Here is a 72,089-nt window from a genome sequence, read left to right on the forward strand (position 1 = left end):
GTTCCGGACTCGACTTTACTAGATTTGAGCAATAGGACCTGGCCTGCTCGGGATGATTTGATGATGGGGAATTTGATCCAGCATTGAAAGTCATAGTAGCCATTGCCGCGACAGAAGAGAAACCAAAAAACGGGCGCCAAACCAGAAACTTTCCCTATCAGACGGGAGTCTCGGTAGCCGGGTTTGCTATCTTTTCTACCTTTTGAGTTATTTCAGTGTGTCATACGAATGTTTTTACTTTACTGTCTTACATTCTAGTGTAAACCCTTCTATCTTTTTTTTAAAAAATATTCAAATAAATAAAATCAATATTTCATCATCCATGAATGCTCTTTTCTTAATCTTTTAACCTTTCTTATTCTCTTTTCAGTTCTGTAAATGTAGATTTTAATAACATGACATGCTTGCGGACTTCATGCCCAGATCCTAAAACACTGTCAGATTTCGAAAGAATGAACCAAGAAGCATAATGTGTTGAAGATAAGGCTTGTAAGAAAATAAACAAAGAATTGAAACGAAAATGAGATTCCCTCTCTTCAGATCATTGTTGAAGCCGAGATCGATGATGAAAATCGAGTCAAGACCCGATTGAAACATTGTCTTTGATTGATAGAAAGTGACTGGACAGAGGCTACCATGGGAAGTTATACAACAAAGAATGACCCATGCTTACAACAAAAAAGTACGTTCCAAGAAATTTGAAGTGGGGCAACTCGTCCTAAGACATATTCTCCCGCACCATGAAGAAGCTAAGGAAAAATTTGCTCTAAATTGCAAAGGTCCATACATTGTAACAAGAGTATTGCCAAATAGAGCGTTATATTTGGGAGACATCAAAGGAAATGTCCCGAGACAATAGTCAAATCAGATGCAGTCAGAAGGTAGTATGTTTGGCTCACTACTCGGTGTTAACATTCTCTAATTGGGATGACGAAGGCTTTCTTTCTCACTACCCAAACACCATTAACCTTTTTGCAAACCCTTTGAGCCGGTTCCCTATCTTTGATTACCCTCTTTGGAACCTGAAAGTTATTATTAAAAAATGACAAAGAAAAGAAAAAAAAACAAAAAAAAAAGAGAAAAAAAAGAAAAAAAAGAGAAAAAGAAAACAAAAACAAAAGAAAATCAAAAACAGAGTTCCTTGAACTACGTTCGATTTGATTCCGAAAGGATACGTAGGCAGCCTCTCTCTTAGGTTCAATCACACCAAAATAAAAATCTACATTTTCCAAAGGTGAAAATTGGGGCAGATGTTATAATGATTCGACAATGGTTTCTCTGAAAGGTTCCAAAGTTGTAATTCAATCTAAATTATTTTTACCCAAATCCTTTCAAGTCCTTCTGATCAATCAACAAGAATGTTCAAGAATTTGAGGATATGTTACTTGGATCAGATGCAATCAAATGAGAGAAATAAAATAAGAGAGTCCTATTGGTGAAAACTCTCACGGGTACTGTAGGGCGATGGTGAGTAGAGAAAATAAAAATGAGAGAGTCTTATTAGTGAAAACCCGCAAAGGGCACTATAAGACGATGGCGAAAAGAGAAATGAGAGAGATCAGCTAGTGAAAACCCGCAAAGGGCACTGTTGATCGAAAAGAGGATCCACACAGACATGGCATCAACACAATCATGATCAAGGTTTCCTGCTTTCAAGTCAAAAATTGTGATGAGTTTCTGAGAATCAAACTGTTTATACAGATCAGGCATCCAGTCCAAAAGGCATGTCATGCTCATTGAAATCTATCTGTACTCCTAGATAAGTCTGTATTTCTGTTCCCTGAAAGGGACACCTCTTATTTTAAACTCATTCTCTATTCCATTGTTAGTTTGGCTTTTCTTTGAATCCCTTTCGGTCTAACTTTGTTCCAAAAATAAGGCAAAGAAAAGACGGTAAGACCGATTTACAGGGTTCTTGCTTGAAGTGAGCTAATATATTCCAAAAGGCGCCCAGCCTCGACAAGGGCATCAAGTCGACCTGGACTAGACATGATTGGCTGATGCTTTGAAATGGAAAACTTTGAAAGAAGTCAAAAGCGAAATGCTCACAAAGGCAACATAAATTTGAAAAAGGTTAAGTACCGCCATGGTAAAGTTTAGGAAAGCCAAAAGTTCTCTAGGGTCAGAAATGAAATTGGTATTCAAGAAATAACCAGTTGAAGTTGAAATCATTAAAAAAGATGAGCCGAGACCAAGAGACTGAAGTAATCAAGGCCACAAACCGACCACCATTTTAAAACTAACGAATCTTTCTTTATTTAGAACAAGAACAGAACAATTTTAGAAAATAGTTCGTGAAAAGACGAACACCACCCAGTGAAGTTCTCAAATCCTTGATTTTTTTAATATACATGTAATTATTTTATTTTTAGTTTCATTATAGGGAACCAATACCCTATCTTCAACACAGGGTACTACATCCCCTGTCTGCATTACATTCTACCTACATGGGGTACGACATTCCCTAATAGAATAACATAGGGTACGACATTCCCTAGTAGAATAACATAGGGTACGACATTCCCTAGTAGCATCTCAGAGCGCCACGAGCCTCATTTTATTGCTAACACAGGGTACTACATCCCCTGGTCGCATTATTTTCTGCCTACATAGGGTACGACATTCCCTAGTAGAATCTTAGAGAACCAACAGCCTCACCTTATTGCCAACATAGGGTACTACATCCCTAGTTGCATTTCTTGTTGCAAACATAGGGTACGACATTCCCTAGTAGCATCCTATGAGTGCCTTGAGCCTCATCTTATTGCCAACATAGGGTACTACATCCCCTGGCTGCATTACATTTTCTAACATAGGGTACGACATTCCCTATTAGCATCTTAGAGTGCCACGAGCCTTATCTTATCACCAACACAGGGTACTACATCCCTGGCTACATTACTTATTGCCAACATAGGGTACGGCATTCCTTAGTAGCATCTCAGAGTGCCACGAGCCTCATTTTATTGCTAGCAAAGGGTATTACATCCCCTGGTTACATTTTTATTGCCAATATAGGGTACAACATTCCCTAGTAGCATCTCAGAGGGCCTCGAGCCTCATTTTATTGCCAACATAGGGTACGGCATTCCCTAGTAGCATTTCAGAGCGCCACAAGCCTCATTTTATTGCCAACATAGGGCACGACATTCCCTAGTAGCATTTCAGAGCGCCACACACATCATTTTATTGCCAATATAGGGTACGAAATTCCCTAGTATCATCCTAGAGTGTCGCAAGCCTCATTTTATAGCCAACATAGGGTATGGCATTACCTAGTAGCATCCTAGAGTGTCGCGAGCCTCATTTTATTGCTAACACAAGGTACTACATCCTCTGGCTACATTACCTTTTGCCAACATAGGGTAGGACATTCCCTAGTAGCATATCAGAGCGGCACAATCCTCATCTTATCACTAACACAAGGTACTATATCCCCTGGCTGCATTACTTTTTGCCTAACATAGGGTACTACATCCCCTGGTGGCATTTCTTATTGCCAACATAGGGTACGACATTCCCTAGTAGCATCTCAGAGTGCCACGGGCCTCATCTTATTGCCAACACATGGTACTACATCCCCTGGTTGCATTTCTCATTGCTAACATAGGATACGACATTCCCTAGTAGTATCCTAGAGTGCCACGAGCCTCATCTTATCGTTAACAGATGGTACTGCATTCCCTGGTTTCTTTCCTTCTTGTTAACACTGGGTACAACATCCCCTATTATTTTTTTTAAAAAAAATGACTTTTTCAATTCTTTAATTTGCAATAGCAAAAATAGTTTAATAAGTTTTCAATAACTCACAAAAATTTCCTAGTGCAAACTGGGGCAGAAAATTTTTGTTCGTTTTGTTTGTTTGTGATGGCTTGTAGGTTTTTCTGCAAAGCACGGATTGGATGTGCAAAAAATAAGATTTCAGTTCTTTTCAGAGAAAGTGGAATGTTTATCCCAGTACCAGCCGCAACCAGCATTCACGTAATGCATGCGGAGACATATGGTCAAGAACCATCTTCCCATTATCTGATTAAGAAACAAGTCTGTGAGAATATTTCATAGTCAGTTGCATCGAGAGAATCAAGTTTCAGTCTAAAGTCAACGGGAGAAGCAAGTAAAGAATCAAGACAAGACTCCAGATGGCATTTAGATAGAAATTTTGTAACTCTTAGATTTCAAGAGTATGTAATTTTCTTTTCATTTTGATGTAATAGTAGGAACCGCGGATCAGAACCTCGACGGAACTTCACTTGATTCTCCCTAATACTCCATCACTCTTCTTTCACTTGAACTACATGTGACCTGATTCCCTTACAACCCGGATATGTAGGCTGCCTAAAACCAATGCTCGGTCAAAAAAAATTTCTTTTATCTTCTCCTTTTCAAATAACAGTGAGGTCAAAAACCAGTCACCTTGTACATTTTCTTTGCCTGAAAACTCTTCACGTTTTCAAGCAAAGAGGGGCATGCTGTGAACACCTAATTTTTTACCACAATCAAATTCTATTCTATTTTATGTAAATATTTCTTTAAGGTCTAATCTTGATACTTTAAATTTTTATCTCATTTTTTTCATTGGTTTTATTTGAGAAAAATTAAAAAGCTACAATTTTTTTTGTGCATATTCTTAGAGTATATATTTTGTTCCTATATTTAAATAGAAGAAAAAAAATATTTTTGTTAAATTAAGAACTTAATAAGTAGACTAGTAACTTTTAATTTATTTTTAGCGCCATTTAAATCATAGTCCAAGTATATATTTGTATTGGTCTAAAATAGATAATGAATATTCTTATCTTTATATTTTCTTTTATTTCTCTTAACAAAAAAAATGGGGAAAAAGATCCTAATTTAACCACTAATCCCACATCTCATGTCCCTCACCCCACTCCCCCATTTCACTCACGATCATGCGCACACACACACGTTCTTGCACACACACACGATCTTGCACACATCTACCTATATATCTAACACACTTCACAAACAACGGGGGAAGTTCAATATTTTGAAAAGAAAAAACTTCGAACAAGCGAAAAGAGATGAGCATTAGAGGCAATCGGATAGAAAAATCAGTAACTAAAAAATAGCATTGTTCTTTTAGAGTGAAAATCACTTGGAGATAAATTATTCGGAGGCCTTTTAAGGTTCAGTGTCGAAAATCGAAGTATCCTTAGTGGTTTTAAATTTGCGGGTTCAACTCAACAGATTGTAGATATTTTCTTTATTGTGAAATCTTACAAAAGTAACACTCAATCCCATTTGTTAGTTTAATATAATGTATAACTGAATGTATGATGTTAGTTTATTTAAATTCAATTATTCTTTTGCTTTCTTTTATATTTTAAATAGCGTCGGGTTCTTCTTGTTATTTATATATGTACATGTATGTTTAAAATTAATCTGAAATGTGTTTCTAACTTTAACTAATCTGAAATCTGTTCCTAATTTTTAATCTTTAGTTCTAATCTATTCTTTTGCCACAATTCACGTGAAATTTTAAGCAATAGATAGTTCATAAAATTGTTTAAAGCTTTTTGTCAATAAAATACTTCTTTGGTTAAACTCTATTAAATGTGTGAGTTTATTACTTATGGTTTTGATTATCAACGTTCTGGTGCAAATCCTTACAGATATGTTAGGTCCTTATTCTTTATTTGGGATTAAAACTTACTCTCTTTTGATTATTTTGTTTCTCTTTTGTGGAACTAGTATTCTGCTAACTAGTATCCTGTATAAATAAGTTTAGTGATAAATTTGGTGTAAGTTAGTTTACTTACTTTAAATAGTTTTTTTTATTTTTCAAAATTTGGTAAATATACAAATATATATCTCGAATCTGAAAGAGACAAAATAAGTGAAATACTCTAAACACTAGAAAAACTTTAGATGTACTTTAAATATTAGCCCATGTTTTCATACCCGACCTTGGATTGATATGCTTAAGTAACAAAAAGGATCATGTGCGCATTCCCGCATCTCGATGCCTTTAAATTCAAAATAATTATGTTTTAAACATGTGTACATTTCGTACCTTGGTTTAACATCTAATTTCAGAGAAATACCTCGTATGCATATTGCATCTGGGTCCAAACAATTAATAAAATATAATAATTAATTAAGCGAAAATAAATAAGTCATAATCAATAAAATACAAGAATAGCTAAAAATTGATTTAAGCCTTACATTAGTCAATAAAGCGACCGTGCTAGAACCACGGGACTCGAGGAATGACTTACACCTTCCCCTCGGTCAACAGAATTCCTTACTTAGTTTTTTGTTTTTGTAGACCATGAATTAGGAGTCAAATCTTCCTTTTGATAAGGGATTCAATAAAAGGTGACTTGGAACACAAAACTCAATTAAGTGGCGATTCTAAATAATAAATAATCCCTTTTCAAAACGTCACTTCAATTGAAAAAACTCTTCTAACTCAACCTCGTAATAAGGTTGCGTGGGAAAAAAGAGGTGTGATACTTAGGAGGACGAGTGAATTGCTAGACTTCCAATTCCATCCAATGTGCAAAAGCACTAATCTCACACATTTAATTTTTGCTGATGATTTGATGATGTTCTGCAAAGGTAATCTTACCTCCACCTATAAAATAATGGAGGCCATTACTCATTTCAGTGAAGCATCTGGACTGGAAGTAAATTTGGATAAGTCAAATATTTTCTTGGCAAGCATTGATGAAGATAACCAGCAAATGATTCTAAGCAGCACAGAGTTTTCAATAGGTTCTTTACCTATTAGATATTTAGGCTTACCTTTATCTTCAAAGAAGTGGAGTAGCGTGGAATGCCACAAGCTTGTAGAGAAGATCACAGAAAGAATGAGAAAAACAACTGTATTATGCTTGCAGATTACAGATAATCAATGCTGTTCTTTTCTCTATATACAACTTTTGGGGGGCTGTGTTCCTTCTATCACAAAGTGTAATAAAAAAAATTGATAGAAAGTGTAGGGAATTCCTCTAGGGGAGCTCTGAAAGGCAAAGAAAAGTATCTCTAATATCTTGGGACAAAGTGTGTAAGCCTAAGAAGTTTGGAGGTTTGAACATTAAAGGATGTAAACTGTTGAATATTGCATCAATTGGCAAACTGTTATGGCAAATAGTCACAAAAAAGGATGTGTTGTATGTTAAATGGGTACATAAGATTTATATAAAGAACTGTAGAGATATCTGAGAATATAAACCACCTCAAGAGTGTAGTTGGTACTGGAAAAAGTTGAATTCATTGAAAGAAATGATGGCACAATGGTATAATAGAGACACATATGAGCTAACTCCAAATGATACTTATTCAGTAACATGTACCTATAATGCAATGCTTGGGTATATGACAAGGATGAGAGAAGCTGACTTGGTTTGGAGTGCTCTAATGTTGCCTAGACAAAAAATAATCTTATGACTTGCTTATTAGGATAAATTTCTAACAAAGAAAAGGTTATTGAGACTAAATATACTCATTGATGGGAACATACATTGCTGCTTATGTGAGCTTGGAATTTCAGAAACTCAGGTGCACCTTTTTATTGAGTGTGAATGGGTCACTGAAGTAAAGAAAAAATGGCTACATGGACTTAATTTAATTTTATGTTATAATTAATTAAGTGTAATATCCAGTAAAAAATGACACTTAACATATAATCAAATTTAAGTTTATTTTTTTTGTTAATACAAAGATAAGAATAAACTATAAAGGAATGAGGAAAAAGTACTCATCTAAAGTCAAAAATAAACAAATAAATGGTGTTGTAAATAGAGCTCAACACCTTTCAATGGTGGTTTTGTCATATGGGGGATAAGAAAAGAAGTAAAGGACAAAAGACTAGAAAAAGAAAAAGACTAGTAAGTAAATTTTTTGGCTTCTCACTCCTCAAAAAGAGTGAAATACATACACTTTGTCACGTCAACATTTAGCGTGACAATATTTTCACTTAAATAGTTTAGGCAAGTAATAAGACCCTTAAAAGAAATTATATAATTGGTACTTCGATCATAGGTTGGGGGTACTTATGACTTTTCCCTTAATAATATATATTCTTGTGATTATTGAAGCTTATGGAGTAAAGGTCCTCATATTATTCTCTGACGATGGATAAAAAAGTGATTGGAATTGTATTCCACCTTTGGATTTATTTTAATTTGTGCTTTTGCAGTAAGGAAGATAGGGAAAACATGTTATTACCATTGTAGTTTAGGCGGCTTCACCACTCTTTAAATGAACGGATTTTGTATAGAATAATTGGGATAGGGATTGGCCAAAGTATTTTTATTGTAATATAGAATAGCATAGCACATAGCACATGTATTAGTTAGTTTAGTTAGTCACTTGCTTCTTTCTGTTAGATGACAGTTGTTAATGAGTTGTCAATTAGTTAGTTGGTTAACTTAAGATAGTGGTAATTAGGTGTATAAAATGTACTGATCATCTTCTTCAATAGAACAGTTGTTCATTTCTCTCTTAGCCGACTCTTTCTTCTCAGAACTTCTGTCATTGTTACACCTTCAAATCCTTGCATTTTATCATGGTATCAGAGCGGGAGATACTGGAATCTCACACTGTGGCGCTCTCAAACTGATTGTTGGTCTAAATCTCTCCATTTCGTTGATCAATTGCTGCCATTGACACGACAACGATAGAAAACACAATTGACCACACACATCCCCTATTTTTGGGTCCTTCAAACACTCCGAACTTGGTATCGATTCCGGTAAAGCTCACTGAGTCAGAAAAATATGGGTTATGGAGTAGGTCGATGAGGATTGTACTTTTAGGGAAGAGAAAGCTAGGGTTTGTGACTGGCACATGCAAAAAGGAATCCTACAAGACAACTGATTTACAAGAGCAATGGGAGACCTGCAATGCTATTATTTTGTCATGGATCATGAACAATATGTGTGAGGAGCTCCTTGGTGGCATTGTGTATGCATCATATGCTCATCTTGTTTGGGAGGATCTATTGGAGAGATTCGATAAAGTGAATCGAGTAAGAATTTTTCAATTACATCGTGAAATTACAACTCTCTCACAAGGAACTAGCTCAGTTTAAGTCTATTTCACAAAATTAAAGTAATTTTGGCATGAATATGATGTGTTATTCCTTTTCCCTAATGGTGGATGCCCTAAGTCTAAGGAAAATATGGAACAACTACATCAACGAGTTATGCAATTTCTCAACGGATTTAATGAGTCCTACAATCAGGCTAGAAGGCAAATTCTCATGAAGACAACTGCACCTACGCTAAATCAGGCCTATGCAATGATTGTATGGGATGAAAGTCAGCAGAATTTGGGTGCTAATGTTGTGACTGATAGAGGTGATCCTACTTTGGCTATGCAAGCAACAAGCAGAGGATAAGGATTTCGAGGCAAAAACCAATTTTCGCAATGTGAACACTGCCGGATGAAAGGTCATACCAAGGAAAATTGTTACAAAATTATTGGCTATCCATCAGATTTTGTTCCAAAGAAGAAGCAAGGTATAGGGAACCCTTACAACTGGATAAATACTAATAATGGGAATCAAAATGGTGGAGGAAAGCCAGATAATTGGAGGACAGAAACCCTTGTAGTTGTATCACGACCCTAAACCTGAACCCGGTCGTGATGATGCCTCTCGTGAAGACAAGGTCAGTCAATTAAACCCAATTCACTTTTTAAACATTTAAATATCATAAAAGTAGTCTAAAACATGATATAGCAATACTAAGTAGCGGATAATGTCAATAAAGTGCGGAAGTACAACCCAACACAGCCCTAACCGGGGTGTCACTAGTCATGAGCATCTATAATTCATAATACAAGTCTGCTAAGTCTATAAGCTAGTACAGATGTCTAAAAAGAGATAGAGATGATAAGGGAGTAGAGACACGGGGTTGCGAACGTCAACAGCTACCTCGAAATCTCTGGAAGTCCGCCTGAAGCTGGAGGTATCAGCACTCGGGAGCGGTACCGATAACGCCTGAATCCGTACACAGGTGTGCATGGAGTAAAGTGAGTACTCCAACTCAGTGAGTAACAATGTAAATAAAGACTGAAGGCAAGAAATAATCTAAAGTATATCAAGATGTTGTATAGAAGCAGTTCAAAAACCAGTAAGAAAGCAGTGAAGCTGTAAAATCTCTTTAAACATCTTAGCTCAATTTAAACTTATTTGAAAATGGATTTTTCAACAGTATGCAAATGAATGCAAAACAGTTAGTGCAGATAAGCACCGAAATCCGCCCCTCGGGCACAAATAACATAGTTTAACAGGTAAATGATAGGTAAATATGAAAGATAAACACATAAAGGTTCGCCCCTCGGGCTCAATGTCAACAACTCTGCCCCTCGAGCAATATATTAGAACAATATCAGCCCCTCGGACAATCACATAGAACGGTACCAACCCCTCAGGAAATCACATAGAACAATACCAGGCCCTCGGGCTATCACATAGAACAATATCAGCCCCTCGGGCTATATCTCATATCACAATGGGTATCCGCGCTCATTGGGGGTGTACAGACTCCGGGAGGGGCCCCTTACGGCCCAAGCGCAATATCAAGCCATCTCGTGGCATCAAATCTAGGCCCTCAACCTCATATCAGTCAAGCCACCTTGTGGCGTATATATCTCAGGCCCTCGACCTCGTAACCAATATCAACAAGCCACCTCGTAGCATACATATCTCAGGCCCTCAGCCTTAAATCAGTATCAATGTTTCCCCACAACTAGGTCATCGGCCTTACTCAGTCAAAAATACTCCCAAGCCCCTCGGGCATTAGTAAAATAGTATTTCTCAGCCCAAAACATCATTTAAAATATCATTTAAGTCTCAAAATGGAGTAAAAATGGCTGAGTAGTAAAACAGTGGAAAATAACATGACTGAGTTCAATTAGTAAGTCAAAACAGTGAGGAAATAGTAATAAAAATTTCCGAAGGGTTCAAATAGTTGGCACGAAAACCAAATATGGCAATCAACAAATCATGATGATAACATATAAGTTTCAGTCAAAGGTGCGGTAAAATCATCAATCAGGACGGACTAAGTCACAATCCCCAATAGTACACGACTCCACGCTCGTCATCAAGCGTGTGTCTCACCTCAATATAGCACTACGATGTGCAAATCTGGGGTTTCAAACCCTCAAAACATCATTTACAACCATTACTCACCTCGAACCGGCTAAATCTCTAACTCGCGATGCCTTTGCCCCTCAAATCGGCCTCCACGCACGTCGAATTTATCCAAAATCAGAACGAATACGTCACAATATGCTAAGGGAACAAAGCCCAAGCGAAAACAATCAAATTACCACAAAATTTCAGAAATTGGTCAAACCCGACCCCCGGGCCCACATCTAGGAATTTGACAAAATTCACAAAACTAGAATCCTTATACGCTCACGAGTCTAACCATACAAAAATTATCCAATTCCGGTACCATTTGGTCCTTCAAATCATCATTTTATAATTTTGAAGATTCCACAAATTTTCTTCCCAAATTCCATCCCAAATCACGAATTAAATGATGAATTCAATGATAGATTCATGTACTCTAGCCAAATCTGAGTTAGAATTACTTACCCCGATGAATTTCTTGAAAAACCTTCGAAAAATCGACAAAATTCGAGCTCTCTAGGTCAAAATATCAAATAAAACCCAAAACCTTGTATTTATAGAGTACCCCACAGATTTCCACCTCCGCGGACCGCACAAAATCGACCGCGGTCCGCACAAAATCAGTGCGGTCCGCACAAAAATGACCGCGGCCGCACAGGCTTTTCTCTACAGTGATAGGCTTTAGTATTTTGACCATAACTTTCTCTACAGATGTCCAAATTGAGATATCTTTACCTTTCTAGAAACTAGACACGAAGGGCTACAAGTTTCATTTTTAAATTATCTCAATTTTCCTTCTAGATCAAAAGATATGAGCTTCCGAAGTAGGACTAGTGAAATGTTACCCACCGCGGCAGCACAGCATTTTGTGCGGTCCACACAGCACCTACCGCAGCCGCACAGCACATACCGCAGCTGCACTTCTTTTTGTGAGGACCGCGTGGGTGGGTTCCGAGGCCCGCAACCCTTCTGGACCTGCTACATCTATGATTTTCGGCCTAAAACATCCCGGAACCTACCCGGAACTCCCCGAAACTTCAAACCAATTGTACCAACACATCCTATGACATCATTCAAACTTGTTCAAAACTTCGGAACTCTCACAACAACATCAAATCACCAATTTAACATAGGATTCAAGCCTAAGAACTCCAAGAACTCTTAAATTATGCTTTCGATCAAAAAGTCTATCAAATCTCGTTCGAATGACCTGAAATTTTGCGCACACATCCCAAATGACACAACGAAGCTACTGTCACTTTCGGAAATCCATTCCAACCTCTATATCAAAATCTCCCCTGTCAATCGGAAAATGCCAAAATCTCAATTTCGCCAATTCAAGCCTAAACCTTCCACGGACTTCCAAAATGCATTCCGATCACGCTCATAAGTCCCAAATCACCCAATGGAGCTAACCAAATCATAAAATTTCCAATCCGAGATCATATACAACAAGTCAAATCTTGGTCAAACCTTTCAAATTTCAAGCTACAAACTGAGAATTGTTCTTCCAAATTTGTTCCGATTTCCCTGAAAACCCAAACCAATGATTTATATAAGTCATATTACACCACACGGGGAAAGTCATACCCGAGAAATGACGATCGAACTGCAAAAGATCAAAATGACCGGTCGAGTCATTACAAGTTGTGAATCAAGAAGATGTTGGATCATGTTCTGAAGAAGATGGACATGGATAGACAACAGCTGAGAACAAGGGATACTACTTCACTGATTCATAGTACAACCAAATTCTGAATTTGCTAAACAAAGATTGTGGTGATCACCAGGCTAACATGGCAGGTAATGTCACTTGTTTAATGTCTAATTCCATCCAAAAGGAAGAGGAGTGGATTGTGACTCAGCAGCAACTCATCACATTGCCTCTAAATTAGAACTGTTAGCTAACACTAGAACTACAGATAAATATTACAATGATAGAGTATATCTACCTACAGGGGGGAAAGTTGATGTCACACATACTGGTAGTGCATGTTTGCTGGATAAAGAAACAGTAAAAAATGTCCTTTATGTACCCGATTTTAGGTTCAACCTATTGCCGGTCTCAAAGTTCACAAGAGCACTGTCTTGCAATGTCAACTTCTTTCCTGTTTTATGTGTATTTCAGGACCTCTGCAATTGCAGGGTGAAGGGGATTGGTAGAAACAGAGGTGGATTATATTTCCTTAGAAATGGAAGATTAACTAACAAGCTGAAGATCATTTGTGCAATGAGCAGATTGTGTGGAGGAACCAGCAGCCTAGGGTACATGAGACTGGGACATCCTTCACTGTCAACTATGAAGAATATAAAGGAGTTACATAGCTATGTTAGTATTATAGCAGAGAATAATTGCTTTGTTTGCCCCTTAGCAAAACAGACTAGGTTGAAATTCTCACTTAATGACTCTAGAGCTGATGGATTGTTTCATCGTGTACATATGGATCTTTGGGGTCCTTATAAAGTTCCTACATTCAATAACATGTATTACTTGCTAACTATTGTAGATGATCACTCTAGATACACATGGGTACATTTCTTGCACATAAAGTTTGAAGTGATAGTAGCAATAAAATAGTTTTTAAACATGGTTCAAAATCAGTTTGGAGTCATGGTTAAAATACTGAGATTAGATAATGAGACTGAATTCTTTAACCCACAATCTTGGTATCATTCATCAGAGCAGTTGTCCTTATACCCCTCAACAAAATGGTATAGTAGAAAGAAAGCATAGGCACATTCTTGACACTACTAGGGCATTGAAGTTTCAGGGGTCCATTCCTATGAAGTGTTGGGGCATATGTGTGAATGTTGCAGTGTATTTGATCAATAGGTTTCCATCCAAAACTCTAGGGGGCAAAGTACCTTTTGAGTTACTACATTGTAGGAAGGCTTCTCTCCTCCATCTAAGGGTTATAGGTTGTTTATGTTATGCAACAAATCTGCCCAAGGAAGAAAAATTTACTGAAAGAGCCAAAACATCAGTTTTAATGGGATACTCTGCAACACAGAAGGGATATATACTTCTGGATCTACAAACTAGGCAATTATTTACTAGTAGGGATGTTGTTTTTAGGGAATATGAGTTTCCCTTTGCCAAAGGAAGCACTAATATGAGCAAGGAATCTGAATTGCCTATGTCTTATCCTCTACCTATAAAGGTGTCAATTTCTTCTCCTCTACCTATGAAGGTGTCAGATCACAGTAGTACTCCTTATGGGTCAAACTTACCAGAAACAACAGTAAGTATAGATCACACAAAAATAGAAGATGATGCACAATATGAAGCTGAGGGGGCAAGTTATGATGGTTCTGATGCAGCAATTTTTCAGGATGTAGAAGTTCAGAGTCCTAATGTTCAGGATGCAGAGGCTCAAATGAGTTACACAATAAAATGCAGCAATCACTTGAAGAAGAAAATGAAAATGTACCACCAAACATAGGCAGAAAATCTTCAAGACAGACCAAAGAGCCATTGTGGATGAAAGATTATATCACCGCAAAGAAGGCTACTACCTGCAATTATCCAATTTCAAACTATTTGTCTTGTGATAAAACATCCTCCAGTTCAATGTTATTTGGCCAAGTTCTCTCAACAGGTTGAGCCACAACCCTTCAAAGAAGTTGTCGAGGACAGTAGATGGATTGAGGCTATGAAGAAGGAGATAAAGGCTTTGGAAGATAACAAAACATGGTGCATAGTTGATTTTCCAAAGGGTAGAAATACAATAGGCTCAAAATGGGTATATAATATTAAGTAAAAGCAAATGGGGACATTGAGAGATATAAGGCAAGGCTAGTGGCAAAGAGGTGTAGTCAAAGAGAAGGATTGGACTATCATGACACTTTCTCACCAGTGCCAAAAAAGGTCACTGTGAGGTTAACCATAGCACCTGCTACCTCAAAAGGGTGGAACCTGTTCCAAATGGATGTATACAATGTCTTCTTGTAAGATGATTTGTATGGGGAAGTTTATATGGAATTACCTGAAGGATTTAGACAACAAGGTGACAAGAAAGTTTGCATGTTAATGAAGTTCTTATATGAGCTTAAACAAGTCTTAAGATAGTGGAACATCAAGCAAACCATGTCAAGAAGCTCAGCTGAAGCTGAGTACAGAAGCATGGCTGCTGCAACAGCTGAGATCATATGGTTACTAGGTTTGTTTAAAGAGTTGGGTGTGAATATTACACAACCAGTGACAATCCTTAGTGATAGTAAGTCTGCTATTCAGATTGCAGCAAATCCCATACTACATGAACGGACAAAACACATAAAAATCTATTGTCATTTCATTAGGGACAAGATCAAAGAAGGGGTAGTTCAAGTAGTACATGTGAATACAAAGGAGCAGCAGGCTGATTTGCTAACCAAAGGTTCGGGATATGCTCAACATGTGCATCTTCTTGACAAGCTTGGAGTGCTCAACATTCTACACCCTCCAGCTTAAGAGGGCATATTGTAATATAGAATAGCATAGCGCATAGCACATAGCGCATGTATTAGTTAGTTTAGTTAGTCACGTGCATCTTTCTGTTAGATGACAACTGTTAATGAGCTGTCAATTAGTTAGTTGGTTAACTTAAGATAGTGGTAGTATTGTTACACCTTCAATTCCTTGCATTTTATCAATTTTTAAAGGTGACTGAACCTAGATGTGTCAAATGAAATTATATCTTTATGTGCTAATTTGACATCCTTATCTGAGCCAGCCAATTCAAAATAACATGCACAAATTATTTTTAGAAGAATTAATCCAAATAGTGCCCACCTAATCTCTTAAATCTAAATAGCCGGCAGATGTACAATATATGTATAATCTATGCGTACTGGCAAAAAAATAAATATTTAATTCAAACAACTATTTATGTAACAAATTTTTTAAATATATATTCCGTTCTTAGATCGTAAGATTATGGATCATGATATCCAGTAGCCCAAAACTTGTCAAAGTTCTTAGATGACAATGCTGGGCCTTTCTAGAGTTTTTTCGACTGGGTTTAATGGCCTTCAAATTTCTGTAGACACAAGATATCTGTTGAAGACAACACAATTGAATGAATCACTCTGTTGAAGACAACGCAATTGAATGAATCACTGTGGAAAATAACAATTCATTCAAGTTGTAGTGTTTCTTATCAATTCATATGTGTCAGGTCTAAAGCAAGATCGAAAAAAAAGTGAACGCAAGATCCTTTTTTCTTTTTTCTTTTTTTCTTGTATATTATTTTGTAAGCAAAGTATCTTTTGGATTCGAGCTAGCCATTTTCTCAACTTGCTTTACTTATTGTGTATTAATTTGTTCGCAAAAAATGCATAAATAATACTCATTTGTACACATATTCTAGTAAAAGAAAAAGAACTTATTAATGTATCAAAACTTGAAAAAGAGTAGAAGAAAAGAACAGTTGTAAAGGACAATTGGCAGGGAAACAAGAATAAAACAAAGGTGTGACTTACTCCTATAACCCATGAGAGCAAGTTATCCACCGCCTCCCGTTGGGGAAAATATGATCTCACAAACGGAGGAGTTAACAGTTGTTTGGATGGTTGTTACTGTTGAATTTGGGAAGATTAAATTTGAACTAGTATGAACATTTGGAAGCCTCCTTTTAGGAGAAAATTGGTATAAGCATTTTTTTCATGCATTTACGTTGCATGCATGATCACACTTAATGTGATGTCATGCATGATATTATTAAGGACATTTCCCTTTTATAAATAACAAGAGTTTTGTTCATTTGTAAATATCTCTCACTTGCCTTCTTATCTCCTAAGGCATTTGAATCTTCTTTCTCTTTTGTAGTATTTCACTTGTATTTTTGGAGTGAAATAAAATTTGAGTGATTGTGTCCAAGGACTAGGTAAAAATTAAATTTTGCCGAACCTCATTAACTTCTGGTGCTCTTTGTATCTCACTTACTATTTATTAGCTACCTTTAGATATGGTAGTTGTGATTTAATCACTCTCTATATATTCAGCTTTCGCAATAATTGGTATCAGAGTCAAGGTTCTATCTTATTATGCTCTGTGGTTGCAGCATATGCTGAACTTCTACATCAGAAAAGAATTACTTTGGAGTTATGTACTGTCAGCAAATAAATAGTTTCTGTAGCAAAAATGGGAGATAATAAAAATGAAGAGTCCACATCGGGTATCAGTAATGCGTCGTTGGCATCTTCGCTTATGACAAGAATTATGTCAAATGCAAAATTTGTAGTTGAAACTTTTGACGGATCAGGACATTTCGGGATGTGGCAAGCTGAGGTTCTTGATGTCCTTTCTGAACAAGGGCTAGATATTGCCATAGAAGAAAAGAAATCAGGCAATATCGGAGAAGGAGATTGGAAGATTATCAACCGCGTTGCATGTGGTACCATTCGATCTTACCTCGCAAGAGAACAGAAGTATTCATACACAAAAGAAACTTCTGCAAGTAAATTGTGGAATGCATTGGAGGATAAATTCTTGAAGAAAAACAGTCAAAATAACTTTATATAAAAAAAAGACTATGACGCTTCACATATGTTCCTGGTACTAGAATGAACGATCATATCACTAGCTTTAATAAGTTGGCAATAGATTTGCAGAATATGGACGTGACTTTTAGTGATGGAGAGATGGCCTTAATGTTATTAAGTTCACTTCCCGATGACTACGGGCACCTCGAAACTACTCTACTTCATGGGAATGATGAAGTATCTCTCAAAGAAGTTTGTTCTGCCTTGTACAGCTATAAACAAAGAAAGAGAGAAAAACAAAAGAGTGGAGAAGGAGAAGCATTGGTCGTGAGAGCTCGTTCTCAAAATCACATGAGAACGAAGAAAGGATAATCCAAGTCAAGATCCAGACCCAGCAAAGATGAATGCGCATTTTGCCGAGAAAAGGGGCACTAGAAGAAAGATTGTCCAAAGTTGAAAAACAAGGCCAAACCTAATAATGGGAAGGTTGTCATGCATTCAAATGTAGTTGATTGTGACGACTCTGATTTCTCACTAGTTACAACTAAGCCATTCAAATAATATGACATATGGTTAATGGATTCAGCTTGTAGCTATCATATGTGTCCCAATCGGGACTGGTTCATTGATTTTCAAGAAGGAGAACGTGGAATTCTTCACATCGCAAATAACAATCCTCGTATCGCATATGGTATTGGTTCAATCCGATTAAGAAATCATGATGGATTGATCAGAATATTAACATATGTTCGATACTTACCGAAATTGAAGAAAATCCAATTTCTATAGGAGCCCTAGAGTCAAAGGGTTCAAAGTCATTGCAGAAAATGGGAAAATGAGAATATGCTCCGGTGCACTAGTGATAATGATAAAAATTAGGTTAAATAATAACATGTACCACTATCACGGTAGTATAGTTATTGAGACAGCAATAGTGACATCCAGTGATGACAAGAAGGCAGAATCAACCAAGCTATGGCACATGCGCTTGGGACATGCTGGAGGAAAACCCTTGAAAATTTTATCATAGCAAGGATTAGTAAAAGGAGTAAAGACTTGCAGTTTAGAGTTTTGTGAGAATTGTGTCAAGGGGAAACAGACAAAGGTTAAATTTGGAACAACTATCCATAATACTAAAGGTATTTTGGATTATGTTACTATGATGTTTGGGGTGCTTCTAAGACACCGTCATTAGGTGGGAAATACTATTTTGTAACTTTTATTGATGACTTTTTGTGGAGAGTGTGGGTGTATACTATGAAAGCCAAAGATGAGATACTGGGAATTTTTCTCAAATGGAAGGCGATGATAGAGATTCAAACAGGCAGAAAGATAAAGTGTCTTCGCGCAGACAACGGTGGAGAATACAAAAATAATCTTTACAATAAGATTTGTGAAGATGATGGCATTTTGAGATATTTCACCGTCAGAAATACACCACACCAGAATGGAGTGGCCAAAACCTATGAATCAGACTTTGTTGCGGTGTATGTTGTCTAATGTTGTCTTGGGCAAAGAATTTTGGGTTGAGAAATTATATATGCATACCACCTCATTAATCGTCTACCATCTGCCGCTATTGGTGGAAAGACACCATTTGAAAAATGGTATGGAAAACCTGCTGAAGATTATAATTTTTTACATGTATTTGGCTCAATTGCATACTATCATGCGAAAGAGTCAAAATTGAATATGAGAGCAAAGAAAGATATATTTACGGGGATTACTTCTGGAGTCAAAGGATATCGCTTATGGTGTCCAGAGACGAGAAAAATTATATTCAGCTGAGATGTTACCTTTGATGAATCTGCCATAACAGATAAGGTGAAAGTTGAAAATGTCAAACAAACTGATGGTGCTTCAAAGCAGGTGGAGTTTGAGGGAAAATTAATTTTTCCAACACAGGGAGAAAACGAGGAAACAATAGAAGATTTTGCCTAAGAAGAAGAGTCAGTAGAGATGGAGATTCCCATTCAGGAACCTCAACAACAACTTGAATCAATAGCAACCAGCAAGCTAAAAAGAACAATAAAGAAACATGTTCGTCTCATAGAGATGGTGGCTTGTGCGGCCTCAATTGTAGCTGATGGTATTCCTACCACTTATAAAAATGCAGTCCAAAGTTCAGAAGAAGATAAGTAGAAAATTGCCATAAATGAAGAAATGCAATCATTTCATCAGAATCGCACATGGAAATTGGCCAATTTCCCGAAGGGCAAGAAAGAAATTTGGTGCAAATGGGTATTTGCAAAGAAAGAAGGATTTCCCAATCAAGAAGATGTTCGCTACAAAGCAGGATTGGTGGCCAATGGGTAACGCTCAAAATGAGGGAATTGATTACAATGAGGTATTTTCTCCAGTCGTGAAACATTCCTCCAATAGAGTTTTGTTGGCTTTGGTAGCACTGATAAATTTGGAACTAGTTCAGTTAGATGTAAAAAAAATACATGGAGACTTGGAAGAGGAAATTTATATGACTCAGCCAGAAGGATTCAAAGTTTCTGGAAAGGAAAATATGGTGTGCAAACTTGAAAAATTATTGTACGGATTGAAACAATCTTCTAGACAATAGTATAAACGATTTGACAAGTTTATGTTGCGGCAGAAGTACAGAAGAAGCAAATACAATCATTGTTTGTATTTGCGCAAGCTTGAAGACAGATCCTTCATATATCTTCTCCTATACGTTGATGATATGTTGATAGCTTCCAAAAGTCAATAGGAAATTGAGAAGTTGAAGATTCAACTATGAAAGTAGTTTGAGATGAAGGATTTGGGTGAGGCAAAGAAAATTCTTGGCATAGAGATAAAAAAAGATAGACATTCAAAGAAACTCTATCTATCTCAGAAAGAATACTTGAAGAGAGTAATAGATCGATTTGGCATGAATGAGAACACAAAGTCGGTTAGCACTCATCTTGCTCCTCACTTTAAGCTTAGTGCTACTATGTCGCCAAAGAATGAAGCTGAACGAGAGTGTATATCAAGAATACCATATGTGAATGTCGTTGGTAGCTTGATGTATGCAATTGTTTGCACAAGATCTGATATTTCACATGTTATCGGAGTTGTAAGCAGGTATATGCATGATCCAGGAAAGGAGCATTGGCAAGCTGTGAAATGGATTGTATGGTATATTCGTAATACTGTAGATGTTGGATTGATTTTTGAGCAGAAAGATAGTCAGTATTTGGTTGGATATTGTGACTCAGATTATGCAGGTGATTTGGAAAAGTGTAGATCAACTACCGGTTATATTTTCACTTTTGCAAATACACTAGTTAGTTGGAAGTCTACGTTGCAGTCAATGATTACTTTGTCTACTACTGAGGCAGAGTACATGGCAATTACGGAGGCTGTAAAGAAGGCAATTTGGCTTCAAGGGTTGCCTAGAGAGCTTGGTATTGGTCAAGAAAGCATCACACTATTTTGTAAAGTCAAGGTGCTATCAAATTAGCAAATAACTAAGTTTACCATGCAAGGACAAAGCACATTGATGTTCGATATCATTTTGTACGAGATATTATAGAAGAAGGTGGAGACATGATGCAGAAAATTCAGACTACAGATAACCCTGTCGATATGCTAACAAAAATAGTGATTGCGATCAAGTTTCAACATTGTTGAACTTTGAAGATTGAAGTTGAAGACACAATCAAAATTTATTAGTGAGAGAAAATTGAAAAAGTGGAATCTTGCCAAGGTGGAGCTTTATTGAATTTGACAAGATTAATGTGAACTAGTGTGAACATTTGGAAGCCTCTTTTAGGAGAAAATTGGTAGATGCATTTTTTTCATGCCTTTACATTGCATGATTGTATACGGTGGAAATCTATGGCTCGATTTCACAGGCATCAAGGCATCTCGAGGGATTCCAGTGATCGACTCCGAGAATTCTCAATGGTCAACTTCGAGACAGTTCAATTTCGAGACAGTTCAACTTCGAGACAGCATAATTAATGACTGGTCCTGAGACATTGTGAATTACCGGTCTCGGCGGATCAGGGTGGAGGTCCCAAGGCATGTGCATATGGCAGGTCAAGTCTAGTGGACTAGCCCAAAAGGCGAATCAAGGCATTTAATGGTTGTACCAGCCCCGTATCTTTGTAATTAATGCATTTGTACTATGTTGGGATTTCTCCTCTTATATAAAGGGGATCCTTGTTATTTTGTAAACATTTGTTGATCCATACTAAATATACTAGAGCATTCTCTCTACTCTCTACCATATTTTCTTTGTCTCGTTATCTCATGTATTGCTCATATTTACTGTGTTCTATTTATTGTTCATCATTTATTGCTTCCGTCTTTGATTTATTTATAACTGTTAGTCTCCATCGACCACCTTCAATAGCTCCCAGCCGAGCATCAGACTCGACCCCGAGGCCCTCGAATAGGCAAGCTCGAGGCCCCGATTGACAGCGATTCGGATTGATTAACATCACGTTTCTAAGCTCTTATCTCGTTTCTAAGTATTTCACATAGCATCAACTGTCTAACAACTAGCATAAAAATAGATCACGTATTTTTAGAACCACTATATCAAATTTAATTGTTATTACCATTTTCGCGGTAAATAGTTTGGCGCCCACCATGGGGCTAAAAATAATAATGATTATTTTCTTGCTGGTTTAACTACATAACGCAAGTTATCTTTCATGTTTTTTCTTGCCCAAGATCTTTGATTTCAGGTTAAAATGTATGACTCAGTGAACAACAATCTTGAGAACCACGGAGAAAATGGTGTGGATGTTCCATGTGTTGGTGTACCACCACGAAACCCTGAGAATGCACTAGAACTGATTCCCATGGACGCGGTCTTACGCGATGCTCAATACGTCGATGTAAGCTCCCACACTAACATGAGCGTGCACCAAGGAAATCAATAAGAAGCTCAGGAAACCCCTACTAGGGAAGAACGGGAGGTTAGACTTCACATTATTTTTGAAATGTTGCAGGAACAACGACTAGCAATTGCTCAGCTGCAAAGTCACCAAAAAACCCCCAGCACGGTAGCATCGGACACGGCTCCCCCGACCGAGCAGGTACTGGAGAGGTCAAGCAACAACGGGTCAGTAGCCGAGCCCGCTATCGTAAAGATGCTCGAGGACCTCACAAAGAGGATCGAATTGGGCGAGAAGAAGATAGAAGCCAACGACAAAAAGGTCGAGACCTACAACTCTAGGGTCGACCAAATTTCGGGCGCACCCCCAATATTGAAAGTTGTGGATTCGAAGAAGTTCATACAAAGGCCGTTCCCAGAGGAAGCATCTCCAAAACCCTTTCCAAAAAAGTTCAGAATGCCAGACCTCCCAAAATACAACGGGACCTCAGACCCCAATGAGCACGTTACTGCTTACACTTGCGCAGTAAAGGGCAACGACCTAAAAGACGACGAGATCGAGTCCATCTTGCTAAAGATGTTCGGGGAAACACTCTTGAAAGGGGCCATGATGTGGTATCACAACTTAGCTTCTAACTCTATAGACTTATTTGCCATGCTAGCAGATTCTTTCATAAAGGCACACGCCAGTGCCATCAAAGTAGTCACGAGGAAGTCTGACGTCTTCAAGATCAAGAAGAGGGAGAACGAGATGCTTTGAGAGTTCGTATCTCGCTTTCAAATGGAATGAATGGAACTACCACCAGTCTCCGACGATTGGGCAGTACAGGCCTTCACTCAAGGTCTGAATGAATAAAGCTCGGTAGCTTCAAGACAGCATAAACAGAACTTAGTCGAGTATCCTGCTGTGACCTGGTCGGATGTCCACAAACTATACCAGTCTAAGATCAGGGCCGAGGATGACCAACTAGGAGCCCCCTCGGGCTCGGTATACCCAAGTAGGCTTTTGATGAAGGAGCCTTACCAGCTTTACACCGAAGATAGGAGAAACGCTCTGAGGCGTAACATACCCCGCACTGATCGAAGAATGGACCGAGGCCAGAATCCTCGGGGACTCGTCAACAGAGTTGGGTTCGATAGGTACACGGGGCCCACGGAGGCACCTCGCTTGTCGGAATACAACTTCAACATTGATGTATCAGACATCATGTTTGCCATCAGTAAAATCAGAGACACCAGGTGGCCAAGGCATGTACAATCGGATCCTTCACAAAGGAACCATAACTTAGTGTGTGAATTTCACAACACGCACGGTCACAGGACCGATGATTGCTGACAACTTCGAGAAGAGGTAACCCGACTACTCAGTAAAGGTTACCTCCGGGAATTCCTCAGCGACCGAGCCAAAAATCAGTTTCGGGAAAGAGAGGCGGCCAAAAACAACGAAGCAAGTGAGCCGCAACATGTCACCCATACGATCTTTTAAGGTATCGGTACCCTGTAGGAACCCACGACCAGGAGAACGAAAACATCCCTCACTAGGAAGAAGCAAACTCGAGGCTCTATCTCAGCCCCATAACAACGCATTGGTAACTTCTTTTCATGTGGATACATTTCAGATTAAACTTGTGCTTATGGTCCAGGTAGTTCGGCCAATATTATCAGGTCGAAGGCAACAGAGCAGCTTGGGCTGCTTGACCAAATTATGCCCGCCCCTCGAACCCTCAATGGATTCAACACGGAGATCACAAGGCATATTCTCGACTGTTTCTGAATGAACAAACTAAGGGTCGTACCGCGTCCTTCGAGCAGATAACTGAAGGCCTACCGAGGTTCAAAGCGCCATCGCTACTAAGGTACAACCATCTCCCTTTTTAAGTTACATCTCGTACTCACCTTTATGCAGGCGCCCTACTGAGACAGCCGAAGCGCTAACCAGCTTGAAGACCTTAAGGTTTTAAAGCATCAGTTGCACTCTTTTCCTTGGATCGAGTTTTTATCCCGAAAAGGGTTTTGCCGGCAAGGTTTTTAATGAGGCAATATCTATATGCTACCTAAGGAAGATCCAGCAAGTATTCAAGGCTTCTTTTGCAATCAACCTCAAATACTGGGGGGAATCCCCCCAGAAGGTCACTGACTCAGAGAATCCAAGATACATCAAGAAGGGTCTCAATAGGAAAATAATGTATCGGGCCAAATGGTCGAGCGAACCATGCCCATATAGAATAACCGGGCCCATAACAGCAAATACATGTATATTTATACCAAGTAATCAAAGAATACTTCCAAAAAGCATTTTGCATTTCAAGAATACTCAATATTTTTGCAAAAAACAACCCTAGAGCCAAAAAATGTCCCGAATACTCGGGGACTGGCGTCAAAAACTTAAAACAATGCGGCCTCCGGGTCAGAGCTCCTAACTCATAAGCCCTCAATGAGGCAACATCAAGATCACAAAGTGGCTCCAGAGCCAAAAATGATCCGGACACTCGGGGACTAGCATCAAAAACTCAAGACCACATGACCTCTGGGTCGGGAACTCCGAAATCTTAAGCCCTCAATGAGGCAATACCGAGTCTACAAGTAATGGCTCCCGAGCCAAGAAACCCTAGATGACTATCGTCAATCTACATCTCCATCGACTTATCAAAACCCGAGGCCGTAAGGCCACATGCGGGTAGCCTCGGTCTCGTAAGACCTACATAAGGCAACAACAATATCTGTAAGACCTCAAGCAAGGTATGAATCGTACTTGTACCAAGTATCCAAAACTGTAAGACCTCAAAGGCATGTAAAACTTGTAAGACCTTACTATAGGCATAAACCCGATCTCAAAGTTTTGGCTATATATCGAACTTATAAGACCCCTAAAAAGGCATACCCTCGACATAGATGCTGAAACTACTTTACTCTGGACTTAAAGGCTCCGACCAAACATAAATGACTCCGGTCACAAGGTTGTACCAGCCGAAACTAACGCGACTCGGGGATACCCGACCGTCGTTATAAATCACAGGCCTTCAATTACTTCGAATATACTTCGGAAAGAACCGGTTAAATAGGCTACCCTCGATATAGGCAAAGAACTTCGACCATGTCGGCTCCTAAACACTGGCTTCGAGATACTCAGCCTCTGAGCTAAACCTCTCGAGGTGTTCGATCATTGCCATATAACGACACACAATCAAGGTTTTTTATTAAACCGTCGAAGACTCAGGCAAACATTATTTTAAAAAATCTTTTTCGAGGAAAAAATAAAGCCTATATAAAAGGTCGCATCGACCCAAGGCATAAGAGCCACTGTCGCCTGCCCACATATATAAAAGATCGCATCGACCCAAGGCATAAAATCCATTGTCGCCAGCCCACATATATAAAAGTTCGCATCGACCTAAGGCATAAGAGCCATTGTCGCCATCCCACATATATAAAAGGTCGTACCGACCCAACGTGTAAGAGCCTAAGGGCCAGTTTGCAATTCGAAAACTTGAGGGTCGAATGAGCTCGAGTCGAAACCCGAATCAAAGACTGAACCTAAAACAGTTAACTGAATATGCTTAGAGCAAAAGCGTAAGAGCCATTGTCGCCAGCTTATACGTAAAGGTCACATCGACCAAGCGTGTAAGAGCCTACGGGCCAGCCTGATGAGCCCCAGGGTCATACCACGAATCTAAGGATTCCTCTCAACTTAAGGACCAGTTCATCTGGCTAAAATCAAGACAAAAAGAAATACAGGAGAAACAAAACCGCGAGGTTTCCTCTTTATACATACATGCGGAAAAATACAAGCTTCGCTTACAATATGCTTAGAAAATACTATATACAGAAACAAAGAAGTAAATATACATCCCCTCAGGGACTTTGGCCCGATGGCCCCATCCTCGCCATCCTCGGCATTGAACAGAAGGAATTTAGCATCGTGTTCTTCCGCCTTGGCTTGCTTGATCTCTTCCGAGAGGTCGAAGCCACTGGCATGAATTTCCTCGAGGGTTTCCCTCCGAGGTTTACACTTCACGTACTCCTTACTATTGCTCTCGCGATCAAGAGCTTCCCTCAGCTCAGCTCTAGCATAGGCAGCACCCTTCAAATAGGCCGCCACTTTCTGGTCAGCCCTAGTGCGGCTCATTACAGCCTTGGCCCGGGCATTCACCACCTTGACCTTCGCCTTTAAAAGCTCGGACTCAAGCCTTGTGATCATATTCGCTCGAATAGAATTATTCGCATGAGCTTTCCGGAGTTGCACCTCGAGGGCAGAAGCCTTAGACAAAGCATCCTCCTTGGCTGCAAGTTGGGCATCTACCTGAGCCCTCAACTCGTTAAATTCACGTTTGGCCCGGCCAACTTCGCCCCAAAGTCGTTCCAGCTCCTCCGTTTTGCTATCCAACTAAAATATCGAAACATTAATCTCCAAAAATGAAAGGGGGAGCATACATCGACACGAAATGCAGGTTACCTGTCTTTTGAGGCGGCTTTCACAGTTCCGACTTCGATTCACCTCACATCGCAAGTATACCAGCTCACTTTCCTTCCTCGCACAAAGGAGCCTGAGGGATTTCTCTCTATTCAAAGCTTTCCACAGCCTAGCCTCATGATGAAACAGCTCGAACTTAAGCTTGTCAAAGGCCTGCAAAGGAAAATTCAATAAGAAAGGAAGGGCGCGAAACCAAGACAAGCATATACTGGCTATCAAACTTACCATAAAGCCAAGCCGCTGAGCCTCACCAAAAGCCGAGCCAATGTCTGATGTCCTGGTATCCCCCAAAGCGCCTTTGGTAGGAAAAGAAGAGGGCGACGCATGACCCTCGTTCCTCGAAGTACCTTTGACAGGAACGGGAAATGATCTTTTGAAAACAGAGGCCTCCGAAGCCGGAAGATCAGTCGACTCGCCTCTTTTGAACCTCAAAAGGAGACTTGCCCTGCCGTAAGCATCCTCACACCTCGGAGACTCTTTCCGTTTATTATCGACTCTGAGATCGGCAGTCTCTCCTCCTCCCCTAAGGGGAATGGCCTCATCTCGGAAAAATCTCCAACACCTGCGGTGGGAGAGTTAGTGCGCTAAAAGGAAAAGTACCTTTCTGAGGAAATAAGCCACTAAACGCTACCGTGATGCTTTGACTCCCATCTCCCCTTGGACAGGTCTCGCCACCTACGCTTATCATAGGTCGAACAAGCTGCCAGCTTGCGGGACCATTTAGCCAGATCAGGGACCTCATTCGACAACCAAGGAACTGCTACAAAGAATGAAATAGAAAGATGCCTTTATGGAGCCCACCTCCTCTATGGACAAAGCGATAAAGATACAGGTATGCCACTTACGTGTGAAATTCCATTTCTCAGGAAATGGCATAAACTCTCCAGGGATAATATCGATCATCTGTGCTCAAACGAACCGGCTCATCCACCCTAGGTCCTCGCCTCTTCATCGTTAACAGTAGGGAACCGAGTGGATCGACGCCACAGAGTAATCAAGCCCCGGTAATGTAGCGGTCGGTATAACCTAACGAGATGGCTGAGGGTGAAGTCGAGCCCGGCTTTATCCGCAAAGTACCTTATCGTCATCATTATCTTCCAAGGGGATGGGTGAGCCTGCGCCAGGGCAACCTGATATCTCCTACAGAATTCAAGCACGACCTTGTCCGGGGGAACCGATGTAAAAAGATGCGTATACATGCTCAAAAACCCCTCAACATGAGTCATAATACTCTCCTCCGGGGAAGGTACCTGTAGTACCACTGCTTCTCCCCATCCGCAATCTTTTCTAATCATCTCGAGGCAGTCCTCCCTTATTGAGGAGATGAACCTCGATGCATACTCCCAATGCCCTTGAACATTGGGGGGGTCTCTCCAACTTAAAGTCTCTCCTCGAGACAAAGTATCTCGAGGACCGCTTGCCGGGTACCGGCGGTGTACCACCGATCGGACATGGAACAGAGGCAGAACTCCCCTCTCCTTGATAAGCGAATGTCGATGTAGCAGTCATGGCAACGATAAAATAGGAAGAGGAGGATGAAGATGGGTAAAGGCTTTAAGTTGAAACGACAGGAGAACTAGCACAAAGAACATAGTTCTATGGAAGAAATAGTTACTCAGAATAGTAGAATCTCCATTTGAGAGGTAAGTAAGTGAATATATAAAGGCAGGCAGCGACTGCTCGCCTACCTAGAAGACTAATTAATTTTGGCCATGATAGCGTCACCCTTTTCGGGAAATGTACTGGCAGGACCACTCTGGGGTCCCATTATTAAATTGCATGAATGTTACTATCACGCGAAATTTGGGAGGTATCGAGACCTCGAGGTTTTCCTGCTATTATAATCATCATCCCCAAAGGAGCTATCGACCTAATTTTGAGGTAGAAATCGGTCTTGGGGGGCCCGATTATTCCAAGTATGAGCTCCAAAGAGCCAACATCAAAATTCGAAGGCTAACTCTGCAAGAACGATGGAACATAAAGAGTGGAAAAACTTGAAGAAGAAATGTTCTCTTGCATTGCCAAAAAATATATTTACATGGGGCGTCTTTACAAGACTCGTTTCCCTGGGAGTACATACACAAAAAGAAAGAAGAAAAGAAAAGACGATGCATGCCTACTCTTCATCGCCACTACCCTCTGTACCATCTCCAGGACCTTCATCCAAAGCAACTAAGAGCTCCCAGTTTTCCTCCAATTCTCGGGCCTTCTCGACCTCAGTCGAGAGATTGACACCTTTGGTACTGGCTTCTTCTAAGGCTTGCCTCCTCGCCTTTGCACTAGCATGAGCGACAGCCCGAATCAGGTTTTGCTCAGCCTTCTCCGATATATTTCGGGCAATTTAATTCGCAGTAGCAGCATCTTTCGGGTAAGTAGCAACTTTTCCTTCGACCTCGGACTTGGCCGCAGATAGCACGACAATCTCTTTTCGAGCATTTTGGAGAAGACCCCGAGTCAATGTCAATTCTGAGGTGACTACCTTGTTTTTCTTTCTCAGCTCAAGGATCTCCCCATTCTTCTGCCCGATCTGCAAAAGAAAAGGTAAGTCAGCAAACGTTGAATTATGGGAACAATGAACGGATTTATGAGTAATGAATTACCTGCTCCACAAGGCCAGCCCTTTCTCTGAGCACTCCCTCCAAACTCGCCCGAAGCTCTCCCAGCTCCTTCTCCTTTCGGGCAGAGGAGGCCTCCAACTCCTGCAGTCTCGAGGCAAGTTTCTCAATCTCCTTTCCATGGTACGAAAGCGCCTCTCGGAGCCTAGAGAGGGCATGATCGTACATCTCCTTAGACTACAGTGAAACAGAAGAGTCAGAAAAATAAGGAAAAATGCTTGAGATAAAAAGAAAATTATACATGAACAACCATCACCTGTCGCTGGAACTTCTCTGCTGCCTCAATAGCACGGGGAGCATCGAGATCAATGTCCTCGCTGGCATCGTCGACGATATCAAAGAAGGCGCCAAACGCACCTCCCCCCTTTGAGAGGATCCCCCCACGTTGGCAGCATTCAGGTCCTGAGTGTCCTGTAACTCCCCAGAGGAGAACTGAGGGCCCAAATTAAGGCCATCCAAGGAATCGATGTCACCAAGGGGCAACTTCTGCCCCCGGAAAACTTCGGGCCCAGAACCTTTGGGACTAGCAACAACGGTCTCCCCAGCGGGGGCTGTACCACATTTGGTCACACGATAAGGGACCACATTCACACCCTCTTCGAGGGTCTCCACTTCACGGGACCGATTTGAATCGGTCGTTCCTGATTCAGCGACCTCTAGTTGGGGGCACCGGCGGGACTCCCGCGCCCAACCTCATTCTCTGTACCAAATGGTACTGGCCCTTATCATCATCTTTATCCCTAGTGCTAGGACTTGCTCTGAAAGCTGAAGTTGAGGTCCTGGTGGCAGCTCGAGGCTTGCGTGATTTAGGTTTCTTTGCCTGAGGAGAATCAGCAACTGCTTTATTTTTCCTTTTCTTGCCCTTAGCAGGCTTCGAAGTCTCCTCCTCGCCATTGAGAGGTGGTCTTATCCGCACATCATCGCTAAGGCCTGCAAAAACACAGCGGCCAAAGTTTATTAGCACAAAGGATACTAGGGAGAAGCATAAGAATAAGATATAAGTGGTGAGAAGAACTTTACCATGATTCTTGTCCACCCACCACATTTTAGCTAGGTCGGTCCAAGACCAGACGAGATATGGGAACGAAGTATCCAACCGTCTGATCCATCCCGGCAAATCCTGAACCGCTTTGGGATACCAGACCATAGCTACAAAAACCAAGGGAAAATCATTTTTCGAAAGAAAGGTAAGAAGATCACAGAGCACATTCGAAGGAGAAATACTTACATTGTGTATTCCACTTCTCGGGGAATGGCATCCTCCCGGCCGGGATGATGTTCGAGGTCCTCACCCGAACGAACCTCCTTACCCACCCTCGATCCTCGTCCTCATCGGTGCTCGAGAAAAATGATTTTTTGGACCAGTAGTGAAGCTTAATCAAACCTCGATAAAATCGAGGGCTATATAATTTGATTAGATGGTCGAGGGTAAAGGTCTCGCCCTCGACCCCATCAGAGAAGTGGCGGAGCATGTAGACTATCCTCTAGAAAGACGGATAGATTTGACGAAGCGTCACTTGGTACTTGTCACAAAAATCGAGAATAAATGGATCTATCTCCGATAAAAAAGGGATAGAAGAATCGGCCGGACTCAGAGTGAATGGGTAAGTATATACATAAAGGAAACCAGCTTTGTGATCCGTTATGCTCTCGTTAGAACGGGGAATCTCAACCAGTGTCGTCTCCTCCCATTGGCAGTCTTCCTTCACTTTCTTTATGTTGGTCACAATGCTAATGTGCCGGGACACGTGTTCGTATCGGCTCGGTGTAGATGAAGGTTCGTCGATGGTAAAATCCTTTGATGTGTCGAACCCGATGGGAGTACATTGTTCAACGGAGGGTATCACTTTGGGCTTTCCTTTGGATGTTTAGGATGAAGAGGCAGCCTCGTCTTTCCGAGGAACTATCTTGGAAGTTCTAGCCATGATGGTGGCAAAACTTTTCTGAGAAAGTAGGCAAAGGATCGAGAACATAAGAAGAAAGAATGCGAAAGAGGGTGGGTCTGGCCTTGAAAATTTGAAGATGTTGAGAAATCATGAATTATCAAACGATTAATGCATTTATAGGAGTCGTGTGGGCAGCGGAAAGGACGAGCCAATAGCGGTTCGTGGGCTCCTCGATAGTTGTGTTTGACGGCAACCATTGCATGGCTCTTTGAAGTATGGCATTTAATGCTCTGATGGGCTGACATCATGGCGATGATGCTTATGGAGTAGGAGCTCAAAATCGTTTCCTATCGCTTTGTTCTAGGAAAAGTAGGGACTATCTGTATACGGTGAAAATCGACGGCTCGATTTCACGGGCTTCCAGTGATCGACTCTGAGAATTCTCAATGGTCGACTTCGAGACAGTTCTATTTCGAGATAGTTCAACTTCGAGACAGTATAATTAATGACCAGTCCTGAGATATTGTGAATTACCAGTCTCCGCGGATTAGGGTGGAGTTCTCAAGGCACATGCATATGGTAGGTCAGGTCTAGTAGACTAACCCAAAAGGTGAATCAAGGCATTTAATGGTTGTACCAGCCTCGTATCTTTGTAATTAATGCATTTATACTATGTTGGGATTCCCCCTCTTATATAAAGGTGATCCTTGTCATTTTGTAAACATCTGTTGCTCTACACTAAATATACTAGAACATTCTCTCTACTCTCTAACACATTCTCTTGGTCTCGTTATCTCATTTATTGCTCATATTTATTGTGTTCTATTTATTGTTCATTATTTATTGTTTGTTATTGACCATAAAGAGCCGTCTTTGATTTATTTATAATTGTTAGTCTCCATCGACCACCTTTAATAGCTCCCAGCCGAGCTTCAGACTCGACCCCGAGGCCCTCGAATATGCAAGCTCAAGGCCCCGATTGACAGCGATTTGGTTTGATTAACATCTCGTTTCTAAGCTCTTATCTCGTTTCTAAGTCTTTCACATAGCATCAACTGCCTAACAACTAGCATAAAAATAGATCATGTATTTTTAGAACCACTAAATCAAATTTAATTGTTATTACCATTTTCGCGGTAAACAATGATCATACTTTATGTGATGTCATGCATGATATTATTAAGGCCATTTCCCTTCTATAAATAGCAAGGGTTTGTTCATTTGTAAATATCTCTCACTTGCCTTTTTATCTCCTAAGGCATTTGAATCTTCTTTCTCTCTTGTACTATTTCACTTGTATTTTTGGAGTGAAATAAAGTTTGAGTTGATTGTGTCCGAAGACTAGGCAAAAATTAAATTTTGCCAAACCTCGTTAACTTCTGGTCTTTTTTTATTGTCTCACTTACTATTTATTAGCTACCTTTAGATATAGTAGTTGTGATTTTATCACTCTCTATATATTCAGCTTCCTCAATAGTTTTAGACATATCGTTTCATAATGTTTCGTATCATATTGTATTATATTATATTGTATCGTTTGATGAATACAATATTTGGATAGATTGTATTGTTTGCCATTGTTATATGATATAATGCACCAAAAATATGAAGAATAAACTTGAAATATTGTAAAGAAAAATTATGATAAGGTAGAATTATTATAGAAAAAGGCCGAATAAAGGATAAAATAAAATTATTTAATAATAATGAGGGGTAAGATGAGAGAAAAAGACAAAGTAACGACGTGACCACACCAAATTGGTCGTTACATAAAGTGACACTTTTCGTCATTATATAACGACGGATATAACGATACAATATATTAAAATTTAAGTAACAATCAAAACAAATGTTATATTTAAAGTAACAATACAAAATAATACAATAGTAACAACCATCCAAACAAGGTGTTAAATCTCTTCTTTCATCTAATCTCAAATAACCAATAGACTTGATTAAATATATACTACCATTGTTCATTTTATGACACTAATTTTTTTATTAGAAATGAATAGTGGTTTTATATATAAGTGAAAATAATTTTATCTTATACTTTTTATTTTACTCTTAACGACATAGTTTTATAATCACATAAATAACTTAACATATTTAAGATCACAAACTTAAAAAAAATTGTTTCTTAAAACTATATAATGGAGGGAATCACTCTTGTTTTCTCCGGATCCAGAATTAACACGCATGTCAGTTAAAGTGGTCCTTCGAATCACATGTTTTTTTGGTAGGAAAGATAAGTAACATATATTAAAACATGTGTATTGGGTTTTGATGCTCATGCATCATGTTACAAGTGCTAGTGTTAGCTATACTATTAGGTATACTATCCATACAGGCATAACTATGTGAGGTATCGCCTCTAGTAATGTCACACTGACGATCCTCCAAAGTTGTATGAACTACATTTTTACTACTAAAGCTCTCAAAATAAATACTAGCAATCTCCTTAGTACATGGTTGGTAACAAAATATCTATTGCTGTCTTGATCATCCAGTTGTTGTACTGCTGTAGGTGGAATCATGCGCTGGGACGTGAATCCTCGCCGGTCTTCTAACAGTTGTTTTGTAATACAAAAAGGTGATTCAGCGAAAATGCACAATGCAGCAGTAGGTGGCATCCTACTTCCTAGTTTTGCAAGATCTACACAATTCTACTCCCTGTACACATGGGTGACTACTGGATCGTGGAGTGTCTCTAGGAGGTACCTGCAATCACATGTTGAATCTTTTTTCCGAAGTACAAAAGCTCTGGACCGCTAAAGATTGGAGAGACGACCTATCCACTTATCTTTTTCGGTATGCATATGAAAATATGCTACTCCCTTCGTTTTATATTAGATGAGGTAATTTGACTTGGTACAGAATTTAAGAAAAAAGAAGAAGATTTTTTAAACTTGTGATCTTAAAAGCTTAAGGGGTAAAAGATTTGTTGGGTCATGATATTTGTGTGGCTATAAAAGCTTCCCAGGATAAATGGGTAAAATAAAAAGTTTAAAGTTGAATTATATTTCCAAATTTAGAAATATATCATTTGTTTTGGAACAAACTAAAAAGAAAAGTACTTCATCTAATATGAAACGGAGGGAGTATATATTTAATTTATTTACTTGATTCACTTCTAGGGAGTAGTACATGCCTTCCTTTAGTTCACGGCCCGTTCTTGAAATTCTCTCTTTAGTCTTTAGTAACTCTATTTGAAGGACGATTCTCAAGAATATGGAGTAATGAATAGGCTATGTGTGCGTGTACACATCAACAATATAATTCATGATTCAACGTCATGTCTTCTAAAATCAAGCTGTATGTCAAATGACTTGGATGCGAAGTCACACACAGATGACTAGTAAATATAGAAATGCCAAATGTATGAAAATCTTATTCTCTCGGCTTTGTCGTGCTATAAAACAATAACAGGAAATCATTATATATAGGATTAGGAAATCATTATATATATATTGGAGTATATGCTTTCTATTTTCTAGCTGCACACTCATCTTTAACAGTTAAAAATAGAATTGTGGTCACAGATGTCACGAGGTGCAGAAATTGATTCTCCTATCAAGTTGAGAGAATTGTAATAATGCAAGAGCTAAAGGAAAAAGATAAAGGACATATGAACTAGAAACCAAAATAATTAATGACGATATGTACGGTTGTCGAATTTAATTGACCAAATAGATGATGTGGAATATGCTTTAATTTCCGTTTGATAGTCACCACTATAATTAGGTTTATGTCGAGTGGATAGTTTATTATTTCTTCTTCACAAATAGTTGTGCAGTTTTTATTAAGGATTATTTGAATAGATTGCTTATGTTGAGTTTTCTTAATAAGCATTTAAACTGGTAAATAAAAAAAGAAAAAGATCTAATAAAGCAATTAGTTGAAATATGTCATGTTAACCTTTTTCTTGGACAGAAATATCACTTCGATGGTGTGAGATAAAAGACTTAATTTACATCAAGTTAAATTGTTGAAGGAAATTAGATGTCTAGTTTTTTAGACAAACGGGAGAAAAAGGAAAAAACAGGATGTCAAGTAGTCAGCTAAAACGATTGCTTCTATCAATGGAGAGTTTTAGGGGTCATTTGGTTTGAAGATGAGTTATTTTAAGATTAGTTATATCGGGATTAATTATATAGGGGTTAGTTATCCTCGTATTATTTTTTACGGAAAAGGGCCAAATACCTCCCTGGACTTTACGATAAGGTCTATATATAACTCTCGTTAAAAGTTTGGCCCATCCCCAACCTTGCGTGACACTATTGGCCTAGATACCCCTTTGTTTTACATGGTTGCCACAGTGGATAAGTTATCCACTCAAAATATTACACGTGGAAATTAATATACACACAAACATTTTATTTTAATGCTCATCCCTATACATTAACCCTATCCGTTACCCGACCCATAAGTTTGTACCCGTCTCTTAATTAACCCTACCCTTTTCTTCTCAGTCAGCTTTTCTTCTCAATCTCAACAAGGAACTTACAGAGCTGGTGCTAATTTCGGTGCAAATCTGGACGACCAAGTAAGGGTTAGTGTTCCCACCATCTTTCACCATTCAATTCCCAAAATATGAGCCAGGGATCTTCGAGTTCATCATATGGTTCGAGGAGGAAATGTTGTTGCTACTAGCCAATTCACTGCTTGGACTCCAAATAATGTCGGCAGACGATTTAACAAGTGTTCAATGCCTAAGGTAAATTTTATAAGAATTGTTTGTATATTTTGTTTAGGTAAATAATGCCGGCAGACAAAAATTGTCGATAATTTTATTGTAATTGTTGCGCAGGAACAAAAATGTAAGTTTTGGGAATGGGTAGATGATGAACTTCCTCTTAGAGTTACAACACTGATCAGTAACTTAAAGAATGAAAATGAAGCTCTTATACGAGAAAGGAATCTTCTGCTGATGAAGGTTGTCGAGATTGAAAGCGTCTTAGCAGGGGATGTTGCAAAAATTGAATATTTCAAGGAATTAGATAATGTTAAAAGGAGACAATGATGTTTCTAAGGAAAAAATTGATGGAGGTTTAGTGTTTGTGAAGGAAAGTAGTCCGAAAAAATGGAATATCATTGGTTTGGTATGGTGTTGCTTCGTTGGGTTTATGTGTGCTTGGATGATGAAATAGCTAACTTAAGCTCAACCAAAGTTTAGGTGTATTTGACATATTTAAGTGATTATGTAACCGATGTTCAAACAAGGTTTATGTATAATTGACATGGTTAAGGTTTAATTTATGTTTTATGTTTTGGAATGAAGTTTAAGTGATTATGTAACCTATGTTCAAACATGTATAAGTTTAACTGGCTTCTCTTTTTCCTTCTGTTCTGGTAGACTATCCATCCTTTTGATATAGGGATATTTGATTGTCTTCACTTCTATTTTCACTTCCCTTGTAGTCACTATATATACCTTGTTCTGGTGTGTGTATTCAACTGTTCATGTGTTGGTTCTTGTTGTGACAGATGAAAAATGGAGTGTGAACAAAGTGAAATGTAATGATGGATTAGTTGAAGGGCAGAATCACCAAAGTCAGATGCAGGACTTTCCTTCTGACTACACAAGATTAGTTTGGTAATTTGATCCTCTTAGATTAAGAAAAGCCATTTCTGCACACCTAATATATTACACAGTTGAAATCAGTAATGCAGTTCAAGAGGCCAAAAAACATGTTTAGAACCTGCACATAACCTGGTACGAATGCATTACACCACAACCAATGAGATTCAAAAGAGTGAAATCCGCCGGTTTATATAGTGACTACAGTTTGCACTTCAGAGGTTCTCATTCTCAAAGATTAATGAACTACAAGCATTTCCAGCACCCTCTCTACTGCGATAAGAAGCACTTCTAAGAGATTCAGCAGACATAAAGTCATCAGTATCGAAAAATGCACTATCTTCTTCATCTGTTTCAATCTATTTGAAAGGAAATGTAAGAAATCCACCCAGAGTTTTATTAACTGCTTTTCACTGCAAACTTGCATAAACCATCCTCAGCTGTAACAGACGAAAGCCTCTTTGCTACTGCTCGGACACACCTAATAATTTATGGCAAGGAATAAATTTTGAAATGTTTTCTGCAAGCTGTATTTTACATTGTAAAAGGCCCTTTGACTTTCATAAGGACAAAACTTTTGAAAGGCATTTCTAAAAGGTGAAATGTAAAATGTAAAAAGCCCTTTGATTTTCAAATGAAAACATCTAACCATTTACAGATAAGAAGTTTGGTTACCACTGTTCAACCAGATCCCAACAAGCAGCATAATACAACATGGAACATTAACACTGAAACTTCTTGTCTGTAAATAACACTGAAACATTAACAAGCAGCAGAATATCACTGGTAATAACATGGAACATTAACACTGAAATTGAACAACTGTTTTGCAGAATGTAAAAAGCCCTTTGATTTTCAAATGAAAACATCTAACCATTTACAGATAAGAAGTTTGGTTACCACTGTTCAACCAGATCCCAACAAGCAGCAGAATACAACATGGAACATTAACACTGAAACTTCTTGTCTATAAATAACACTGAAACATTAACAAGCAACAGAATATCACTGGTAATAACATGGAACATTAACACTGAAATTGAACAACTGTTTTGCAGAATTCAACAAGCAGAAGAATACAAAACAAGGCACATAGGCCTCAACAAGTAGCAGAAACTTAACCAACCCCATAGCAGCCTTAGCAAAAACTTAACAGCAAAAACAAGAAGCAAAACATGGCACATAGGCCTCAACAAGAACCAGGATAATTGGTTAACTGTGTTGTTTGTTAACTAACTAAACATAATTGTTTAATAACCAATCACAACAAAAAACATAACAATTGTTTTCAAAGAAGATCTTCATCATCAAGTGCAACTCGTTTACCTTTGCCCTTTGTTGCCATCATCTTGATATTTCTCTTTCTTGCCTCAAGTTGGACTTGGCTTGATGAGATTGCAGCTTTTCCCTTCCATGTCAGCTTAGTTGGAGAATAAGGAATATTGGTAGGTGTCGAAGCCCCAGTGTGATCTCCAGCAAACTTAATTTTCCTTACACCAGTAGTAGGTCCTCTTAGGTTACCCCTCTCAATCCTTGATTGTGTTTCTGAAATAATCATTGGCCTAAGTGGAGGATCTTCTTCATTGTCAACTTCTGGACCATATGGTGTGAACTCTTGGGCGGCAGCAAATGGTCCAACATCAGCATTGCAGCTTGCAGCTTGGGTGGCAGCAAATGGTCCAACATCAGCATTGCAGCTTGCAGCTTGGGTGGCAGCAAATGGTCCAACATCTTCATTGTCACTCTCCATTGCAGCATCTTCTTGAGTTGCAGCAGCCTTAGGCTATTAACAAGTAAAAAAAAATCAAGTCAATTTAAGTAGTACTGTTAATCAATCAAACAATATGAAAAAATATTACCTTGTAACAACCCCTTCCATTGTGGTTTGGCTCACCACAATTACTACATGTCATTTGTGTCTCCTTCCTTGATTGACTCCATGCCCTATCCTTTTTCTTGCCTCATCTGGTTCCCTATTTCTTTTCACTTTGGGTCTGCCAACTTGCTTCACAGTATCAGGAGGTAACATGGCTTGTGAAGGTTCAACTTTCCAGAATTGTCGACCCCTAACAGGCTGAAGCTTTTCCTTATATGTTAGCAAGTATGCTTCTTTACTATACCACCAATGGATTTCACCATCAGGCTCTACTCTCTTATGCACCATTGCCTTTATTGCATGAGGGCAAGGAATGCCAGATAAATCCCATAACCTACATGTACACCTTCTCTGTTGTAGATTGACAGCGTGTCTATCAATTCCTTCAGACACTTCATATCCTCAATCTCCATTGAATATAACTTTACAGTCATGTGATATGCCCTTCCGATCACTATACAACTTCAAGCAAGCTGGACTAATATTCTGCATTGCAACTTCTCACCTTAGCCTCATTGTCTCCTAACAACACTATCACTTTCACTCTTATGTCCTCCAACATTTTGATAATTGGTTTTCCTCTAGCCTCAAGAATCCAGGCATTAAATGACTCAGTGAAGTTGTTATCAACCATCATATTCTTACATTGAGTATCAAGATAAACCCTGCACCATGCCCTTGGGAGATACTTTAAGATATCCTTTGCAGCATCTTCTGACAGATCCCCTAATTTTTTCAGTTGGTCTTTAAACTCCTCAACATATGAACTCCATGCACACCACTATAACAACTTTCTTATTTCATCACTTCTCCATTTGCCAATTGGCCTCAATATGTCTCATATAGTACTTGTGGTTAGCCTCAGGAAGTATTGTGCTACCAGCAGCCAACAAGCCCTGTGAAATGAATCAAAAACAGAAAATGAAAGAAATATTAGACTATTAGTGCAAACCATCATATACTTTAAAATATATAATGAAAGAAAATCAGAATTAATTACCTTTTGCATATCTGATATGAATGTGATTCTTGCACCAGTTTTAAGCTCCAAAGACAACTTCAACAGCTCCATGAACCAACTCCAAGTCCTGCTTGTTTCCTTGTCCACCACAGCCCATGCTAGTGGGTAGAAATGATTCATGGAATCTTGTCCTAATGCAACCAATAGCTGACCCTTGGTTCTACCCTTTAAGAATGTACCATCCACTCCAATTAATGGTCTCAAACCATTTTTCCAGCCTTGCTTCAAAGCATTAAAGCATAAGTACATTCTCAAAAAATTTCTCTTACCTTCTGCTAGTGCATCTTTGGAGATATTTATGACTACATCACTTCCTGGATTAGACAATCTAAGTTCTTGGCAGTATGCCTCAAGTTTGTTGTAGTCATCTATAAAACTACCCTCTAGTTTCTGAAGAACCAAACTCTTAGCCCTTTTCAATTTGGATCTACTCACATTCAACTTCAAATCATGTTCAAGCTCACCTCTCATATCTTTAATCATGTATTTAGGGTTATTTTGGACTTTACTCTTAAAATACTTAGCTAATGTGGCATAATCAGCTCTAGGATTCTTAAAGGCATCATCATATGTGTGTATATCCTTCCAAGTTTTAATCGTGAACCCACCAGTTTTCCCATCTTCAGAAATTAGACACCTAAAGGGACACCCTTCTTGACAACCATACCTGGTTCTTACTTTTTCACATTTAATCAACTTCAAAGCCTTTTTGTTAGCTAAAGCATAGAAATTTACAGCCTTCATGCCTTCATTCATGTCCTTAAATGACATACCTAGCTTCAACTCCTTATAGCTTTCCAACCTATCATCTAAAACCCTCCTACTTTCATTGCTAATACCCTCCATTTCATCCGAATCATACTCCCCACCATCTGAAGGTTCATATTCGCCACCAGAACCAAGACTTTGTTCACAATCTGTACCAACCTCAACATCTACATGATATGTTTCTGTATGGTCTATGATATGTGGAACAGAAACAGTGGACTCACTCTCATTAACAGCAAAGAAATTTAAGACCTTGAATTTGTTACATAATAAGCTAAGAAGAGCCCTAATACTCTCATCACCTTCTACCAAATAGTACTTACCCGAAGGCCCAACCACTAACAATTGTTTAACTTTGACAAACCCTAATCTGGAGGTAAACTCATCACATATATCCTTATAACTCAATAAGTCAGGATCAAATGATGTCCATAAGTGCACAAGTTCCTCACAGTATACTAGGTCAGGTGAAAATACCCATTTACCCCCATAGTTGAACACAATATCAACCTCTGAAATCATCCTTCGAAAGCTAAAAAAAAGGAAACAATAAAAACAACGGAAAAGGGACCACATCAGAAAATATAGGTATAAAGATAAAGTATGGAATAAAAAAACTTAAAAGCAAATCTGATTTCGGGACAGCCGACCCACCAAATCCCAACAAAAAATATGAGAATAAAAAAATCCAGCAATAAACAAACATATACGGATAAAGATAAAGCATGGAATAAAAAAACACTAAAAGACAAATATGATTCCGGGACAACTAAAGACCCACCAAATCCCCAACAAAAACACGAGAATAAACAAAATCCAGCAATAAACATACATATATAATGCTTTTAAATAGATAAACATTAACTCGACTAAATCACATGTTAAAACGATTTTAATCCTAAAACCTAGACCCAACAGTAAAATGTAACAAAAAAGAAGCTAAAGAAACTTACCTTGACAAGAAGATCTTCTTTAATATGGGGGTATGGAGTTTCAGCAGCACTCACCTTCAATTGGATTTCTTCGCATTAGCAGAAAGATGGTGGAATTTTTGGTGGAGTCGACGATAATGGGGTATGGAGTTTGGTAATTGTTTTTACCCAAGCGGACGAAATGAGTAGGGTTAATTAAGAGACGGGCACAAACTTATGGGCCGGGTAACGGGTAGGGTTAATGGGTAGGGATGGGCATTAAAATAAAATGTTTGTGTGTATATTAATTTCCACGTGTAATATTTTGAGTGGATAACTTATCCACTGTGGCAACCGTTTAAAACAAAAGGGGTATCTAGGCCAATAGTGTAACGACAAGGTTGGGGATAGGCCAAACTTTTAACGAGGGTTATATATAGACCTTATCATAAAGTCCGGGGGGGTATTTGGCCCTTTTCCTTATTTTTATTGATTGTTTGGTATGTTGTATTAATTATGAAATTGTCAATTTTACTGTTTTATCTGGAAATTACTATTACAGCATTTGGTAGGTATAAGTTATCCTGATACTATTTTTAATCCTGGGATAACTAATCCCAGAATTAGTAACCAAATAAGAAATAAACTGATACTAAATGTTTATCCCAGAATTATTTTTACTTATCCATCATATTATACGGCTCCTTAGTAAGTATGTGCCTCCAAGTGAGTGTCTGTCGACGCAACATAGGCTTTTGGTCATGGACTTGGAGATCAAAGGAGCAAGGAAGAAGAGAGCGGTGTATGACCAACCTAAGATCAAGTGGGGAGCCTTGGCTCAGGAGTTGGGGGAGAAGATGTTGGCTATGGAGGCCTGGAGGAGTAGTTGGGACGTGAGTAGTATGTGGACCACGATAGCGAATTGCATTAAGGAAACTGCTAGGAAGGTGTTAGGGGTCTCGGAGGGTTACTCTAGTGGCCATAAAGGGGACTAGTGGTGGAATGGAGAGGTCTAAGAAAAAGTGGAAGCTAAAAAAGTGATATATTTGAAGCTAGTAGGGAGCACGGACGAGGAAGAACAGAGGACGTACAGGGAGTGTTATAAGAAGGCAAGGAGAAAGGTGAAGCTCGCGGTCACGGCTACTAAGACAACAACTTTTGAACGGTTGTATGAGGATCTTGGGGGTAAAGGAGGGGATAGGAAGATGTACAAGTTAGCCAATATTAGGGAGAGGAAGGCTCGGGACCTAGATCGAGTGAGGTACATAGACCAAGTGGTAAGATATTAATGGAAGAGGTGTGTATCAAGCGTAGATGGCAGAAGCACTTCCGTAGACTCTTGAATGAGGAAGGGGATAGGAATATCGTGTTGGGTGAGTTGGAGAACTTAGAGAAGATTTTGAGTTTTGTAGGTGTATTAAGTGTGAGGAGGTTAATGTGGCAATACGGATGATGAGCAGGGGTAAGGCGACTGGGCCTGGCGAGATCACGATGGAATTTTGGAAAGAAGGGACAGGGTAGGCTTGGAGTGGCTTACTAACTTGTTTAATGTCATTTTCAGGACAAAGAAGATGCCCGAAGATTGGCGGTGGAGTTTGATGATTCCATTGTACAAAAAAGAAGGTGATATCCAGAACTGCAACAACTATAGGGGTTTCAAGCTGCTGAGTCACACTATGAAAATTTGGGAGAGGGTGGTGGAGAAGAGAGTGAGGACATGTGTATCTATCTCTAAGAACGAGTTCGGATTTATACCGGGATAGTCAACTATCACCCTACTACAAAATAAGGCGAGGGATCCCCCTTACGTAGTGATTCTATCAATCATGTATGTAGGTAGGACCCTCCATTCTGATTGTTATACACCTGGTGAGATGATTGGCGGAGCAGTATAGGGAGATGAAAAAAAGACTTGCATATGGTATTCATTGACCTTGAGAAGGCTTATGACAAAGTCTCGAGGGAGGTGCTATGGAGATTAGCGGAGTCTCGGTAGCGTATATTATGGTGATTAAGGACATGTACGAAGGTGCTAAGACTCGTGTAAGGACTGCATGAGGAGACTCAGAACAATTCTTTGTGGAGATGGGGTTGCATCAGCGATCGGTCCTTAGTCCATTTTTGTTTGCTCTAGCGTTGGAGATGTTGACATGACACATATAAGGGAGGTTGCCATGGTGTATATTATTTGTTGATGACATAGTACTGATTGACGACAAGCGAGGGGGTTTTAACGCTAGGTTGGAAGTTTGAAGACAGACGCTGAAGTTTAAAGATTTCAAGTTGAGTAGGTCGAAAACTGAATACTTAGAGTGAAAGTTTAGTGATGAGAGGTATGAAGAAGAAGTGGAAGTGAAAATTAATACTCAAGTCATTCCTAAAAGAGATACTTTCAAGTATCTTGGGTCTATAATTCAAGGCAATGGGCAGATTGACGAGGATGTTACTCATCGTATTGGAGTAGGGTGGATGAGATGGAAGCTAGATTCGGGGGTTTTATGCAATAAAAATGTGTCGCCTAGACTTAAGGGCAAGTTCTTCAGGGTGGTGGTTAGACCGGCTATGTTGTATGGAGCTGAGTGTTGGCTCATCAAGAAGTACCATGTCCAGAAGATGAAAGTAAATGAGGATGTTGAGATGAATATGTGGGCATACCAAGAAAGACAAGACTAGGAATGAAGTTATTAGGGACAAGGTGGGAGTGACATCTGTGAAGGACAAGTTGCGGGAATCGAGGCTGCGAGGGTTTGGGCATGTGAAGAAGAGAGACATAGATACCTCGGTCAGGAAGTGTGAGAGGTTAACCATGGGAGACTTGAGGAAGGGCAGGAGTAGGGCGAAGAAGTATTGGGGAGAGATGATTAGGTAGGACATGTCATTACTTCACTTAACCGGGGATATGACAAGCGATAGGAAGGTGTGAAGGTCGAGGATTAAGGTATTGGATTGACAGGTAGTTATGAGTTTCTCCTAGGTTTACCAGTAATACTAGTGTCACGACCTGAATTTCCCACCCTCGGGAGTCGTGATGGCGCCTACTCGTGAAAGCTAGGCAAGCCGAGTATTATAGATACTAACCTTTTTTCTTAGCCTTTTTAATAGTTTAAGACAACATGCGATCAACAGTGGAATATTAATAATAATTAAAGACATGCGGAAGACTAAATCTGATAACTTAGCCAAATACAAGTACGAAAAATATAAAGTACATCTCTACCCAGAACTGGTGTCATAATATCACAGACCATCTACGAATACTACAAACAGTTGTCTGGAAAGAAAGATACAATCTGTCTCTAAAGTAAATGAAAACAGAATATAAAGATAGAAGGGGATGCCAGGGCTTGTGGACGCCTGCAGGACTACCTCGGGTCTCCTAATGGACTGAAGGCAGCAACCTCTCTCAATGGTCCAAATGCTCCAGCACCGGGATCTGCACATAGTGCAGAGTGTAGTATCAGCACAACCGACTCATATGCTAGTAAGTGTCGATCCTAACCTCGACGAAGTAGTGACGAGGCTAGGACGAGACTACCAAATAAACCTTTGCAGTTAAAGCATATACTACAAGTAATAATAACGGAAACTAGCAGTTAAAGATGGGAATGGGTACATGCTGCAGGGGAATTTCAAGTAATCACAGTAACTTAGGAGAAAAACATAAGAACATTTTAAAGGTTGCATCAGTAAGAATAAAGAAGCAATAACAGTTCAATATCCATTTTTATCACTTATTGTTGCGGCGCGCAACCCGATCCAATCATTTATCACTATTGCGGCGTGCAACCCGACCCCTCATGTCCTCCCTTATTACTCCCTGTTGCGGCGTACAACCCGATCCCATATAAAACTATTGCGGCATGCAACCCAATCCAAATACACAATTCAATACCAATCACAAATGAGTCCCGACAAGGGATAATAAGGAAATAACAATATCCCGGCAAGGGAATCAACAATGAGAATGAACATGTCCCGACAAGGGAACCAACGATAAGAATTAAATACGTCCCAACAAGGGAATTAGCTATAACCAAACTTGTACCAATAATTAACTTCACAAATGAAACCTCAACTGGAACCAATACTCAACAATAAATAACTACCACGAGAATAATCACAATTATTGCCCAACACGGAGAATCAACAACTTAGGCATTATGTAGTATTTATCAAAAACACAACGATTACAAATTAAGACTCACGGGCATGCTTGACAATGACATATAGATACTCGTCACCACACCTATACGTCGTACACTACACTAGCACATAGCAATTAAATCACAATACCTATTCCCTCAAGCTAAGGTTAGGCCAAACATTTACCTCGAACTTCCACGGCCAACTCAAGCCTCAAACACCACTTTTCCTTTAGAATTCGCCTCCGAATTACTTGTATCTATTCCAAATTAATTTGACAACGTCAATAAATGCTATAGGTTTTCTATCATTTTTCCCAAAAAGTCAAAAATCGACCCCGGGCCCGCTTAATCAAAACACAAGGTTCGGACCAAAACTCGATCATCCATTCACCCACGAGCACAAATATACAATTAGTTTCGAAATCCGACCCCAAAATGAGGTCTAATCTCAATTATTCAAAAAGCCCTAACTCTACCTAAATTCCTAATTTCTACCATGAAAACTTTTGATTTTTTATTAAAAAGTGATAAAAAACATTGGATAATTGAAAGAGTAAAGTTTAGAATTGATTACCAACACTTTGGGGATGAATTTGTGGGAAGAAAATCGCCTCTAGGCTTTGGGAGTTCGAAAATATGGAGTAAAATGGGTTCTGCCCGGTTCTGATTTTGTTTTAAAATAACTGGCCAGGCCTTCATCGCGTTCGCGATAGGCCTGTTGCGTTCGCGATGGGTCAGGCCCAGATGGCCATCGCATTTGCATTCAAGGGCTCGCGTTCGCGGAGTTTCAGCTCCTCAAGCCTTCGCGTTCACGGTTAGGTGTCCGTGTTCGCGTAGAACAATTTGAAATCCCTCCCCCAGGCCCACTAACCCTACGCGTTCGCGAGAATCGGAACGCGTTCACGAAGGGTAACCCCCCCCCCCCCACACACACACACACACAGCTTCGCGTTCGCGTCCTGAGCTCCGCGTTCGCGAAGAATAAACTGGCACCTGAGGAAATTTGCCTTAAGTGTTCGTGAGTGAAGCCACGCGAACGCGAAGAGAAAAATCTCTGTGCACTTGAGACAGCAAAACTTGCAACTTTTCTAAGTGTAAAAACATCCTGAAACCTATCCGAAACTCACCTGAGCCCATAGGGCTCCAACCCAAACATGCACACTAACTCAAAAACATCGTATGGACTTACTCGTGTGATCAAATTGCCAAATTAACACCTATAACAACGAATCTAACATCAAAATCAAAGAAAATCTCAAGAACTTCCTAAGTTCAAATTTTAACAACCCAGGGTCCGATTCACGTCATTTCAAGTCCGTTTCTTACCAAATTTTATAGGCTCAACCTAAATACCATATAAGACCTGTACCGGGCTCCGGAACCAAAATACGGGCCCGATACCATCAATTTCAAATACGTTCAAATTCCCAAAAACTCTTAAGATTTTAGTTAAACAATTTTTTTTAAAAAATTCATTTCTCGGGCTTGGGACCTCGGAATTCAATTTAGGGCATACGCCCAAGTCCCATATTTTTCTACGGAATCCCCCGGGACCGTCGAATCACGGGTCCGGGTTCGTTTACCCAAAATATTGACCGAAATCAACTTAAATTCAATTTTAAAGGCCAAATTAGCATTTTTATCAATTTTTCACATAAAAGTGTTCCGAATATACGTTCGGGACGCGCACACAAATCGAGGTGAGATGAAAGGAGGCTTTTAAGGTCTCGAAACACAGAATTTACTTGTAAATCAAGTGAGGGTTATCACAACTAGTACTATTCTTGTATTCTTAGTTCTTTAGTACTTGTTATGTCACTCGCTTCCATTACCTTATTATATTACTGATGTTATTGCTTGTTGCTTTATTTTTATCATTCCTTAAGCCGAGGGTCTATCGGAAACAGCCTCTCTGCCTTTATAAGATAGGGGTAAGGCTGCATACACACTACCCTGTCCAGACCCAAATATGAAATTAAGTTGGATTTTTTGTTGTTGTTGTTGTTGTTGTTGATGAAGATGATGATGAGGGTCTTTCGTATAATAAGCTTGTTATCTATTCGTTCTTTTTCTTTTCTCTCTCTTTTTCTTTTCCATTTTCTCCCGTGGAATTGGAAAAGTTTATTTAAAAAAATAATAGTACCACACACCTAGAGCATGCAGACAAGTGAGCATTCTCAGCACAGAGCTGTTTGGCCCAAAGCTACGTTAATGGACCAGAAGTAGTGTCGTGACCTGTTTTCTTCCCAATTAAATAAAGTTTGACGAGCAATTTGATTTTTATGGGGTCCTCCTACCTAACATAGTTTGATGGGACGTCTTATAATTTAGGGAAATTATTTCCCTATTATTTATGCACTAATATTTTCTTTTTCTTATAAATTTAATAGCATTATCATGGAATTACTTTGGGGTCATTAGTTATTTAGCAATGCTACTGGGGGTTTTGTCTTCTAACAAAGGAGTTATTGATAATTTTAAATTTTTAATGAAATATGGAACATGAAAATATATATCTACTTTAAATTCACACTCCATTAAAGCACCCTAGTATATGTATGAAGTTATTTCATCTGTCACGCTCCAAAAAGTATTACTTTCATGAATTGAAAGAGCTCAACTTATTTTTAAAATGATGGTATAGCAAACAACAACAAAAATATCTAGAAGTCAGTATTAATTGTCTCAAACTTGCCACTTTTTTATATTTTAATAAAAAGAGAGAGAGCAAAATGACCTTATTTCGTAATGTTTTATTGTTTCTTTGAAAAGTAAGAAGTTCTTTACTCGAGTTGCGTCGTCAACACCTTCATTGACATGCATTAGAGATTCTCTTTCTTTGGTGTTAATCTTGAGCTAAGGTTAAGAAGTCTAGGGTACTTCGACAAATAAAGATTGACTAATACGACATATTGTTTTTCATTATCATAGTTGATTAGCTTTTGATTGCAATTTTATGAAATAAAATTGACTTGTATACTAGGTAATATTAATCATAACAAATATGATACATGACTTGTTATAGTAAATTAAGTCGTATTGATAGCGTAGAATCTTTTTAGACAACATTGCACAAAACTTAAATCACAAATTATTGTCATATCAAAATTTTCTTTTCTAAAATAAAGCCGTCAGATGCCCAATATGCAGAGAAATAGTACCAAATATCTTATCAACAAAGAGCAATAAGACACCAAAACATGTGGTTATAATCCTGGCTCTCATTCTCCAGACCAAGACCCAAACAAAGCATAAAAGAATAAAGAAGTCCACACTTTGGCTTCCCCTTGCATCCATTTCTAACCAACAGAAAGAACGCAAGAGGCAACCAAAAACACAAATCCTTGATTTCCACAAATTAAAGAAAACCTGAGATGGGAATAGTTGAAGAAGCACACAACGTCAAGGTTTTAGGGATAGGGGATCGAACCATAGTCCTAGCTCATGGGTTTGGGACAGACCAATCTGTGTGGAAACATCTGGTTCCTCATCTAGTTGGCGATTACAAGGTTGTCTTGTTTGACAACATGGGTGCTGGAACTACCAACCCAGACTACTTTGACTTTGAAAGGTATTCAACTTTAGAAGGCTATGTCTATGATGTGATCGCTATTTTGGAAGAACTCCAAATTACTAGTTGCATTTATGTTGGACACTCTGTTTCTGCTATGGTTGGTGTCATCGCTTCTGTTGCTCGTCCCGATCTCTTCACCAAACTTGTCACCGTCTCTGGTTCTCCCAGGTAATTAATTTCCCTTTACCTTCTTACAATTTACTGGTGAATATTAACTTTTGACTATTTCTCCTTGTCGCAATTTGATGTTCTTAACGACACTTATTTCTTACAACTATTTACCAACTAACCTAAATCACAAAAGCATATTCTTGGTTTTAAATTAGTTAGTGCATTGATTCCGTGCTTGCATTTCCCCTGATATTACCTAATCTTTTGGGTGAAATTTAAAGAAATACTAATAGCAAACTTTAAATGAAGAGTAGTCATAGTCATAGAAAGAGAGAGCAATAGTACAACTTCGAGTCTATTTTTTGGTTTATTATTATAATTTAAATAAATCATTCAGCTGGTAAATATGCAAATCATTAGCTAATTCTTCTATTGAACATGTTGGTTGTCTACGTTGGGCACGACAGTTGTTTGTTAGGTTTATTTATTATTACAATGGTGTGCTGGATCCTTTTTTTATTTGGCTTAGGGATAGTTCCATGAAATTCTGAAACTTATCTTTCTAACTTGAATTAATAAATCTAATTAGGTATTTGAATGACGTGGACTATTACGGAGGATTCGAGCAAGAAGATCTGGATCAACTGTTTGAAACAATGAGATCAAATTACAAGGCATGGTGTTCTGGTTTTGCACTTTTAGCTGTAGGAGGTGACATGGATTCAGTGGCAGTACAGGAACTCAGCAGGACATTATTCAACATGAGACCAGACATTGCATTAAGCGTGTTACAAATCATATTCCTAAGTGATTTAAGGCATTTGTTGCCTCATGTGACTGTTCCCTGTCATATAATTCAAAGCATGAAGGATTTGGTTGTACCAGTGGTGGTTTCTGAATACCTTCACCAGAACCTCGGCGGCGGATCTATCGTGGAGGTAATGTCGACGGATGGCCATCTGCCGCAGCTGAGTTCACCTGATGTTGTTATTCCGGTGTTGCTTAGGCATATTCGTTATGATATTGCCGTTGATTAATTAGTACTACTGTATTAGGCAGTTACTTGGAAGTTGAATATATTTTGGATATATGTACAAAGTTATCTTGCTTTGCTAAATGGAATTCATAGCAAAGCAATCCCTATGATTGCAACTTTGCAAATTTCAAATGAAAATGATGGAAAATTGTCGATCAATAAATCAATTAGGTTTCTCTTTCTCTCCTACACTTGTTGAGAATCCTCTATTTTCATTCCTCTAAGCTAGTACAATTAATTGGTTAACTATTGTATAGGCCAAGTGGTCGCATAAGAGAGTGACACGTGGAGCCAAAAGCAGAGGATAGGTAGCACCAAAGGCAACAGTTCCGTTTGTTACCAGAAAGAATGATGCTCGTAAAGATGCAATAAATACCATCCACCCGATAGTATTTAATGGAGAATATTCCATAGCATTTAGTGCACTGCCCGTTACAGAGAATTTGTCATTTATGCTCACCATTACACTTTCTTCAATGGCCTTCATAATTGACATTAAAGGAGGGCATGGTCCCAGGACCTTATCCCCTAGGTGCAGCTATAAATAGTGAGTGTTGTTATCATTGTAAAGGACACGAATTTTCTGGCAAACTTATGCTATAATCAATCAAAAGCTCTATATATTTTTACATTCTTATTCCTTGATTTTATCGTTGTTGTGTCCGGAAGCTTCGCTCCCAGAATCATTGTTTCTGTTATTTTATCTTCATTTCAAGGCTAAGTATCGCGTATTTTTTCAATTATTTTATTATTTCATGATCGAATTAATTCACTTATCTAGAAACTACGTATAAATTCAACTATACTGTTTTATGGGTAATGGCGCCCACCGTGGGGCCTAGACATCTGTGTAATTAAGTTGATCCTTGCCTCTTTTACTAACGTGTTCTAATTACTTGTCTTTGCAAAAAATCATAAAAAATGGCAGATAATGGTGTTAACAACACGCACAACCCTAAGGCTCAAGGAGACTAGCCTCATCATGAGGATTCAGTCAGTGACACTCACAATGAGGGGATGATGCTTTGCCGGTCCACGACAATCAGTATCCACGACATGTTCGGGAGGCAACTCCCAATGATGTTGAAGAGGAGCATGTTGTTGATGCGGTGATGTGATGACCCGAAAGGTCATCTTATGTTTTAGAACCCAATTCGGTGTTCCGAGGATTTCAAAACCTCATTTTATTCCTCCTTGATTTGTGTGCGCAGTCCGGGCATGTATCCGAAAAGCTTTTTTGTGAAAACTGAGGAAATAATAATTTTTGGGTTAAAAGTTGATTCTAGTTAACTTTGGTCAACATTTTGGGTAAACGGACCTGGATCCGTGTTTTGACGGTCCTAGTAGGTCCATAGTAAAATATGGGACCTGGGTGTATGTCCGGAATCAAATTCAGAGGTCCCTAACCCAAGTAATAAATTTTTGTTAAAAATTGTTAAACTAAAAATCTAAGGGTTTAGAGAAATTGATTAATGTTGATCTCATTGGTATCGGTGGTTTCGGAGCCTGGTACAGGTTACATTTCTGTGAAATTTGGTGGAAAATGGAGTTTATTTGACGTGATTCGGACCTTTGGTTGAAAAGTTAGAAATTTTAAAACTTTCTTGAAGATTTCATGCAATTTGGTGCTAAATTCGTAGTTCTAGGTGTTATTTTGGTGAGTTGATCGCGTGAGCAAGTTCATATGATGTTTTAAGACTTGTGTGCATGTTTGGTTTGGAGCCCCGAGGGCTCGGTTGAGTATCAGACAGGCTACGGAATGATTTGGAACTTAGAAAAATAGCTGGTGTGCTTCAGCTGTGTTGCAGGCCTTAGACCTCGCTAATACGAGGTCAGGGTTCGCATTTGCGATCACTGTTGAGGTCGCATTTGCGAGCTGCTCATCGCAAATGCGAAGAGAAGTTGGGTCAGCATGTGTTTGCAATTGCGAGCTTTCCTTCGCATTTGCAAAAGGAGTCTGGGAGGGGTATGGATCGCAAACGTGATCTTTTGTTCGCATATGCGAGGTCAGTGATCGCAATTGCGACACTTTCCTCGCATTTGCGAAAGCAGAAGGATTATGAAGGTTTCTCAATTACGATAGCCCCTTCGCAATTGCGAGCTTCGTATTTGCGAAGCTCAGGTCGCAAATGCGACATATGCAGCTGTGTAAAAGGGACTTAGACTGGGATTTTGATTCATTTCCCAAATTTTCAAAACCTAAACCTCAAGAGGCAATTTTTCAAAGGCTATTTCTTCCCCAAATCATAGGTAAATGATTCTTAACTCATTTCTTCCAATTTTTCACTTCATTTCAAAAGATTTCAACCTAGATTTTTAGGATTTTCATGGTGGAATTGGGGATTTTTGGGTAGAAATTAGGGAATTCGAAATTTGCGGATTTAGACCTCAAATTGAGGCCGGATTCCAAAACCAATTGTATATCCGGGCTCGGGGGTGAACGGATAATCAAGTTTTGGTTCGAGTTTCGGGTTTGGACCAAACGAGGTCGGGTGTTGACTGTTGTTAACTTTATCCAAAATGGTCTAAATTAAATTCCTTGCAATCGTGGGTAGTTCCTAAGGCTTAAATTAGATTGTTTGGTTGGTAATTTGTTAGATTATATTGGTCCGGAGGCTTGTGAGAAGGAAAAAGCGATGTTTGAGGCTTGAGTTTGGTCATGGAATCGAGGTAAGTGTTTAGTCTAACCTTAGCTTGAGTGACTAGGTATTGTTGTCTATTTGTTATGTGTTTGGTTGTTGAGTACGACGTATAGGTGAGATAACGAGTACCTATACGTTGTTGTCGGGTCATAGTATGCGAGAGAGTCTTATTCTTATGATCGTTGTGTTCTCTATTCGTATTGTTCATGCTTAAACTGGTTATTCTTCATGTTGGACAATTCATATCATGTTTTACGGGAAATGGATAATTGTTGAGTATTGACTCGAAATTGAGGTTGAAGTTGTGAAACTAAATATTGATATGGGGCTTGTTATTAATAATTCTATTGCCCGATTGTTATTATTTTGTTATTTGGGTGAGGAAGAGTGTAAAGCACGAAGGGTGATGCCGTGCCATTGCATATTTATTTCCATATGAGGAAGAGTGTAAAGCACGAAGGGTGATGCCATGCCATTTCATATTCACTATCATTATTCATTTCATTTTTTATGGTGAGGACGAGAGTAAAAGAACGAAGGGTGATGTCGTGCACTTATTTTGCTGTGTTTCTTTACTGTTCTATTTTCATGATCTCGTACTCCCCTTAGCATGTTTTTCCCCTCCTGTTAATATGTGTTTAATTTCTATTATATGTTATTATGCCCGTATGTTATATAACTGCACAGGTTTATATCTATGTGTCTTGTCCTAGCCTCGTCACTATTTCGCCGAAGTTAGGCTCCGCACTTACCAGTACATGGGGTCGGTTGTACTGATACTGCACTCTGCACTTTCTCTGCAGATCCCGATACTAGACCGTATTGATCAAAGTTGGGTTGCTGCCTTCAGTCTATCAGGAGACCCAAGGTAGATCTGCCAGCGTTCGCAAACCCTAGAGTCCCCTTCTGATTATCCTAGTTTTCTTGTTTTCTTCTAATTCGAGAACAGTTGTATTTTCTTTCAGCCAGTATTTGTAGTGACTTTGTAGTAACTCTTAGAAGTTCGTAGATTGTGACACCAAATTTTGGGTAGTCATGTATTAGTGATTGGATTGTTATGAATTTTTTTATTTCTTTACTTTGTTCTAGCTTAATTATTATTATTTACTGATTTGGATAATGGTTAGCGTATTAATTCTGTAACTGTTGGCTTGCCTAGCATTCTGAAAAGTTAGGCGCCATTACGATCCCGATGGTGAAAAATCTGGATCATGACAAGTTGGTATCAGAGCACTAGGTTGCGTAGGTCTCACAATTCACGAACAAGCTAGGTAGAGTCTGAGAGATCATTACGGAGACGTCTGTGCTTATCCCCTAGAGGCTATAGAGTTTAGGAACAATTTCACTTATATTCTTCTCTATCGTGCGATTTGATCTCTCAATGCTAATTGAACTTTCTACTCTTGTCCTTTCGCATTTGGCGAGAATACGTACTGCTTCATCAACTAATCAGCAGCCCGAGCCCCCAGAGATAGCTCCTATGAGGGGTAGAGAACGAGGTCGAGGTTGTGCTAGAGGCCGAGGCAGGGGCAGGGCTCAGCCTAGAGCTCGAGTAGCAGCACCAGTAGCGGAGCCTCAGGTGGAGTTTGATGATGAGGTCCCGACCTAGATTGTTCCTGCCGGATCGGCTCAGGTTTCATAGGGGTTCATAGCCACCCTAGTGCTTCAGGATGCTTTGGTCCGTCTAGTGAGCCTTATGGAGTGTGTTACTCAGGCTGGCACATTCCCCGTAGCACCAGCCGTCTCTCGGACTGGAGGAGGAGCACAGACTCTCGCTACTCACAATCCAGAGTAGATGGCTCCTCAGTTTCAGAGTCCAGCAGCTCATCCAGTTGGGGTAGTTCCGTCGGGTGTTGCAGCACAGACCGATGATGGATCAGCTATGCCTTCTGATACTTTGTGGAGGTTGGATAGGTTTATCGAGATCTTTACCACTTCCTATGGCGGTACATCTTCAGAGAATTCCCAGGACTACCTGGACAGTTGTCATGAGGTGTTGCGTAACATGGGGATAGTGGAGACCAATGGGGTCGACTTTGTTGTTTTTCATCTATCAGGTTCCGCCAAGAAATGGTGGAGGGATTTTTGTTTGGCCAGATCAGCTGGGTCGCCTGCTTTGACTTGGGACCAATTCTCCCAGCTATTTCTCGAGAAGTTCCTTCCTGTTACTCTGAGAAAGGACTATCGCAGGTGTTGATACCCAATTTTTTCTCATATATTTTTTAATACATATATATACTTTCAAAATAGCACATATGCAGTTATAAGCATGCATAAGTATTTTTTATAATTTTTCTATAATTTTTAAAAGCTCCAAACTAATTTATTTCTCCCCTTTTATTTATAAAATCTCCAATAATTATCCTTCAAATTATTTTTGTGGTGATTTGGTCATCTAAATTCTTCATTTATGCCAAAATATTTTTTAAATATTTTTATTGTATTTTTTATAATTACATTTATATTTTTAAGCTAAATTGCATATCTTTGCAATAATAGCCCTACTAATGCATAATTGCATTGTTGACGCATAAAATCCTTTATATTTTTAAAATGCTAAAAAACTATCTTTAATCATTTTATTACACTAAAATACTTTTTTGGAAATTATTTACTATTTTTATAAATTATATAGTATTGAACATGGCTATTTAAAATCTGGCCTAATTTCATTTCAATTTCAGCCCCAATACTAGCCCAATTTTCAATTAAATTACCCTGCCCAGGAACCCCAGGCCCAAATGCCCATCTTCCCAACCCAATACTCGGCCATATCCTGGCCGTTGATCATTTTGATCAATGGTCCAGGTTCCCTCTTTCCATAATTAAACTAACCTACACCCCAAAACCCTAATCATTTACCACCCTTCCCCCGCTGTCACCTAATCCTCTCATCTCTCAAAAGCTATCAACCAAAACCCTAATCTCCAAACATCGTCGCTCACCTACTGCCCTCATATGATGGTTCTTCACCGCCTCAGGCCTCTAATGGCCTCCTGTTTGCTATGGCGTCTCCATTTTGGATCCTTGAAGAGATCCTCAAGGGATCTAGGCGGTCTGTTTATACCTTGGGTTTTTCTTGTTGTTTTCAGGTCATTTGGTTCGACCTTGAGTAAGATCTTTCTTATTCTCGTCTTAAATCCATGGTCTCCTAAGTCTAAGTTCTCATCTCTGATTTGCCTCTCAAAAACTTAATTTTATCTTTGATCCTCTCAAATCTGTATAGATCCGAGATGGATTGAACGTATTTTACATGTTTCTTGAAAGTTTTCTGATTTTCCAAGCGATTTTCCGTTCTTCCTTAAACTAGGGTTTACCGAAACTCGTCTTCTCAAGTTTTCCTAATTTTCGAGCGTTAATCATCTGTTCTTAGGTACTATTGACTGATTTTTGCTAAGATTGTCTGGACCCTAACTAGTTTATGTTAAAGCCCTAATTTTCTTATGCTTTTGCTTCGATTCTGAGCCTTTCCGAACTACTTGTTACATTGTTGGTGATGTGTTTTGACTTTCATGATTTTCCCCTTTAGCTTAATTCAGTATCGTGTGACTTCTACCCTAGTTCATCTCTACTAGGGTTTTTGAGTCGATCTCTCGGCTCATTTGTGTGCGTTTATGAAATTTTGTTTAGCCTACTCATCTATTTTTGGAAAAATTATATTTTCCCTCTCTTTAAATCAGTATTATTTTGAATTTTGATTTACTGATTTGCTTGTTCAAAATTATGTGCTGATTATTGATTTATTCCTTTGTTTATGACTCTAATTATTCTTATTACCTTAATTGTCTGTAATGTCATTGATTCTTCACAATTACTTCCTTAATTTAAACCTCTGCTTGTTTACCTCTTTACTTAGGTCTGATTTGATTGTCTTTCCTTACGTGCCTCATGTCCCTTAACCGTTGGGTATTTGTCCTTAATTAAAGGAAGACCGTGTTAATTTCGTGTGTGGTTGATTTTATAATTTTCTTGATTACTGAATTACGATTTCTTTACTTTATTTTGCTCCACTCCTAAACTGCTATATACATTCTCCCTTACTCTCAGTTCAAGAACAACGAACACAAGTTCAAAGAACACACACTCACACTCAAAACTCTTCTTTCTTGCTCTGCTACTTGTGATAATCACTGATCTAGCCGGCTGTAAGCCAAGGCTAGATATTGAACTGCCCTCGCTTTACATTCTGTGCTCTCTTCATTAACTGGTATGTCTCCAGTTAGATTTTAAAACTCAATTTCATGTGTTCTATGCCTATACATATGTGCTTGTTCCTGTATTGGTTATTCAATTTGGCTTCTCAGTTTGTTGTTATTAAGCATGTCTAGATTCTGCCTTATGAGTAATTAGCATGACTGACTTCATTTAGTTCTTTGATATCTGTCCAGTATGTTTACCTAGTTCCCTTACCCCTCCCTTTAATTGGTATAAATTTGTTAGTTATTTAGTCTTCTAGTGCATTCAATTGGTCATGATTGTGTTCAATTATGTTCGGCATATCTTTGTTGCTAACATGATTCTGTCATATTATTTCTCTATGTCTATGACCAATCTGTTCAGTATACTCCTAGTTGTTCTAGACATTTGTTGCATCAGTTCCCTATTTATGTAGTCTCAATCCTATATGTCTCATAATTCCCTTCACCCCTTGTTTGTGAACCTGCATGTTAAGTGAAGTTGGGTAGTCCTTGATTAATTGGTTTGTTTGCTGAATGTGTTTTCCTCAGAATGATTTCAAAATTGCAGCTCCTACTCCTAGCATTCTTCTAAAAAACTGGTCACTCCCAGTATTTTTTAAAAGAAAACTATTTTTGAATCTTTTCACTCCTAACTATTTACCAAACTCTTTCAAAGTCATCATGCACTCTCACATTACTCCTAGAATATTAGGTTCTGCCCCTCTGGCATATGTACTGCCTTGATATTTTTGAGATCTCTCTGAACTCTGGCATGTCAGAGTTGGCCTTTCCACACTACACCTAAATAAGTTATTATTTGAGAAAAGGACTGTGCCACGACCTGGATTTTTCACCCTCGGGAGTCGTGATGGCGCCTACTAATACGAGCTAGGCAAGCCAATCCTTTAGTCTAATTACTTCTTTATCCACTTATTTCTTTTTTAACAAAACATAAGGCGATAACGTGTAAATAGTGGAAATTTAAATTAAGCGGAAGAAAACAATCAAATATCTAAAATATGTATTTATTACAATTACTTAAGCCTTAATCACCCAAAATATGGTGTCACAGTACCACAGACGGTCTAAGATTTACTACATACAAAGTCTTAATAAAATAAGCGATACATTGTTTATGAAACAAAAGATGAAACATGAAATAAAAGATAAAGGAGACGCCGGAGCATGCGGACGCCTGCAGGTCTACCTTGGATCTCCGCGTGGACTAAAGGTAGCCTCCAAACTACGGTCCAAGAGCTGCTCCGGGATCTGCACATAGTGCAGAGTGTAGTATCAGCACAACCGACCCCATGTGTTGGTAAATGTCTAGCCTAACCTTGGCAAAGTAGTGACGAGGCTAGGACCAGGCTACCAAATAACCTGTGCAATTCAAATATATACAACGGAAAAGAAATACAGAAATAAACAGTCAAGTATGGGAGGGGGAGCATGCTGCGGGGGAGATATCAATTTTCGAATAGAAAGACAACAGGTAAATGAATGAAACAATATATATCGGATATCAACAAAGAACCAGAAATCAATAAATGCACGGCATCACCCTTCGTGCTTTTACTCTCGTTCTCACCAAAGCAATCAAGTAATGAAAATGTGCACGGCATCACCCTTCGTGCTTTTACTCTCTTTCCTCACCATATAATCAATATAATCGGCACGGAATGGTACATCGTGCGACACGGCATCACCCTTCGTGCTTTACACTCTTTCCTCACAAATCATACACTGCATCACCCTTCGTGCTTTAACTCTCTTTCCTCATAAAATAATGCACGACATCACCTTTTGTGCTTTAACTCTCTTCCTCACCCAAACAACAAGCACAAACAATAGGGCAAGGAAAATAAATGAAATTGCAATAGTAATCTCGGCAAGGGAGCAATAATTCAACAACAAGTTCCGACAAGGGGACAACATCAACCAACAACTAAATCCCGGCAAGGGAGATAACAAATGAAACAACAATGGCCCGACAATGGGGCAACATAATGATCTCTTCTCTTTCTCACTTTTACTTCACAATTCACTTCATAACTCGAGCCAATGCTCCTCAATGTTCATAGGTCACAATTACTTCCACAAACTTTACACAACAAATAGAAATCTTCACCAAGGCATGAATAATACAACAAACTCATGAAAATCACAATATAAGACTCATGGACATGCTAGACACCAACGTATAGATACTCGTCACCATGCCTATACGTCGTACTCCACATTACCACATAGAAAATAGGACTCGACTCCTAATCCCTCAAGCTAAGGTTAGACCAAACACTTACCTCGATGCCACGAACATAATTCACATTTCAATTATAGCTTTACCCCTTGATTCCACCACCAATTCACTCGTATCTAGTCACAAGTTACTTAATTACATCAATAAACACTAAATGAATCAATTCGAATGCATGACAATGAATTTTTCAAAGTTTTGCCCAAAAAGTCAAAAATCGCCCCCGGGCCCACATGGTCAAAACCCGAGGTTCGAACCAAAACCCGATTACACATTCCCCCATGAACCTAAATATATAATTTGTTTTGAAATCGGACCTCAAATCGAGGTCCAAATCCCCAATTTTTGAAAAACCTAGGTTCTACACAAAACACCCAATTTTTCCTATGAAAATCATTGATTTTGAGTTGAAATCATATTAAAAGATGTTAATGATTGAAGGAAATGAGTTAAAATCAACTTACAATCGATTTGGAAGAAGAGTTGTTCTTGAAAAATCGCCCTAGGGAGTTTGTGTTTTGAAAAGATGTGAAAATGGGTTAAAAATTCGTCTAAGTATAAAAGTTGCAGGTTGCAGATGTGGGAAATGCGAATAGGGGTTCGCAATTGCGAACCCCGACCTCTGCTAAGTTGGGAATTGCGTAACAGGGCTCGCATTTGCAAACCCTTCAAGAAATTTGGACTTTTGCATTTGCGAAACAAATGTCGCATTTGCGATACATCAGCCTTCTAGCCATTATCGCATTTGCGAGGATGAAGTCGCATTTGCGACTCCGGCTGCCAGTCCACTTCTTTCACATTTGCAATGGTTCGTCGCATTTGCGAGCCAGGCTTCGCATACACCAGCTGATAAATCTGCAATTTTTCTAAGTCCGGACAGAAGAAAGAAGTACATGAGTCGGGAAAAGATGGGGATAACGGCTCCGCATATCAGACTCGGACTCCAAGGTCGAGGCCCCAGTGGGCTGACCTCTCCACTGAACACGAACAAAAGAAAAACTCTTCGATCTCAACTGACGAACCTGCCGGTCTAGAATAGCTGCAAGCTCCTCCTCATAAGACAAGTCCTTATCCAACTAGACAGTGCTGAAATCTAGCACGTGGGATAGATCCCCGTGATATTTCTGAAGCATAGATATATGAAACACTAGATGCACAGTTGATAAGCTTGGCGGCAACACAAGTCTATAAGCCACCCCTCCCACTCGATCAAGAATCTCAAAAGGGTCAATGAACCTAGGGCTAAGCTTGCCCTTCTTCCCAAATCTCATCACGCCCTTCATAGGCGACACTCGAAGCAATACCCGCTCACCGACCATGAATGCCAAATCATGAACCTTGCGATTGGCATAACTCTTTTGCCTGGACTGAGCTATATGAAGCCTATCCTGAATGATCCTGACTTTGTCCAAGGCCTCCTGAACAAGATCCGTACCCAATAACCGAGCCTCTCCCGGCTCAAAACATCCAGCCGGAGACCGACACCACCTACCATATAAAGCCTCATAAAGAGCCATCTGAATACTTGACTGGCAGCTGTTGTTGTAGGCAAACTCTGCTAAAGGCAAAAACTGATCCCACGAGCCTCCAAAGTCAATGACACAAGCTCGGAGCATATCCTCCAAAATCTGAATAGTCCGCTCGGACTGCCCGTTCGTCTGAGCATGAAATGTTGTGCTCAACTCAACCCGTATGCCTAACTCTCGCTGAACTGCTCTCTAGAAATGGGAGGTAAACTGCATACCTCGATCCAAAATAATAGACTCGGGCACACCATGAAGACAAATAATCTCCCAAATATAGATCTCAGCTAACCTCTCCGAAGAATAGGAGACTGCCACATGAATGAAATGTGCTGACTTGGTCAGCCTATCAACAATAACCCATACTGCATCGAACTTTCTCTGAGTCCGTGGGAGACCAACAACGAAGTCCATAGTGATACGCTCCCACTTCCACTCAGAAATCTCAATCTTCTGAAATGAACCACCGGGCCTCTGATGCTCGTACTTAACCTGCTGACAATTCAAACCCCGAGCCACATATGCAACAACATCTTTCTTCATTCTCTGCCACCAATAATGCTGCTGCAAATCCTGATACATCTTCGCGACGCCCGGATGAATAGAGTACCGGGGGCTATGGGCCTCCTCTAAAATCAACTCTCGAAGCCCATCCACATTGGTCACACAAACTCAACCCTGCAATCTCAAAACTCCGTCATCATCTAAGGTAACTTGCTTGGCACCTCCGTGCTGCACTGTATCTCTAAGGACACACAAATGGGGATCATCATACTGCCGATCACGGATACGCTCCAATAAAGAAGAACGAGCGACTGCGCAAGCAAACACCCGACTGGGCTCAGAAATATCCAACCTCATGAACTGATTGGCCAAAGCCTGAACATCCAAAGCAAGCTGCCTCTCACCGACCGGAATATAATCAAGACTACCCATACTGGTTGACTTCCTACTCAAGGCATCAGCCACCACATTAGCTTTTCCCGGATGATATAAGATGGTGATATCATAATCTTTCAATAACTCTAACCACCTCCTTTGTCTCAAGTTCAACTCATTTTGCTTGAACAAATACTGAAGACTCTTGTGATCTGTGAACACCTCACATGCCACGCCATACAGATAATACCTCCAAATCTTCAATGCATGAACAATGGCTGCCAACTCCAAATCATGAACTGGATAGTTCTTCTCATGAATCTTCAACTGCCGCGAAGCATAGGCAATGACCTTGCCATCCTGCATCAATACCGCACCAAGCCCAATACGAGATGCATCACAATAAACTGTATATGGCCCGGAACCAGTGGGCAAAACCAACACTAGTGCCGTAGTCAGAGCTGTCTTGAGATTCTGAAAGCTTGCCTCACACTCATCCGACCATCTGAACTGGGAACCCTTCTGGGTCAACCTGGTCATCGGGGCTGCGATGGATGAAAACCCCTCCACGAACCGATGATAGTAGCCTGCCAACCCCAAGAAACTCCGAATCTCTATAGCTGATGCTGAATACCCTCTCGCTGATACAACATGACCCAGGAATGCAACTGAACTCAACCAGAACTTACACTTCGAGAACTTAGCATATAACTGACTATCCCTCAAGGTCTGAAGAACCACTCTAAGATGCTGCTCGTGTTCATCCGGCTGCGGGAATAAATCAAAATATCATCAATGAAGACTATCACAAACGAATCCAAGTAAGGCTTGAACGCTCAGTTTCTCAAATCCATAAAAGCTGCTGGGGCATTTGTTAACCCGAATGACATCACCAAGAACTTATAATGTCCGTACCGAGTGTGGAAAGTTGTCTTAGGGACATCGGATGCCCTAATCCTCAAATGATCGTAGCCAGATCTCAAGTCAATCTTCGAAAATACCTTGGCACCCTGAAGCTGATCAAACAAATCATTAATCCTCAGTAATGGATACTTATTCTTGATTGTAACCTTGTTCAACTACTGGTAATCAATACACATTCTCATCGAGCCGTCCTTTTTCTTAACAAACAACATCGGCGCACCCCAAGGAGAAACACTCGGCCTAATGAAACCCTTCTCAAGCAAGTCTTGCGACTGCTCCTTCAACTCTTTCAACTCAGGCAGGTCCATACGATACGGCAGAATAGAAATGGGCTGAGTGCCCGGAGCCAAATCAATACAAAAGTCAATATCCCTGTCGGGTGGCATACCTAGTAGGTCTGAAGGGAATACCTCAGGAAACTCACGAACAACGGGCACAGAATCAATAGAAGGAACCTCAGCACTAGAATCACGAACATATGCCAAATAGGCCAAACACCCCTTCTCGACCATACGCCTAGCCTTCACATAAGAGATAACACTACGGGTATAATGACCAGGAGTCCCTCTCCACTCTAAACGAACCTGGTAAAGCTAAGGTCACAGTTTTGGCATGACAGTCCAAGATAGCGTGGTAAGGTAATAACCAGTCCATCCCTAATATGACATCAAAATCGACCATGTTCAAAAGAAGCAAATCTACACGAGTCTCAAGACCTTCAATCACAACTATATAAGAACGATGGACTTAATCTACCATAATAGAGTCACCCACCTGTGTAGACACATAAACAAAAACACTCAAAGAATCACTAGGCATGACCAGATACGATGCAAAATAAGATGACACATACGAGTATGTAGACCCTGGATCAAATAACACTGAAGCATCTCTATCACAAACCATAATCGTACCTATAATAACTGCATCGGAAGTCTCAGCCTCAGGCCTGGATGGAAGAGCATAACATCGGGGCTGGGCCCCACCACCCTAGACTACATCTCTAGGATGGCCTGCAGCTGGCTGGCCTCCACCTCTAGCGGTCTGAGCTCCACCTCTAACACATCTACCTCCACCTCTAGCACCTCTACCCCCACCCTCTAACTGGCTGGGGGGCTGTGGAACACTCGGTGCCTGAACCATGGCACGGGAACCCTGCTGCTGAGAACTGCTCGATGCTTGAGGGCAATACCTAGCAATGTGCCTCATGTCACTACAAGTAAAACAAGCCTTCGGCTGCTGGGGATGACGGCTCTGGAAACTCTAAAGCGGCGGTGCATTGATAGGAGCTGGTGGTGCACTGTAGGACAGAATACTACTATGATAACCCGGATAGTCGTCTCACGAGTTACCACTCTGTTTTCCCTATTTTTGCTTCTTTATGCTTTGTTTATCTGTGTTTTTTTTATATCGGGTTGGTCGGATCGAATCCAGAAGGAATTTGGTAAGGTTTGAGATATTTAGTCTCTTTGGAGTGAGTTTAAGTTGAAAAAGTCAATCAGATGTTGACTTATGTGTTAGAGGGCTTAGATGTGAGTTCTGATGGTTTGGTTAGCTTTGAGAGGTGATTTGTGGCTTAGGAGCGTGATCGGAATGAATTTTGGAGGTCCGTAGTAGATTTAGACTTGAATTGGCGAAGTTGATATTTTGGCGATTTTCGGTTGGTAGGCGAGATTTTGATATAGGGGTCGGAATTTAGAGAGTTGTAGTAGTTTTGTTGTGTCACTTGGGATGTGTGTGCATAATTTTAGGTCATTCGGACGTGGTTTGGTTAGGTTTTTGATCGAAAGCGTAATTTGGAAGATTTTAGGAAGTTTGGCTTGAATCCGATATGTTTTGGGTGATTTAATGTTGCTTGAGGTGTTTTGATGATTGGATCAAGTTTGAATAAGGTATTGGAATATGTTTGTGCTTTTGATTGAGGTCCTAGGGGCCTCAGGGTGATTTTGGGTGGTTAACGGAGAAGTTGAGATGTTATTGCAGCTGCTGAAATTGCTGCTTCTGGTGTTTTCGCCGCATGTGCGAGAGAGTGGCATTAGAAGCAGATTATGGGGATTTCTCAGGGACCACAGAAGCGGCTAGGAAGACCGCATCTGCGGAGTCGCAGATGCGAAAGGATGATCGTAGATGTGGATATGGCTGGTTAAGTGATTTCCGCAGAAGCGGAATAATGACCGCAAATGCGGTACCCCAGAAGCGGCTATTGTGCCACAGATGCGGAACAACTGAGCAGAACATATAAGTTATTTCATTCCGTGAATTTGAGCTATTTCACCATTTTTGACTTCGGCCTTGGAACTTTTTGGGCGATTTGAGAGAGGGATTTCAAGAGAACTTCATTGAGGTAAGGAATTCGGACCTAAAACCGTTCCTATGTTATTATTTCATGAATTAGAGCTAGAAATATCGGAATCAAAGGTTGAAATTGAGGAAAACTAGGGCTTGGAAAAATGGACTTTTGATTGGGGATTTGAATGACCATTTGGGGTCGGATTTGACAACTTTTGATATGTATGAACTCGTGGCAAGATAAGGAATCTATTGGTGTAACAATTTTTGAATTTTGAGACGTTGGCCCGAGGGTCGGATTTTGGTAATTTCGGGATTTGTGTCCTTTATTGATTGTTTTCGCTTGGGCTTCATTCCCTTAGCATATTTTGACGTCCTCGTTCTGATTTTGGATAGATTCAATGTGAGTGGAGGCCGATTCAAGGGGCAAAGGCATTGCGAGCTAGAGATTTAACCGGTTCGAGGTGAGTAATGATTGTAAATGATGTTCTGAGGGTTTGAAACCCCGGATTTGCACATCGTAGTGCTATATTGAGGTGAGACACACGCTTGATGACGAGCGTGGGGTCGTGCACTATTGGGGATTGTGACTTGGTCCATACCGATTGATGATTTAACCACGTATTTGATTGAAAACTATTTGCTATCATTATTATTTGGGCTGAATGCCATATTTGGGCCTAGTGCCAACTATTTGAACCCTTCGGGGCTTTTTATTGATATTTCCTCACTGTCTTGACTTTATACTTGAACTCGGTCATGTTATTTTCCACTGTTTTCATACTCAGCCATATTTACCCAGTTTTAAGACTTAAATGATATTTTAAATGATGTTTGGGCTGAGAAACGCTGTTTTACTATTGCCCGATGGGCTTGTGAGATTTTTGACTGAGTAAGGCCGAGGGCCTATGTTGTGAGGAAACACTGATATTGATTTGAGGCCGAGGGCCTAGTGTTGATGCGACGAGATGGCTTGATATTGCGCTTGGGCCGTAAGGGGCCCTTCCAAGAGTCTGTACACCCCTAATGAGCGCGGGTACCCATTGTGATGTGAGATTGAGCCTGAGGGGATAGTATTGTTCTATGTGATTGCCCGAGGGGCTGGTACTGTTCTGAGATATTGCCCGAGGGGCGGATTTGTTGATACTGTGCCCAAGGGGCGAACCTCTATATGTTTATTTTTCATAATTGACTGTCAATTACCTGCTTAATTATTGAAAAGGGGTTTTTCATGAAACTACGTTTGAGTTAAAGAATTTTTATCTATCTTTCACTGGTTTATTGTTTTAATTGTTTTACTGCTTCATTGTAGAATGTCGTGTGCCTTACGTGTTTTCTCACTTTTAGTCGTTATTTATATTTGTTACTCACTAAGTTGGAGTACTCACTTTACTCCCTGCACCCTATGTGCAGATTCAGCCGTAGCTAGTTCCGCTCCCAAGTGCTGATCCCTCCAGCTTCAGGCGGACATTCGGAGTTCACGAGGTAACTGTTGGCGTCCGCATCCTTGTGTCTCTACTCCTTTATCACTTCTATCTCTTTTTAGACAGTTGTACTAGTTTATTGACTTAGCGGGTTTGTATTATGACTTATAGATGCTCATGACAAGTGACACCCCGGTTAGGGCTGTGTATGGTTGTTCTTCCGCGTATTTATGTTATCATTGTTATTTTGGATTTATTTTATCATGTTTAGACCGTTTCTTAAATGCTTTACTATTAATAATTGGAAAATGGGAAGTGTCGGCTAGCCTTGTCTTCACAAGAGGTGCCATCACGACCGGGACTGGGTTCGGGTCCGGGTTAGGGTTGTGACAAGTTGGTATCAGAGCCTCGGTTACATAGGTCTCACAAGTCATAAGCAAGTTTAGTGGAGTCTCGTAGATCGGTACAGAGACATTTGTATCTATCCTCGAAAGGCTGCAGAACCTTTAGAAAAAACTTCATATTCTTGAAATTCTTGTCGTGCGAACTTGTTGATCCGAGTACTAAACTTCTTTTGTTCTACTCTCTCACAGATGGTGAGGACACGCGCTACTGGTCGGGGTGGACGACCCTCAGTACCACCAATTGTGGCCACCAGAGGCCGAGGATGTGGTCGTGGTCGTGGTAGGGGTAGAGCAACTAAAGCAGTACCTGCAGATCTACCAGCTGCCCCAATTCAGGATCAAGTCCTAGTTATGGACGCTCCAGCAGCACCAACTCAGGCACCAACTGTGCCTATTATGATTCTGGGTCTTTAGGAGGCCTTGGCTTAGATCTTATCAGTTTGCACTGGCCTAGCTCAGGAGGTTTTAGCCACTACAACTGCAGCTACTTCTCAGGCCGGGGGAGGCAATCAGACTCCCACCGCTCGCACACCTGAGTAGGTCGTGCAGGGAATTCAGACGCCGGGGGTGCATCCAGCCCAGTCGGTTGCCGCTTCTCAGGACTATGTAGTTCCTGTCATGCCGGAGGATGAGTAGCGTAGGTTGAAGAGATTTGGTAGACTTCAGCCTCTGACCTTCAGTGGTGCAGAGGGCGAGAATGCCCAGGGCTTTTTGGACAAGTGTCAGAGGATGCTTCGTACAACGGGTATTCTGGAGACCAGCGGGGTCGCTTTTACCACCTATCAGTTTTCAGGAGTTGCTTTCACTTGGTGGGAGGATTTTGAGAGGCGTAGGCCTGTTAGTATAACACCCCTTTCCTAGCAGCAGTTATCCGTTCTCTTTCTGGAGAAGTATGTACCACAGTCTCGCAGAGAGGAGCTACATAGGCAGTTTGAGTGGTTACGTCAGGGGGAGATGACCGTGTTGTAGTATGAGTTGAGGTTCTCTGAGTTGGCTCGTCATGCCATCTGGTTGGTCCCGACGGATATAAAGAGGATTAGGAGGTTTGTTGATGGTCTTACTTATCAGGTCTGTATTCTGATGACCAGGGAGAGGATGACTGGTGCTACTTTCGAGGAGGTTGTGGATATCGCTTGTGAGATTGAGTCTGTTCGTCGCCAGGAGTGAGAGGAGAGGGAGGCCAAGAGGCCTCGAGGATTTGGTAGCTATAGTGGTGCTCCTTTGAGGGGTCAGTTTTAACATGGCAGATGTCGTCCATTCAGGTCTGCTCAACCAGCTCGCCCAGGTTATCGTGGGGCATTGTCGGGTCATGGTTATCACAGTACTTAGCAGGGCCAATCATCACTTAGTGCCCTTCCAGCTTAGAGTTCGTCCTGTGCTCCATCAGTCTAGGGCTCTTCTATGCCGAGTGCATCTGCTAGTCACTCTGGTGCGAGGGGTTCCCTTCAGTCCCCTTCTCCAACACCTAGGAGTTGTTATAAGTGTGGTGAGATGGGTCATATATGGAGGCAGTGCCCTCGTCTTCTTGCGAGTTCATCTCAGCAAAGGGGTCAGTCATCGGCTTCAGCGCTAGTTACTTCACCACCACCCGCCCAGCCAGCTAGGGGTGGAGGCCAGTCAGCTAGGGGTCGCCCCAGAGGGGGAGATCGATCAGGTGGTGGTCAGGCCCATTTCTATGCACTCCCAGGCAGACCCGATGCTATTGCTTCAGACGTTGTTATTACAGGTATTATTTCAGTCTGCCACAGGGATGACTCTGTATTATTTGATACCAGTTCCACCTTTTCTTATGTGCCATCATACTTTGCACATTATTTGGGTATGCCCTGTGAGTTTCTGCTTCACCTGTTCATGTATCTACCCCGGTGGGCGATACTGTTGTTGTAGACTGTGTGTACCGGTCGTGTGTGGTGACTATTGGGGGTCTGGAAACCCGTGTGGATCTTTTATTATTGTGTATGGTGGATTTCGATATCATTTTAGGCATGTATTGTCTATCTTCGTGTCGTGCTTTTCTGGACTGTCATGCTAAGATAGTCACATTGGCTATACTGGGTGTGCCACAGATTGAGTGGCGAGGTGTGACTGATTATGTTCCCAGTAGAGTGATCTCATTCTTGAAAGCCCAACGTATGGTTGGGAAGGGTTGTCTTTCGTATCTAGATTTTGTGAGGGATGTCAGAGCTGAGACTCCTAATATTGATTCTATCCCAGTTGTGAGGGATTTTCCCGATGTATTTCTTGCAGACCTGTTGGGCATGCCACCGGACAGGGATATTGATTTTGGTATTGACCTGGTGCAGGGCATTCAGCCCATTTCTATTCCGGCGTATCGTATGGCACCAGCGGAGTTGAAGGAATTAAAAGAACAGCTTCAGGAACTCCTTGATAAAGGGTTTATTCGGCCTAGTGTGTCACCTTGCGGTGCGCCGGTTCTGTTTGTGAAGAAGAAGGATGACACTATGAGGATGTGTATTGATTATAAGCAATTGAACAAGGTAACATTAAGAACAAGTATCATTTGCCTCGCATTGATGATTTATTCGACTAGCTTCAGGGAGCGAGAGTGTTCTCCAAGATTGATCTCCGTTCAGGTTATCACCAGTTAAAGATCAGGGACTCGGATATTCTTAAGATGGTTTTTAGGACCCGATATAGTCATTATGAGTTCTTGGTGATGTCTTTTGGGCTGACCAATGCCCCAGTAGCGTTCATGCATTTGATGAACAGTATGTTCCGGCCTTATCTTGACTCGTTTGTCATAGTCTTCATTGATGATATTCTGGTATATTCGCGTAGTCATGAGGAGCACGCGGAGCATGTGAGAGTTGTATTGCAGATTGAGGGAGGAGAAGCTTTATGCAAAATTCTCCAAGTGTGAGTTTTGGCTCAGTTCAGTGGCTTTCTTAGGGCATGTGGTGTCCAGCGAGGGTATTCAGGTTGATTTGAAGAAGATAGAGGCGGTGCAGAGTTGGCACAGCCGTCCTCAGCCACAGAGATTCGCATCTTTCTTGGCTTGGCAGGCTATTATCGCTGGTTTGTTCAGGGATTCTCATCTATCGCATCGCTCTTGACCAAGTTGACTCAGAAGGGTGCTTCATTTATATGGTTGGACGAGTGTGAGGAGAGCTTTCAGAAGCTCAAGACAGCCTTGACCACAGCTCGTGCGTTGGTTTTTCCATCAGCTTCAGGTTCATATACCGTGTATTGTGATGCTTCAAGAGTTGGGATTGGTTGTGTGTTGATGCAGGAGGGTAGAGTCATTGCTTATGCTTCTCGTCAGTTGAAGCCCCATGAGAAGAACTACCTCGTTCATGATTTGGAGTTGTTTGCCATAGTTCACGCATTGAAGATTTGGAGGCATTACTTGTATGGCGTATCTTGTGAGGTGTTCACTGATCATCGCAGTATTCAACATTTGTTCAAGTAAAAGGATCTTAATTTGAGATAGCGGAGATGGTTGAAGTTGCTTAAGGATTATGATATCACTATATTGTACCATCCAGGAAAGGACAATGTGGTGGCCGATGCTTTGAGATGAAAGACAGTGAGTATGAGGAGTTTGGCATATATTCCAGTTGGGGAGAGACCCCTTGCGGTTGATGTCCTGGCCTTGGCCAATCGGTTCGTGAGATTAGATATTTCGAAACCCAGTCGGGTATTGGCTTGTGTGGTTTCTCGGTCTTCCTTATATGATTGCATCAGAGAGCGACATTATGATGATCACACTTGCTTGTCCTCAAGGACAGATTTCAGCATGACGATGCTAGAGATGTGACCATTGGAGATGATGGGGTGTTGAGGATGCAAGGCCGGATTTGTGTGCCCAATGTGGATGGGCTTCGGGAGTTGATTTTGGAGGAGGCCCATAGCTTATGGTATCCCATTCATCCGGGTGCCGCGAAGATGTATCAGGATTTGAGGCAGCACTACTGGTGGAGAAGAATGAAGAAAGATATTGTGGGATTTGTAGCTCAGTGTCTCAATTGTCAGCAGGTGAAATATGAGCATCAGAGACCGGGTGGCTTGCTTCAGCAGATGGATATTCCCGAGTGAAAGTGGGAGAGGATCACTATGGACTTTGTAGTTAGACTTCCACGAACTTTGAAGAAGTTCGATGCTATATAGGTGATTGTGGATCGGCTGACCAAGTCCGCGCACTTCATTCCTGTATGTACTACTTATTCTTCAGAGCGGTTGGCAGAGATCTATATTCAGGAGATTGTTTGTTTGCATTGTGTCCCAATTTCCATCATTTCAGATAGGGGCACTCAGTTCACTTCACAGTTTTGGAGGTCTGTGCAGCGAGAGTTGGGTACTCAGGTTGAGTTGAGCACAGCTTTTCACCCTCAGACGGACGGGCAGTCCGAGCGCACTATTCAGATATTGGAGGACATGTTGCGCGCTTGTGTCATTAATTTCGGAGGGTCATGGGATCAGTTTCTACTGCTTGCAGGGTTTGCTTATAACAACAACTACAGTCGAGTATTCAGATGGCTCCATATGAGGCCTTGTATGGGAGACGGTGTAGATCTCCAGTTGGTTGGTTCGAGCCCGGTGAGGCTAGGCTATTGGGGACAGACTTGGTGCAGGATGTTTTAGAAAAGGTGAAGGTGATTCAGGAGAGGCTTTGTACAGCGCAGTCGAGACAAAAGAGTTATGCTGACAAGAAGGTTCGGGATGTGTCCTGCATGGTTAGGGAGAAGGTTCTGTTGAAGGTTTCACCCGTTAAGGGTGTTATGAGATTTGGGAATAAAGGGAAATTGAGTCATCAGTTCATTGGGCCTTTTGAGGTGCTTCGGAGGATTGGGGAGGTGGCTTATGAGCTTGCTTTGCCACCCAGCTTGTCGAGTGTGCATCCGATATTTCATGTTTCTATGCTCCGAAAGTATATTGGGGATCCGTCTCATGTTCTGGATTTCAGCACGGTTGAGTTGGATGATGATTTGACTTATGATATGGAGCTAGTAGCTATTTTGGGTCGACAGGTTCGAAAGTTGAGATCAAAGGATATAGCTTCAGTGAAAGTGCAGTAGAGAGGTCGGCCCGTGGAGGAGGCTACCTGGGAGACCGAGCGAGAGATGCGGAGCAGATATCCTCACCTGTTTGAAGTTTCAGGTACGTTTCTTGACTCGTTCGAGGACGAACGTTTGTTT

At 40.2% G+C, this 72,089-nt stretch overlaps 4 protein-coding genes and 1 long non-coding RNA gene across 6 annotated transcripts; 4 read left to right on the forward strand and 1 right to left on the reverse strand.

Annotated features, from left to right (window-relative positions):
• Positions 1-8,764: 8,764 nt before the first annotated feature.
• LOC142176997 (uncharacterized) lies at positions 8,765-9,367 on the forward strand. Its single transcript, XM_075245304.1, has 2 exons — positions 8,765-8,995; positions 9,212-9,367. Exons 1-2 carry the CDS (start codon positions 8,765-8,767, stop codon positions 9,365-9,367), a joined length of 387 nt encoding a protein of 128 aa, XP_075101405.1.
• A 10,972-nt stretch (positions 9,368-20,339) lies between these two features.
• LOC142176999 (secreted RxLR effector protein 161-like) lies at positions 20,340-21,032 on the forward strand. The gene has a single exon (XM_075245315.1). The coding sequence runs from the start codon at positions 20,340-20,342 to the stop codon at positions 21,030-21,032; it is 693 nt and encodes a 230-aa protein (XP_075101416.1).
• Positions 21,033-35,674: 14,642 nt separating this feature from the next.
• LOC107801935 (uncharacterized) lies at positions 35,675-36,735 on the forward strand. Its single transcript, XR_012707721.1, has 2 exons — positions 35,675-36,107; positions 36,201-36,735. It is a non-coding gene; the product is annotated as an uncharacterized LOC107801935 (long non-coding RNA).
• Positions 36,736-36,818: 83 nt separating this feature from the next.
• Positions 36,819-39,119, reverse strand: LOC107801934 (uncharacterized). Of its 2 annotated transcripts, XM_016625353.2 has the most exons (3): positions 38,831-39,119; positions 38,298-38,754; positions 36,819-37,452 (listed from the first exon to the last, which is right to left on the reverse strand). In XM_016625353.2, exons 1-3 carry the CDS (start codon positions 38,882-38,884, stop codon positions 37,436-37,438), a joined length of 528 nt encoding a protein of 175 aa, XP_016480839.2. In that variant the 5' UTR covers positions 38,885-39,119; the 3' UTR covers positions 36,819-37,435. The 2 variants fall into 2 exon arrangements, with proteins under 2 accessions (XP_016480839.2, XP_016480838.2); XM_016625352.2 differs by lacking the exon at positions 36,819-37,452 and having other exon boundaries at positions 37,975-38,754.
• A 9,799-nt stretch (positions 39,120-48,918) lies between these two features.
• LOC107801932 (karrikin insensitive 2 receptor CA-like) lies at positions 48,919-50,595 on the forward strand. Its single transcript, XM_016625349.2, has 2 exons — positions 48,919-49,434; positions 49,967-50,595. Exons 1-2 carry the CDS (start codon positions 49,067-49,069, stop codon positions 50,412-50,414), a joined length of 816 nt encoding a protein of 271 aa, XP_016480835.2. The 5' UTR covers positions 48,919-49,066; the 3' UTR covers positions 50,415-50,595.
• The last annotated feature ends 21,494 nt before the right edge of the window (positions 50,596-72,089 follow it).

Source organism: Nicotiana tabacum, chromosome 3 (genome assembly GCF_000715075.1).
Source record: "Nicotiana tabacum cultivar K326 chromosome 3, ASM71507v2, whole genome shotgun sequence".
Classification (NCBI taxonomy): Eukaryota; Viridiplantae; Streptophyta; class Magnoliopsida; order Solanales; family Solanaceae; genus Nicotiana; species Nicotiana tabacum.

Excerpts from the sequence above, each read along its gene's own strand:
- LOC142176999 (XM_075245315.1), top strand. The coding sequence starts at position 20,340 with ATGAAGGATTTGGGTGAGGCAAAGAAAATTCTTGGCATAGAGATAAAA.
- LOC107801934 (XM_016625352.2), bottom strand. The coding sequence starts at position 38,884 with ATGACATGTAGTAATTGTGGTGAGCCAAACCACAATGGAAGGGGTTGT. Across the intron at positions 38,755-38,830 it reads ATGGAAGGGGTTGTTACAAG|CCTAAGGCTGCTGCAACTCA; the intron begins GTAATATTTTTT and ends ACTTGTTAATAG.
- LOC107801932 (XM_016625349.2), top strand. The coding sequence starts at position 49,067 with ATGGGAATAGTTGAAGAAGCACACAACGTCAAGGTTTTAGGGATAGGG. Across the intron at positions 49,435-49,966 it reads ACCGTCTCTGGTTCTCCCAG|GTATTTGAATGACGTGGACT; the intron begins GTAATTAATTTC and ends AAATCTAATTAG.
- LOC142176997 (XM_075245304.1), top strand. The coding sequence starts at position 8,765 with ATGAGGATTGTACTTTTAGGGAAGAGAAAGCTAGGGTTTGTGACTGGC. Across the intron at positions 8,996-9,211 it reads GATTCGATAAAGTGAATCGA|GCTAGAAGGCAAATTCTCAT; the intron begins GTAAGAATTTTT and ends TCCTACAATCAG.